General features: G+C 34.1%; 3 protein-coding genes and 1 long non-coding RNA gene across 7 annotated transcripts; 2 read left to right on the forward strand and 2 right to left on the reverse strand.

Moving 5' to 3' along the window:
* The first annotated feature begins 19,440 nt into the window (after window positions 1-19,440).
* On the forward strand, window positions 19,441-21,857 carry LOC146928970 (protein FAR1-RELATED SEQUENCE 5-like). Its single transcript, XM_085707180.1, has 3 exons — window positions 19,441-19,531; window positions 19,983-21,673; window positions 21,765-21,857. The coding sequence occupies exons 1-3, from the start codon at window positions 19,441-19,443 to the stop codon at window positions 21,843-21,845; spliced, it is 1,863 nt and encodes a 620-aa protein (XP_085563306.1). The 3' UTR covers window positions 21,846-21,857.
* A 2,609-nt stretch (window positions 21,858-24,466) lies between these two features.
* LOC146928971 (purple acid phosphatase-like) lies at window positions 24,467-28,893 on the reverse strand. Its single transcript, XM_085701105.1, has 8 exons — window positions 28,428-28,893; window positions 27,480-27,680; window positions 27,280-27,391; window positions 26,331-26,560; window positions 26,066-26,204; window positions 25,298-25,518; window positions 25,093-25,214; window positions 24,467-24,835 (listed from the first exon to the last, which is right to left on the reverse strand). The coding sequence occupies exons 1-8, from the start codon at window positions 28,611-28,613 to the stop codon at window positions 24,643-24,645; spliced, it is 1,404 nt and encodes a 467-aa protein (XP_085557231.1). The 5' UTR covers window positions 28,614-28,893; the 3' UTR covers window positions 24,467-24,642.
* Window positions 28,894-47,977: 19,084 nt separating this feature from the next.
* LOC146928972 (uncharacterized) lies at window positions 47,978-52,343 on the reverse strand. 4 transcript variants are annotated; one of them, XR_015005909.1, is made up of 6 exons: window positions 52,048-52,343; window positions 49,595-50,851; window positions 48,994-49,234; window positions 48,542-48,586; window positions 48,401-48,444; window positions 47,978-48,239 (listed from the first exon to the last, which is right to left on the reverse strand). It is a non-coding gene; the product is annotated as an uncharacterized LOC146928972 (long non-coding RNA). The 4 variants fall into 4 exon arrangements; XR_015005910.1 differs by having other exon boundaries at window positions 49,595-49,952; window positions 50,715-52,343; XR_015005911.1 differs by having other exon boundaries at window positions 49,595-49,780; window positions 49,880-52,343.
* A 6,151-nt stretch (window positions 52,344-58,494) lies between these two features.
* LOC146928973 (purple acid phosphatase) lies at window positions 58,495-64,167 on the forward strand. Its single transcript, XM_085701107.1, has 8 exons — window positions 58,495-58,713; window positions 60,023-60,223; window positions 60,311-60,422; window positions 60,849-61,078; window positions 61,227-61,365; window positions 62,580-62,800; window positions 63,046-63,167; window positions 63,818-64,167. Exons 1-8 carry the CDS (start codon window positions 58,543-58,545, stop codon window positions 64,017-64,019), a joined length of 1,398 nt encoding a protein of 465 aa, XP_085557233.1. The 5' UTR covers window positions 58,495-58,542; the 3' UTR covers window positions 64,020-64,167.
* Window positions 64,168-72,089: the final 7,922 nt, after the last annotated feature.

Here is a 72,089-nt window from a genome sequence, read left to right on the forward strand (position 1 = left end):
CTTGGAAATAACGATGTCGCTTTGGACACGAAGGATATTGTAGAAATGATTGTAATAATATTGGTTATAAAGCTAGAGTCTGTTAATCGATCGAGAGATTGCTGCTGTTATGCTTGCTCGTTATCTTATACCGCAAGCGAAATAGTTCGATCCCCTCTCGTTTTTACTTTAGTGTCAAATATGGATATAGTGTTACAAACAAACAAATTATATCCAAACCGTTAATGTGAACGATTGTGTAAATGCTTATGATTAAACGTAACTCCCTGTGGAAACGATCCTATATATACTCACGTGTACATGGTTATATGACGTGTAGGAAAAATCTTACATCAAAATGGCGCCGTTGCCGGGGAGTAGCGTATTTTTATATTATAAGTATGGAAACAATTTTGTCATGTTAAGTCAATTTTGCACAAAATTCTTTCATGCATATACTTATACACACATATCATTCATTATTTTTATGCTAACCACTTGGTATAGTCTTGGTGAACTTTGTTTATGCGAGGTACCGTTGCTCACGAAGACCTACAATTTGATCCAGAGATTGAGAAAACTGCTAGGTTACTTAGAAAGCAAGCAAAGGAAGCTAGGAGATTAGCCAGGCTGGCTCAGCCGGAATCTTTACTTTTTATTCCTTCTCCGTCAGGTTCGGTGCATACTATTTCACTTGGTGATTCTTCACATTCTTCACCACATTCATCTCCGAAGAGTGAACCAGAAGTAGTCATGGCTCAAGAAAATGATAATGATGCTCTACCTATGTGGATTAGTCCGAGGAGGCTAGCTAATCTTGGCAATCGTAATGCCAAATCAATTGAGCTGAAGTCGGGGTTGATAAACTTGATAACTCATAACCAGTTTACCGGTATGGATCATGAGGATCCATATAAACATCTTACCAACTTCTATATTACCGCCGGTACACTTGGTATGAAGGAAGATGAGGAAGAGGGTGTGTTTGTGCAATTGTTTCCTCATTCTTTGATCGGGAAGGCTAAGGAGTGGTATCTTGATCAACCAACTTCTTTGATGGAAAATTGGGGTGAGCTAGAGAAAGCATTTCAAGAAAGGTTCTTTCCGGAGGATAGGCATCTTGAGGCTAAAACTTCAATTACAACTTTTGCTCAAGGCCAAAGTGAGACTCTTTGTGAAGCTTGGGAGCGCTATAAATCATTGCTAAGGAATTGTCCAAAGCATGGTTTTGATAGCCAAATGCAACTATATCTTTTTCGTCAAGGGCTACAAGACATGTCCAAGACGATGCTAGATGCAAGTGCTGGAGGTTCTATTGCTTTGAAAAACCCAGCTGAAGCTGTCAAAATCATTAATCAAATGGCTCTCAACACAAGAAAATCCTCTCACAACCGGAATCCTAATCAAAGGAAAGTCGGTATTCTGGAACTAGAAGCAAATGATGCGGTCTTAGCTCAAAATAAGCTCCTCACTCAACAAATAGAAGCTATGCAAAAGGAGATGAGAGCTATGCCTAAACAAATTCTTGAATCTCTCAAGCAAGAAGGAGGAACCGCTCAAGTCAATACTTGTGGACTTTGTACGGGGGATCATCCAACCGGCTATTGTCCCGAACCCGGTTCTTTTGAAGAGGAAGAGGTCAACTATGTGGGAAACCAACAAAGGCCTAACCAACCACAACAAGCCGGAACCTCACAACAAAATCCGGGTACTTCCAACTTCCAAGGAAGGTATCCGGCCAACCAAAACCAACAAAGACCTTGGAGAACACCGTACAACAATAACTACCAATATCCTCAATCAAATTTCTACCAACAACCTTTCCCCCAATTCCAACAACCCTTCAATAATCAATACCAATTCCCACCACCAAATAACCCCCAACAACCTAACAATTCCCAAAGCACCGAGGAGGTCTTGAAACAATTCATGCAAGTGTCCATGGCTAACCAGAAAAACACCGACGCGTCGATCAAAGGCCTTGAGACACAAGTTGGTCAGTTAGCACAACAAATGGCTCAAGGTCCTCCGCAATTGGGAGCTTTCACCGCTAACACTCAACCAAATCCTAAGGAGCACCACAAGGCATAGCAGTCAAAAGCTATAGCTACAAGGAGTGGGAGAGTAGTAGGTATAGGGGTAGGTGATGATATTGTTGTTGAAGAGAAGGATGATGAAGTTGTCAATGAGGAGGATAAAGAGAAGTTCGAGGAGGATAGTGTAGAGATAGAGGAGGAAGTGTATATAAAGAATAAAGAAGCATTAGTTGAAAAAGAAAAAAATCAAAAAAGAGATCTTGAGGTACAAGTGGAGATGGAGATGAAGAATAAAGATGTGGGGGAAGATAAAGGGAAGAAACAAGTAGTTGAGAAGCAAGTGGTGGCTCAACGCTTACCATACCCACATGCTCCATCGAAGAAAGACAAAGAGCGGCAATACGCAAGGTTTCTTGAACTCTTCAAGAAGTTGCAAATTGATATACCATTCTCAGAAGCCTTGGAGCAAATGCCGGTCTATGCGAAGTTCATGAAAGATATCCTTTCCAAGAAAAGAAGAATCTACGATGAAGAGACGATCCAAATCGATGCCAATTGTAGTGTTATTATTCAAAGAACAATGCCAAAGAAAGAGCAAGATCCGGGAAGAGTCACTCTACCGGTAGCTATTGGCACAACACATGTGGGTAAAGCACTACTTGATCTTGGATCAAGCATCAATCTCATGCCTTTGTCCGTTGCCAAAAGAGTTGGTGACCTTTGTATAAAGCGGACTAGGATGATGTTGCAATTGGCCGACAAATCCTTTGCAAAACCATTAGGTATGGCCGAAGATGTTCTTGTAAAAGTGGACAAATTTATTTTTCCGGCTGATTTTGTGGTTATGGATGTCGAAGAAGATGAGGATGTGCCTATCTTAATGGGAAGGAATTTCATGCAAACGGCTCGGATGATGATTGATCTTGATGATAATATCATGAAGGTCAAGGTAAATGATGAAGAGGTTACCTTCAACATCCGAGAAGCTTTGAAGTACTCGAAAGACAAGGGTGCGTGTTTCAAAATGGATGCAACCGAAGAAGTCATCTTGACTACTTGGAAGCAAATGCACAATAGAACACCCCTTGAGAGTGCTTTGGTGGACGCACTCAATGCTATTGATGAAGACGAAGCAAGTGCCATTGAAGAGTGTTTGAAGGAGCTAGATTCCTTGAAGGAGGTTCTTCCTAATCAAGCCATACTTGAAGATTTGAAAGAAGAATCCAAGGAAGAAGCCAAAGTTGATGACACCAAGGTAGAATTAAATGTTTTGCCATCTAATTTGAAATATGTTTTTCTTGAGAAAGATGGTACAAAACCGGTGATCATTAGTAGCTCCTTGTCCATCGATGAAGAAACAAAGTTGGTAGAGGTTCTCAAGGCCAACAAGGAAGCAATAGGGTGGAAGTTATCCGAATTGAAAGGGATAAGTCCATCTTATTGTATGCACAAGATTATGATGGAAGAAAACTTCAAGCCGGTAGCACAACCGCAACGCCGCTTAAATCCAAATATGAAAGAGGTGGTGCGAAAGGAAGTAGTGAAGTTGCTTGAAGCCGGCATGATCTATCCTATCTCGGATAGTGCTTGGGTAAGCCCGGTTCAAGTAGTTCCCAAGAAAGGAGGAATGACGGTGATCACTAATGATAAAGATGAGTTGATCCCAACTAGAACCGTCACCGGATGGAGGATGTGTATAGATTATAGAAGACTCAATCAAGCAACAAGGAAGGATCACTTTCCCTTGCCCTTCATGGATCAAATGCTTGAAAGACTCTCCGGTCAATCCTTTTATTGCTTCCTAGATGGTTACTCCGGTTACAATCAAATCGCCATGAACCCAGATGATCACGAGAAGACGGCTTTCACCTGCCCCTTTGGTATTTTTGCTTATCGAAGAATGCCATTTGGCTTGTGTAATGCACCCGCAACTTTTCAACGGTGTGTTCAAGCAATCTTCTCCAAACTTATTGGAAAATGCATGGAGGTGTTCATGGATGATTTCTCGGTTTTCGGTTCGTCATTTGATACGTGTTTGAATAGCTTGGATACCGTGCTGAAGCGGTGTATTGAAACTAGCTTGGTGCTCAATTGGGAGAAATGTCACTTCATGGTTACCGAGGGTATTGTCCTTGGTCATAAGATTTCTGCTAAGGGTATTGAGGTAGACCAAGCAAAGGTCGATGTCATAGGAAAGCTTCCTCCACCGGTAAATGTCAAAGGTGTGCGGAGTTTTCTTGGTCATGCCGGTTTCTACCGGAGATTCATCAAAGACTTCTCAAAGATTGCAAAGCCTATGAGCAACTTGCTCAACAAAGATAAGTCTTTTGTTTTTGATAATGAATGTCTTGATGCATTTGAATCTTTAAAAGAAAAGTTGACCACCGCACCAATAATCATTGCTCCTAATTGGGATTTAAATTTTGAATTAATGTGTGATGCAAGTGATTATGCTGTTGGTGCGGTCTTGGGTCAACGTAAGGATAAAATTTTTCATGCTATTCACTATGCAAGTAAGGTTTTGAATGAGGCACAAATCAATTATGCCACAACTGAAAAAGAGTTACTTGCAATAGTTTATGCAATGGAGAAATTTCGTTCTTACTTTGTAGGTTCCAAAATTGTTGTTTACACTGACCATGCAGCTATCAAGTATCTCCTTACTAAGTCCGACTCAAAGCCAAGGCACATCCGTTGGATGTTGTTGCTTCAAGAGTTTGACTTAGAGATCAAGGATAAGAAAGGCACGGAGAATCTTGTAGCTGATCACCTTTCAAGGTTGACAAACAATGAGGTAACGAACAATGAACTGGAGGTTCGTGAAGAATTTCCAGATGAACGGTTGCTAGCAATCAATGTGAGACCGTGGTTTGCCGACATGGTGAACTACAAAGCAACCGGGTTCATTCCGGAAGATTTTGAATGGCAACAACGCAAGAAGTACCTTCATGATGCTAACCACTTTGTGTGGGATGAGCCTTATTTGTTCAAAATTGGAGCGGACAATCTCTTGCGTAGGTGTGTGGATGATGAAGAGGCAAAGAAGATCCTATGGCAATGTCATAATTCGCCCCATGGAGGTCACTTCAACGGGGAGAGAACAGCCGCAAAGGTACTTCAATCCGGGTTCTATTGGCCAACTCTTTTCAAAGATGCCAATTTACATTGCAAGTATTGTGATGAATGCCAAAGAACCGGATCAATGTCAAAAAGAAATGAGATGCCTCTACAACTCATCCTTGAAGTGGAAGTGTTTGATTGTTGGGGTATAGATTTTGTTGGCCCTTTTCCTTCATCATATTCAAATGAGTACATCTTGGTAGCTGTTGATTATGTTTCAAAGTGGGTGGAAGCTGTAGCATCACCTAAAGCCGATAGCAAGACGGTAGTGAAGTTCCTAAAAAAGAATATTTTCACCCGGTTTGGTACACCAAGAGTTCTCATTAGTGATGGAGGGTCACACTTTTGCAACACACAACTTGCCAAGGCCCTTGATCATTATGGAGTCAAGCACAAAGTAGCATCACCGTATCATCCGCAAACGAATGGACAAGCCGAAGTTTCTAACCGGGAGGTCAAACGCATACTTGAGAAGACGGTCTCTACATCTCGGAAGGATTGGTCGGCTAAACTTGATGAAACTTTGTGGGCATATAGGACTGCATACAAGTCTCCTATAGGCCTCACTCCTTTCCAAATGGTTTATGGCAAATCTTGTCACTTACCGGTCGAGCTCGAACATAAAGCATTTTGGGCATTGAAGTTCCTCAACTTTGATCAAGAGAAAGCCGGTGAAAGAAGAAAAGTTCAAATGCATGAGCTTGAAGAATTGAGAAATCAAGCTTATGAATCTTCAAAGCTCTACAAAGAAAGGACCAAGAAGTATCATGACAAGAGGATCATTCTGAGACAATTCATGCCGGGGCAAATGGTATTACTTTTTAATTCAAGACTGAGATTGTTTCCGGGCAAATTGAAGTCTAAGTGGTCCGGACCTTTCATGGTTAAAGAGGTCAAACCGTATGGAGCTGTTGAACTTGAGGACCCAGTCACCAAAGCCAACTGGACTGTTAATGGGCAAAGGCTTAAGCCCTACTTCGGTGGTGAAATTGATCGGTGTTTGACGACGATTTCACTAATCGAGCCTTGATTTCTTCAAAATGCGTCAAGCTAAGGACGTAAAACAAGCTCTTGCTGGGAGGCACACCCAGTTTTGTAAGTATTTTTTATGTTTTTTGCATATAAGAGTAGTACATATACATTTACAAGCAGAAATGAAAGACTTTGAAAAACTGATCCTGAAGCCTCACGCCAATAGCGAAATTTGCGCTATTAGCGTGAGAGCTCCAGAGAGCCACGCTATTAGCGTGAGTTTGGCGTGGGAGAAAAAAAATTTTGTGGGCCCAGGGGATTAACTCCCCATAACTTCCCACAACCCCTCTTTTTCCCCTTTTACGGTTTCACTCCTTCATTTTCTCACTCTCACACACAAAACAACTTCTCTCTCACATATAACCCTAATTCACAAACAAGGTTACAATTGGTTTCAAGCATCCATTTTTGCATCTTTTCTTCTTGCATTTGTGTTGCTTCTCTCTGCATTAACAAGGTTTGATCTTCTCTTCCTCTCTTTGTTCTTGAATTTAAAAAAATCCATGTTTTTGACATGATTAGAGATGGTTAGGTTAGGGTTAGAGTTTTGATTTGTGAATAGAGATTGTTCTTCATTGATAATAGTTGGAAAAGGAACAATAATCATAACCCACATGCAACAAACATTCATCTTTTGATTTTGACCCATTTTGTAAATTTGAAAAATAAGGGTTTTGAATGATTTGTGTACCAATGTTGTGATTCTGATTCCTTTTCATGATTCTATTGTGTTTTAGAGACATAGGATGAAACCTAGGGTTGAAATTTGCTGGTTGGTGTTGTGAAATTGCAGGAACAAAGATTTTGAAAATTTGAAAATTGCAGGTACGAAGAACTACGCTAATAGCGAAATATACGCTAATAGCGCAACTTTTCCAGAAAAATTTCGCTAATAGCGTACCCTACGCTAATAGCGAAAGTTTCCCAGAAAAATTTCGCTATTAGCGTGGCTGGCGCTAATAGCGTAGATCTTCATACTTGCCCAGATTTTCAAAATTTTCGATGTTTTTAAATAACCAATTCTGCTTTGTGCTAATATTTTCTATGCAATATGTTGGTGTTTCCTGGTTTTGTTGCAGATGGCACCGAAAAATGTTGAAAAAACTACCGGGACCAAACGTCTAAGAGGCAAAGGTGCCTCTACCTCTGCTGCACCTGCAATCCCAAACCGTTTCCCCACCCCTGCCCACTCTGCCAGGTTTAAGAAGATGGCACAGTACAAAACCTGGTCGCAAATGGACCAAACTCCTTGTGCCCGCAACTGAGATTAACACCGACCTAATTAGGGAGTTCTATTGTAATGCTGTCCCTGATGCCTCACCCGCTACCTTTGCTGAGACTTTCTCTTGGACTTCTTATGTCCGAGGAAAGCAAATCCCATTTGATAGGGATGCAATCAATGATTTCCTTGAAAATGCCCTAAACCTTGAGCCATCTGAGGACCCCACAATGCCCACCTTGTGTACCTATGCTAAGAGAAACGCTCAAGGCAATTGGAAATTTCAGCAAATTGAGCGTGATATCATGAACAAGGGTAGGTGCTTTGTAAAGAATGACAAGGGAGAAATTAGGCATGCACTTACCAAGGAGATGACCGCTACTGCCCGCTTAGTTTTCCAATTCCTTGTCCACAATGCCCTTCCTAGAGCCCATACATCCGATGCCCCAAAAGCCGTTCTACCACTCATCTGGTGCATATTGAAAGAAGTGCCTGTTGATATTGCTCGCATCATAGCCAATGAGATGAAGGCTGTGGCTTTGAAAGTTGCCACGGGTGCTAAGAAGGTGGCATTGTTCTACCCGGGTTTGATTATGGGATTGCTTAAGGCTTATGGAGTGCCCATTTCTGGACCCTATGATGAAGATATTGAAGGGGCCATTACTGACACTCATATTCGCACCTGGGAGAAATCAGAGCAGAGGGCAGCCCAATACCATTTCTCTGATGATGAAGGTGGCCCATCTGAGGGTGCTGGTTCTTTTGACTTTTCAGGTTTGCAGACCTTTATGCTGGAGCAGCAGATGCATAACCAGTACGTGAGGGACCAGAACAGCTTCTTAATGGATCAGAATGAGGCAATTTGGAGGAGCAACATGGGCATACACCAGGACCTTTACAATGCTCACATGCATCCGGGAAATGCTGAGTACCCGGTTATGACTCCTGAGCAGTACCAGACTTATGTTCATTGGCCTGAGGGCAGTCCAAGTCCTTATGTGGGGGTGGCTGATGCTGTTGATGATGAGGCGACACCTGATGATGCTGGAGTTGTGGGTGATGATGATGTGTACCAGGATCTTGATATGGATGATGCTGGAGAGGATGATCAGTGATCTGGGTTTTTAGTGATGTTTTTTCTTTCTGCTTTCTAACTCTATGTTTTTATTTCATGTTGGAACAGTTGTTTATTTGGTTGTATTTTGTACTCTTCAAGCACTGTGGTTTTAGTGCTTGATTTGTTACTTTGTTACTTTATATTTGGTTTAATAACTTAGCTTTTTGGTTTAATAATTTATGCTTTGGATGAAATTTTTGTTTACATCTTTCTTGTGTCTCTCAAAAGAAAATTGCTCATGAACAATAAATTTTAAAGTGCTCCATGGAGCCATGTTTGAGCAAAAGCAGGTGAGTGATAATGATATTACTTGTGATAAAGCGTAAGGCCAAGGTATTGGTTTCCTGTTATTCTAGGTTTTTAATAAGAATTTGAAACTTGTACTTTGCACAAAATATATATCATGTAAGTCTTTTCGTAAACATAAATATCTTTGAACCACTTAGTACTTAACCTAAATGTGAGGTAGCTTCAATCTGTTGTATATATGCTGGAGACCGATAATCATCGTCTAACTTGTTTTAGTTATGTTAAATCTGATAATTATTTTGAATTGTTTGAAAGCATGGAAAGGATCAAGGCACTTTTTGAATTGAGAGTAACCTACTTGACCACATAAAGCCTACCTGTGAGAAGAGCGAGTATCCGATACCCCAATCTGAGCCAAATGAATCAAGTCCTCAAACATGAACTGTCAATATTCATAAGCACAATGCTTGTTGAATTTGCCTGAAATTTTTCAAAAATCCAGTTCATGGTTGAATCTTATAGGACTTTGATAATTTTACTTTGTTGAACCCTTAACCTTTTTGTACTTTGTCCCTTGCCTTAGGATAGGGGAACATTCAATTAGAGTTTTGTTGTATTCAAGTTGGGGAGGAAAAGGAGGCATTATATGTTAAGTTATGGTGAAGTTGTAAAATAACCTGACAACATTGAATTAAAGAAAAAAATTGTACATTTGAAAAAGAAAAGAAAAAGAAAGAGAAAAATCAAAAAGAGAATAAGTTGTCAAGGTTATAAGTTTGATTGTTAATCACCAAAGGTTTTAATTCTTGGTAGGGAAGTATATGGATTTCAAGTTGTGATACAAAAAAAAATGTTCCTCTTTGATAGGCTTTCTGATCAATTGTCCCACATATGACATTTCTTTTGTAGCCCGGCCAAGTTATAACCCTTGCAAGACCTTTTGATCCATGCTTTTATGCTTTTTGAGACGATATTTGGATGGACACCTAACTTAAATAGGATGTTAGCATGATTGTTGGATTTGTGTTCATTACCTCATTCATTGTTATCATTATATTGCATTTACTTTCAAAGAAGTGTGTTAGGTGTGGTTCATAGATAGATATGTTTATGTTTTGAAGTTTATGATGTATAGTTTGTGCTTAGGACATTTTTCGCATTCTTAGTTTGAACCTAGAGTAGCGGAGGACTTCATGCTTGTCCACGCGATCATATTTGAATCACCATTTGTTTGTTTTTGTTTTGAATTGTTTGACACCATGTTGAAAACCTTGTCCAAAGCCTTGTTAGTTTCCTTTTCAATTGATTTGTTTGAGGACAAACAAAAAGCCAAGTTGGGGAGAGTTTGATAAGTGTTTAAAAGTGATATATTTCATATAGGAGTTTAGGCATTTTAGTGACTTGTTTTGCAAGATTCTCTATGGAAAACTCCAATTATTGTGTAAATATGTCATTTATGCTTTTGAGCCTTATTCTACCCTTTTTGTGCAGGAAAATACAAGCAAGGAGCAAGAAACGTCAAAGTTCAATGTCCTACGCTATTAGCGTGTCCTACGCTATTAGCGTGATGAAGAAATGGCCAAGGTCAGAGAGATACGCCATTAGCGTACCTGGGGCGTAGGTTTTGGAGAACTCTTGAAGAGTACGCTAATAGCGTATTCTGAGCTATTAGCGTACAAGCTCCAGAGAGCTACGCTATTGGCGCACCTGGAGCGTAGCTAGTCAAGAAGAACTACGCTATTGGCGTAATATACGCTATTAGCGTAAATACTCCAGAGAGATACGCTATTGGCGTGGCTGGAGCGTAGCAGCAGGGCAAGGCCAACGTGGCACTCTCCTATTGGCCAGAAAATAGGCCGCCTTACCACGCTATTAGCGTGAGTTGCGCTATTAGCGCAGGTGTAAAAATGCAGGCCCATTTAAATAGCATTCTTCCCTCTCTCTACTATTATTCACTATTCCATTGAAACATTGTATACATTTCTAGAGAGAGGTTAGAGCTATTTCATAGAGAGAAACACAAAGCAAGTGATTAAGGAGTAGATTCAACCTTAGATTCATTGAGACATCAAGGATCTTGGCATGGAATCTTCATCTTTCCTTCCTTCCTTGCATTAGTTTACATGTCTATATGTAACTATCACCTTCTTTGTAGTATTGAGGTAACTATCAAGCTATTATGTAATCTTTTGATCTTTTAATATATAAGGTTCTAGCTTAATGATTCAATATTGTTGTTATTCTTGCTTTTAATGCTTTCAAAGAGATTCAAGATGATTTGGACACAAACCCTTGAATCTAGAACTAGAATAACAATCTATCTTATGTTATATCACTCTTGACAAGTTTGTAAACCTTTGATAATTACTTTTAATCAAGCTTTTAATGCTTTCGGATACTTAATCAGGCTGGACACGGTCGATTAAGTCATCCGATCGACTTTGTTATCGTTTAAGGAATTTGGACACGAATGTTTAAACGCTAACTTGGAAATAACGATGTCGCTTTGGACACGAAGGATATTGTAGAAATGATTGTAATAATATTGGTTATAAAGCTAGAGTCTGTTAATCGATCGAGAGATTGCTGCTGTTATGCTTGCTCGTTATCTTATACCGCAAGCGAAATAGTTCGATCCCCTCTCGTTTTTACTTTAGTGTCAAATATGGATATAGTGTTACAAACAAACAAATTATATCCAAACCCTTAATGTGAACGATTGTGTAAATGCTTATGATTAAACGTAACTCCCTGTGGAAACGATCCTATATATACTCACGTGTACATAGTTATATGACGTGTAGGAAAAATCTTACATCAGAGACCAAAGGTGACTGCCATTGAGGAAGCTAAAGATTTAAACACTTTAAGTGTCGAAGATTTTGTTAGTTCTCTCAAAGTTCATGAGTTAAGTCTGAATGAACATGAGTCTACTAAGAAGAGTAAATCAATAGCTTTTCCATCCAAAGGCAAGTCATCAAGAGCTCTCAAAGTGGTTGAATCTGAAGAGGAAGAACAATCAAGTTCAGATTCTGAACCAGATGCTGCTGAAATGGCCATGATCTCAAACAGACTTCAGTATTTGGCCAAGAAGAACAGAAAGTTTCTAGCCAGAAGGAGTAACTCCAGAAGCTCAAGGAAAGAAGATCAGAAGGGATGCTTCAACTGTAAGAATCCTGGACACTTTATTGCTGAATGCCCTGATCTTCAGAAGGACAAGTCAAAGGACAAGTCAAAGAAGTCAACGTTCAAACCAAGCAAATTCAAGAAGCAGATCAAGCAGAGTTTAATGGCAGCCTGGGATGATTTGGGAAGTGAATCTGGATCTGATAAAGAGGAAGCTGATGAAGATGCAAAGCTAGCGGTTGGGTTAGTTGCCACAGCAACTTCAGAAGCTGGATCAGAATCAGATTCTGAAGATGAAAATGAGGTATATTCTAAGATTCCCAGAGATGAACTTGTTGAGTCACTTAAAGAACTTCTTACACATTTTGAAGTAAGAACCAATGAGTTGAAGGATTTAAAAGAAAAATATGCTGATTTGGTAAAACAACAAAAATCAACTCTATTGGATCTGAAAGCTTTTGAACAAGGACTTAGGGGCTTTGACTTCATGTGTAAAACTTATGAAGATTAGCTCAGGTTCTTATGTCAGAAGCTACAAGAAAAGTGTAATGAAAAACCTTTAAGCAACCATGAAATTGCTCTTGAAGATTTTATCATATCTGGCATTGACAGAAGTAGAGTGGCTTCTATGATTTATAGCATTTACATGAACAATGGCAGAGGAATTGGTTTTCTAGAAGTGAAACTTGAGAAAACCAATCTTAAATCTTGTTGTGAATGCATCAGGGAAGGTCTGAAAACCTTCTTTGTACCTGAAGGTGCTAAGTTGGAAACTGTTGTTCAATCAGAACCTGAAGCTTCTGGCTTTAAGGCTAAGATTACTTCAAAGCCAAAGAACTCTAAGCCAAAGGCAATGATCAAATCTGAATCCAAGACTTCAAAGATCAGGATCCTGAAAAGATCATAACATGTTCCTCAAAGTCTGGTGAAACCAAAATCTGAGGTTCTGAAGTCTAAGTTTTAGATGAAGACAGTTACTGCTTCTGAAGTACCAAAACCTAAAGTGATGGTTAATCAGAAGCAATTCAACTCACAACACAAGGTACAGGAAGTGAAGAGTAAAGCCTCAAGCACTAACCTTTCAGGACCCATAGAACAATGGGTACCTAAATTTGAAAATGTCAATGATGCAGGTATGTCTAAGAGCAGTACCAAAGCAAAGATCATGGTACCTAGACAACGGTTGCTCAAGACACATGACAGGAGAAAAGTCCAGCTTCCTCAGCCTAACAATGAAGGAAGGAGGAAGTGTGAAATTTGGAGGCAACCAATCTGGCAAGATCATAGGTACAGGAACTATTGGTAATTCCTCTACCTCAATTAATAATGTATGGTTGGTAGATGGTCTTGAACATAACCTTTTGAGCATTAGTCAATTTTGTGATAATGGTTATGATGTGCTTTTTGAGAAAACCAACTGTACTATAATTAACAAGGAAGACAAATCCATTGTGTTCAAGGGGAAGAGAGTTGACAATGTCTACAAAATCAATTTTTCTGAACTGGCTGATCAGAAGGTGATTTGCCTTCTATCAGTGAATGATAAGAAATGGATGTGGCACAGAAGGTTGGGACATGCTAACTGGAGATTAATCTCTAAGCTTAGTAAGTTACAACTTGTCAAAGGCCTACCAGACATTGAGTATCATTCAGATGCACTCTGTGGTGCATGTCAGAGAGGGAAAATTGTGAAATTATCTTTTAAAACCAAAAACATTGTTTCAACCTCCAAACCCTTAGAACTACTCCATATTGATTTATTTGGACCAGTAAGTACTGCATCCTTATATGGAAGTAAATATGGATTAGTCATTGTTGATGATTATAGCAGATGGACTTGGGTGAAGTTCCTAAAGAGTAAAGATGTTGCTTGTGATATATTCAGTAGTTTCTGCACTCAAATTCAATCTGAAAAGGAATCAAAGATTTTGAAAGTCAGAAGTGATCATGGTGGAGAATTTGAAAATGAGCCATTTGAAGCTTTTTGTGAAAAACATGGAATTGTCCATGAATTCTCTTCTCCTAGAACTCCACAACAAAATGGGGTTGTAGAGAGAAAGAATAGAACTTTACAAGAAATGGCCAGAACCATGATCCATGAAAACAATTTACCAAAACATTTTTGGGCAGAAGCAGTGAATACAGCATGTTATGTTCAAAACAGGATCTATATCAGACCTATTTTGGAGAAAACAACATATGAACTCTTTAAAGGAAGGAAACCCAATATCTCTTACTTTCATCAATTTGGATGTACATGTTACATTCTAAATAACAAGCTCTACCTAAATAAATTTGATGCCAAGGCCCAAAGAGGAATCTTTTTAGGTTACTCTGAAAGGTCAAAGGCATACAGAGTGTATAATTCAGAAACACTTTGTGTTGAAGAATCTATGCACGTTAAATTTGATGAGAAAGAGCTTGAAGAAAAAACTTCAAAGCAAGGTGAAAGTTTTGCAGAGATACAGGTTCCTGAAGCTACTCCAGAACCTGATCAGATGGCTGAATCCGAAGAAAGTCCAGAAGCTGAACTCACATCAGAAGCACATGATGATGTTGCTTCTGATGAAGCACAAGATGGCTCACATCAAGCAGATCCTCCCAGAAACACATTCAAGCACAAGTCTTCACATCCTGAGGAACTAATTATTGGAAACAAAGATAGTCCAAGAAGAACAAGATCATACTTCAGACAGAAAGGAGTTGAAATTACAATACATTCAACAAAGAGATGAGAAGCTCAAAGCTTTGGGTATGGAAAACTGTGATAAGTTCGACCAAGAAAAATTGGCTGAAGTCAGGGAAATTGCTGGTAAGGCTGCTGAAGATGACAAAGAAGAAGAAATGATGATCATTGTGGAAGAAATTGGAACTTTAGAAGCAGTTCCACAAGCTGAAGGTCCACAGCCCAATGAACAAGTATGTCACATTCCAGTTACCTCTAACCCCTTTTTATCATCTTCTTCACAACCATCAGCACCTGAACAAATAGAAGACACTTCTGTCTTGGACAATCTGATTAGTCACTGCTCTGGTGAACTATCAGAAGTTAACTTTAACTCAGAGAAAGCCTCTAAAATAACTTCAAAAGTAGTTGCTTCTGAAAAGATTGTTTCAGAAAGCCCCCAACAACAAACACCAGAACCACACAAGACTCCATCACCCCAACAACAACAATCACCCAAAGCCAATAGTGACCCCCAACCAAACATTCAAACACAACAAACTTCACCACAACAACCACCAATCAATACTGAAACTGAACCCCAACTAAACCAACAACCAGAGCAAACCTTACTCAAACCGACTCCAATGGATATTGACAATCATCAAGTCAATCTCGAAGCCTCAACCTCAAACTCACAAATTAACCTTGACCAACCATCCTCTTCAACTCAAACTGATCATAACCTCACCATTACAACACCTGAACCTGTTCAGGATCTGTCTCTGAGTGACTCTGACCAATCCTCAGATCTAGAAATCCTTGAACAACCACCCCTGAACATACTAGAATCTGAGTACATTGATGTTGAGTTACTCAAGATCCTCTCAGAGATGCAGGATCTGGTACAGAACAAAAAGGTAATTAATCTGTCATCAGCCTATGAGGAACAATGGGAATCCTTGCAGAAGAGAGCTACTGATCTGATAGCATCTGTAAGAAGAAAATGCATCAGAATCAAGACTTTTGCTGTATGGAAGTTTTTGAAGGATATGGAGCTAGCCAAGAAAAGTCCAAGGCTACTTCTGAAAAATGAGCTATTCTACTCAGAAGCTGACTACATGACTAGAGAAGCCAAGATGTTCAAGCAACTAAGACAGAAGATGGCACAGCAACAGCAGGAAGCTAAAACAAGGGAACTGGAACTTCTTCAGAGACAACAGGCTCTTGAAGAACTGGTGAAGAAGCAAGCAGAACAATTGGAGAAGATGATGAAACAACAACAAACCAACCCTTAGTTGCACATCCTAGTGTTTATCTTTTGTTTGTTGTTTGTTTTAGCTACTTTAGTTCTTGCTTCTGAACATTTCTTGTTTTACACTTCTTACTGCTTCTGAATGCTTAGTTGGTTCTGATTCATGAATGCCTAGATATTTTTGTTCATATACATATTCATTGCTTTGAGTTACTTAGTTATTTATGCTCTGATTATTTATCTTTGATAAGATTATAGGTTCTGATTTTTTTTACTATACTCTCTTCTTGTTTGAGTTTTTCTCAAATCTTTTTGTCTTTATTGCTTATTTGCTTTTTGCTAATGACAAAAGGGGGAGTATATGTGATAGTATTTAAAGGCTCTGAGCCCCATTAATAATATTTGAATATTTTAAAAATTTTCTATCCTTTTTGTTTTTCCTAAAAAGGGGTGTATCAAAAAGAGGGAGTATCAAATTTCAAATGAAAAATAATTGAACCATTCTTCTCATCTATAATTCATTTCATTTAAAGCTCTGATATTATTATTGCGCGCTAAATGAATTTAATTAACCTGGATAGAACTTAGGGGGAGCTTACAAACCTCACCTTAAAAACTATCAGTCTCAGGGGGAGTTTGAGCTTACAAACCTCAGATTCTGAGCTTACAAACCTCAGAACCCCAAAGTCAACTTGTGTAATTAGATTAACAACAATTGATCAATTTTAAATACTATTGTTTGTCATCATCAAAAAGGGGAGATTGTTGGAACAAAATGTGTTTAACAATGAACCTTAAAGAGTTTTGATGATAACAAGGTATTAAAAATTGTAAATTGGACTAGCTAATATTTGTTCAAGCGTACAGGACCATAGTTAAAAATGTACATCATATAAAGGTTCTGAAGAACAAAAAGAGAGCTATGGACTAAAGAAAAGGAAGCTTGAAAGCATCTGAAAAGAAGTGCATCTGAAGTCATAAGAGCTACTGAAGAATGATGACATCATCAGAAGCTGAAAGTCATCAGAAGCTGAAAGTCATCAGAAGCTGAAGGTCATCGGAAGTTGAAGGTCAACAGAAGCAGATAGCCTTCAGAAGCGGATAGCCATCAGAAGCAGATAGTTCAGAAGCAACTTCATCAGAAGCTGAAGCTCATCAGAAGCTGATTATCACCACAAGCTGAAGATTCAAAGATCAACACTTCAAAAGCTGTCTATTGGATTCGAAAACACTGCAGAAGACTAGTGGATGGTTGCAACGGTCATTTTGGTGAAGATTTGAAGGCTTTGGAACCTTATCTTCAAAAAGTGTTGACATTGTACTTTGTACAAACTGTACAACCACGTTCTCCACTACTCTGTTTTGTGTCCACGCTACAGGAAAAGAAAACAGCTCCAGAATAACAGCTTGCCTGCAAAGATGTTCCTTCACAATGGGAATGGATTTCAAATTGGTTCTTCATAGGACAACAACCAAATCAGGCAAAAGATCATTGGTGAAAGATCAAGCTTCAACAACGACTCTTTGATGTGCTGGCAATTTCACAACGTCTCTTTCACACCTCTATATAAAGGAGTGAAGACTTAGAGATTTGGTAATGCTGAACGAAAGACTCACAACATTTTTACAAGTGTCAAACCTCTGCTGAAATTGTTCTGCATTCACTTAGAATTTCTGCGTCTCAAAGTTTCATCTTAGAAATTCTTAAGTTATTGAGTCTGTATCTGATTTGTATTGTGAGCACCTCTGATTGTATATCAAGTGTTCAACCTTAAACAATTTTCTGTGTAATTTTGTTTAGTTAGAAGTCTCTTGCAGTTGTGCTTGAGCAGGGAAGTCTCTTGATTGTGTTCTTGAGCATAGGAAGACTCTTGCAAAGTGTGCTTGAGCAAAGGAAGTCTATTGCAGGTGTGCTTGAGCAATTGTAATCAGATATTACTCTTAGTGAAATCTCCTTGGAAGTGCAAGGGGGACTGGACTACTTCCGGTTTGTGGAAGGAACCAGTATAATTGCTTTGTGTCTTTCTTCTTCTCTCTCTCTGTTTTATTCCGCTGCGTTCAGATTTTGATTATCACTTCAGAAGCTGTTTCACTTAGCTTCTGATCAGTGTGTTCAGTTTTAGGAGAAACGAATAATTTTTCAAAACACAATTCAACCCCCTTCTTGTGTTTTTCTCACCTTCAAAGAAGATTATGTTGATGAACAAGAGTAAGGAAGAAGATGAAGAAAGGGAAAATTAATTAGATGTTAATGGTTCACCGTAAGATAAAATAGACATGCGTAATCCAATGGTTCTCCTTTAAATAAAAAAGATCAAACGATTTAAATTAAGAAAATTAATATGATCTATGGTGGACCACTCTTAAGGTTGGTCCACCATAGACATTTGGGGTTAAAGTTAACAGTCAGGGACCAAATTGAATAACGGAGCAAACGTTGAGGGACCAAAATGATGATTTTAAGACTTATGGGACCAAATTGAAAACTCGAAATTAGTTGAGGGACCATTAGATTAATTTAGCCTTCAAATTAAGATGGATAAGAAAGAAGGTATACATAGAGTTTTGAAAGAAAACCCATGGATTATAAGGAATTGTTGGCGTCTTCTGCATGGTTAGGATTGAATCTTGATGTTCACTCATTGGATTTCACTAATGTTCCCCTCTAGGTTCAATTATGGGGCTTACCTCTTCAACGCAAATCCATTAGTATGGGAAAAGAGATGGGGGCTCAAACTGGAACTGATCAAGATGTAGGCAAATATGAATTTCCAAAGAATGCTAAAATAGCGAATGTCAAAATTCTCTTTAATGTCAAAAAGCCTATCAGAGCTGGGATGTTTATAAGCAATGATCCAGATGGAATTAATTGGGTTGATTTCAGATTTGAAAATCTTCCCATTGTCTGCTTTGGCTATGGATTAATTGGACAAAATGCAGAAAACTGCAGAAACTACCTTATCCCATTAGAAGGTAGTACCAATCCTAGAGGTGTCTGGCTAAGGTCCAGAAATTATAAGCGTAGAATTATTGAGGGAAAGGAGAAAACAAGAAACCCTAGGAAATCTATCAGTGCGGGTCAATTCAGTCCCATACCCAAAGGCCTACTGGAGAAAATGGATGTTGTGAGCCTCAAAAAACAAACTAGTCAAAATGCAGGGCAAGGCTACTAAAAAACTCACCTTAGCAAGCTACAACTCTTAACCATTGGCCCTTTGAAAATATTGTCCAAATGACTACACAACAAAATTAGGAGGTTATGATGTCCACTCAAATTTTGAAAATTTCAACACCTACAAAAAACAAACCAATAAAGAGGAAGTTGGTCACTACCCATGTTCTGGGAGTGCATCTTTGCTCCATTTCACTTTGCTCAATTTACCCCATTTGAAGACATGGATGTGTGACATGTGGAAAAAATAAAATCAATGGCTGTGATTAAATGGCTTGGAAAAATCAATTCTTTAATGAGGAAAACGAAATACGCGCGCTCTGCTATCAAACTCTTCCTCTTCCTTTCTCAGAAAACTTTCCACCTTCCTCCCCCATAATCATCGAAGCCACCTCTCCTTCCCATCGGCTCCGCCGTCACCTCTCCTTCTCTCTCGCCGCTGCACCTCTCTCTTGGCCTCCGTCAACGTCATGAGCGAACCCCATCATCCTGCTACCAACACTAACGAACCCGCCGCCGTCTCCGACCATCCCTGCGCCGCTGCCATTGTTGTTGATCAAGGTAATATAGTTTGCCTTCTCTATTTTATTATTTGCCGTCTCTTTATTACATGATGTTGTTTTACTGTGTTGATGAAAAATTAGTTTCTAGGTTCACTTACGTGATGCATCATTACTTACATGATATACATATATATATAGCTTTATGGTCACTATGTGTGTAACTTTATATAATCACCATCCTTTCCCCCAATGTTTTTTTAATAGTAATAGATAGCTTTATGGTCAACAAATTCTTATGCAGTCTAAGTTTTCTAGTGGCTTTTTGCTGTTATGTTGTTTTTGTTCAATTGTTGTCAAAAAATCATCAGTTGTTTCTGTTTATGTTGTTTCTGTTCAGTTGCCGCGACTTCAGAATGTTGTTTTCTAACACTGTTATCATATATTCATGTAAGTTTATGACTGAAATCGTCACTTATGGTGGCCTTAATTGTAAATTTTGGTTTTTTCAGATTGTGTCAATAAATTGGTTAACAACATTCATGAACAAAATGTGCAACACGGACAAGGAAGTATTGCCAACAATTTACCTCACTTGGAAATGAAGTTTGATTCTGAGGCAGCGGCTTATGACTTTTATAATGAGTATAGTAAAAGAATTGGATTTGGTATTCGTCGAGAATATGGAAATAAAAGCAGAGTTGATGGAGTTTTGACTTCAAGAAGATTCACATGCTACAAAGAGGGTGTACGAGGTGTTGACAAAAGACGTCAACCAAAAGGGGAGCCTAGAGCAGAAATTAGAACAGGATGTTTGGCGCGTATGGTTATTTCACTCGATCGGAAGATAGAGAAATATAAAGTTGTTGACTTTATAGCTGAACATAACCACCAACTTCAACCTGAGCATGTTCATATGATTCGCTCTCATCGACGCATATCTGAGACACAAGCATCACAAATTGTCTTGGGAGATGAATCTGGATTAAGACCAAAAGATTTGCATGAATATATATCCAAGCAAGCTGGTGGAATACAGACAGTTGGTTTTACAAAAAAAGACCTTACGAATTACCTTGAAACCAAAAGGAAACAGTCACTAAAGTATGGTGAGGTGGGTGCATTGATGATGTATTTCAAAAAAGAAAGTGAAAATCCCTCGTTCTATTATGACTTTCAAATGGATGTTGAAGAGCAAATAATATTGGAAGGGTCGTGGTTGCATACAATTTATCAATTGAAGGAAAAATGGGCATGGACATATGTCCGGAAAACATTCACTGCAGGTATGAGATCTACTCAATTAAGTGAGAGCTTTAATGCTGATTTGAAGAACCATTTGAAGTCTGATTTAAATTTGGTACAATTTTTTACACACTTTAAAAGAGCTGTTAATGGTAAACGAAACAAAGAGTCAGAAGCTGAATATGAGTCAAAACATAAGCTGCCTAGATTGAAAATGAAGAAGGCTCGTATGCTCATACAAGCTGCAAATGTTTACACTCCTAGAATATTTGAGGAGTTCCAAGAGGAATATGAAGAATATCAAGACACTTGCGTAAAAGATTTGAAAGAAGGTTTGTATGCTGTCACAAACTATGATAATCCAACGGAGAGGATAGTTATGGGAAATGCTATGGAACAAAAAGTTTCATGTGATTGTCGTAAATTTGAGACACATGGCATCTTATGCAGTCATGCTTTGAAAGTTTTAGATGTCATGAACATTAAGTTAATTCCTGAAACCTATATACTGAAGCGATGGACAAGAAATGCAAGGTTGGGAAGTGATCAAGATTGGAAAGGGAGGCATGTTGAATTAGACATAAAAGCCCATTTCATGAAGCGGTACAATGAGTTATGTCCTCGAATGGTTAAGTTAACCAACAAAGCTTCAGAAACTCATGAAACTTACACATTTTTGTCCAAAGTTTATGAAGAGTCCAGCAAAATAATTGATGATATGTTGGCCAAAAAGTATGTGGATGGAGAATCAGAGGGCATGGTTCATGTATCCATATCAATTGCAAATGATGAAATTGACAATGTGGACACCGTTGGTATGGCAAAAGGCATAGCTAATCGAGAAAGTTCACGCAAGCGGAAAAAGCGATATAAATCTTGGATTGAGAAAAAAGATAAAAAGACAAAGATGTGCTCCAAGAGAAAGAGATCTGGTGAAAATTTAGTACAGTCGTTACCGGTAAGTAGTTTTTATCTATGTATTAAATTTTAGTACAGTCGTTACCGGTAAGAAACCATATTATTTATTTATCTTTTCTTACATTATGCAGCAAGAAACTACAGTTCAAGCGACACAATCAAGTCAAGTTGGCAATGGAACTCAACATCAAGCTACAATCCAAGAGTCATAACCAAGTCAAGCCGACACATACATTCACATTCGATTGGCTGTTGAACTGTTTTTGTTCCTGGTTTTTATTTGCTGGGCTGTTTTTGTTCCTTCTGCTATGTCGTTACCTTTGTGGACACTTATAGGTGTTTTTGTAAGTTTATAGGTGCTGATTTAAGAGTCATGGCCTTGCAACATGTTGCTAACAGCTTTTACAGTTTTCGACCAAGACCTTAATTCAAAACCTGAATCATTATATGACAAATTGCGGTGTTTTTTTTACTTATGATATTATGTGCTGCTGCTATTTTCAATTTCTGTTCAACTGCTTTTGTCAAATTACGGTGTTTTTATTACTTATGATATTATGTGCTGCTGCTATTTTCAATTTCTGTTCAGCTGCGTTTGTCAAGTTGCAGTGTTTTTATTACTTATGATATTATGCGCTGCTAGTATTTTCAATTGCGGTGTTATCATTAGTTGAAGTATTCCAATTACGACGACGTTACTAATTAAAAAAACCAATGCTGCGACTTCAGAATGTTGTTTTCTAACACTGTTATCATAATAGTGATGCCTATCAATGGAAAGAAAGGGAAATATATCAGTTTCGAGTACTGATGTACTCCAAGAAATATGTTTGTTCATAAGGGGAAATATATCAGTTTCGAGTAGTGATGCGTGTCAATGAAAATTTCGAGTAGTGAAGGAGAACCACCTATGATTAATTATGTATGTTCATATAATTTTAATCAATTTGAAGACAGGACAGAGGGTTAGAGCACATTGAAACAATCTTTAACTCTAGCTCCAGCTACAAACCAAGACCAACATAAAATTTTAATAACATCTAAAACAAGCCTTGTCAACCATAACCACCATAAAGGGGCAAACTGAATCAAGCATTTTCATTTTATTATGAATTCTTTTGTATAGGTTCAGAAATTAAGAACGTAAAATATGGACAATTGCACTTCCTTGAGCTGGTGTTGTTGTATCAGTATAATCTTGATTCAGGCTCGCATCAGATAGTTTTTTTTTTTTTATCAAGCAATGAAAAGCATTAAACTGACAGGATTGGGCCTGAACCCTTGACAAAAGTTATCACATTACAACCTATAATAAGGCAAACCAGAACCATCTATAAGAAACAAATGAAGAATAAAAGATGGAGGGTTATTCCCCCATTGTGATGAGAATGTGGATATGCATCAGTCTCATGTAGAGCTATGGGAAAGAACATGTGTTTTGGAATGTGTCTTGATCCCTTCCTTACTATTGTCCTGTTTCTGTCTAGGACTCTTTTGTTTCTTTTGCTGCTTGCTAGCTTTGGAGGAGCAGGCCTTAACCAAGTTTTCTTCAAAATATTTGTTGCTTCCATCTGTGTTGTCAGTGGGAAAGTCTGATTCAAAGCTGTCCTCATCCACTTCATCCCCCCAAAACTTCTTCAGAACCTGAAGACTTTTGACTTAGCATGCTGAGATTGAAATTTGGTCTGATGAATCTCTTTAACATATTGCGTTTTTTCAGAATTCAGTCTTTTGCATTGTAGTATAGTGTGACCTAGCACCTTACAGTGAGAACAATATGCAGCGCATCAGATAGTTTGCAATTGCAGAAATTCACATCTTATCCCATCCATTAGTTAACACAAATAATAGGAGATGGAGATTTTATCGTTTAGCTCAGTGTTAAAAAATTCATATGGATTCCATATTAGGGACAAACTACATAGTTGCCAAAATTGGGAATTGAGATTCATTATTATTGGATCAAGCCAGCGTTAATCCAATGAAGGTCACTTTGCAGAGAACAAAGTCATAATCCATGAAATGAAGCAACTCAATTCTTCTTAAATAATTTTTTTTATGGAATGGATTCTTTCTTACTCAGAAGGGGGGAGAGTACGCCAGTGGATGGAGGGAGAGGTGCGGTGGCGGCGGCGGCAGTGGCGGCGGTGGCGATGGGAGGGAGAGAGAGGTGCTATCTGAGAAGGAAGAAGGAGAGTTTGCAAGCGCGTGGAATTTGTTTCAGAGTAGAGAGCGCGTAGGATTTTTTCTCATTAAAAAAATTGCTTTTTCCAAACCATTTAATCACAGCCATTGATTTTATTTTTTCCACATGTCACACATCCATGTCTTCAAATGGGGTAAATTGAGCAAAGTGAAATGGAGCAAAGATGCACTCATGTTCTGGGAGCAGAGGCTAAGAAGGATTTGAACCAGGATTTTGAAATGGCATGCCTTGAGTACAAGGCCAGCTAGCTGTCATGAAGTGTACCTCCAAAGCTGCCTTGGCGTATACCGATTAGTTGGTTCAATTGTATAAGAATACATGGGAAGTGTTATTTGCAACATCTTGTTCAGGCAACAAGATATGTTCTATGACCCTATTGTTGTTCTTTTAGCAGTTGCTTTGTTAGTTTAAGTCATTGAGGAGTTTCACAAGCCTTCCTTATTATATATCTTTGTGATGTAATGTTTTGCACCTTCTTTTTGTTCTGATGTAAGCACTTTTGTTGCTATGGGTTCTGGCCCTCTCCAAGTCTTTTATAGTATTTCTTTGCTTGATAAAAAAAAAGTGTAAACTAGGTGATGTGTCACACACACTAAAACACTCATTTATCCGCACACAAAAAAAAACGGGAATCTGAAGTTTTTAATTTCAATTCACACGTTTTTTGTTCCAACGGTCAAGAAACACAAGTGTTTTTCTTATCACGTTCACTAAAACACACAACTTTCCAAAAAAAGTCTAGACTAGAAATTGCAGTGATTACAAATCTAGACTTTATTGATTAACATCACATTGAGTATTCTTCAATGGGAACCATGAGGTTTGGAATCATCAACCGGGTTCCAAAATCTATTGAAAAACCAAAGGGAATCACTCTTAACAGCATCACCATCTTGATTTCTATAGTAAGCATGTGTCCTATTTTTTATGTCAAAAATTGCATGTCCAAAGCTGGCTTCTCTAAATGCTGAATACTCTGGCTGTGGTTGTGTGTACCTGCAATTCAAATCATGTTCATGTCAGACTAATTAGCAACGATCAATTTTAATTGTCTCTATCGTTGTTCATATGTATCTATCATTTTCAAAGTTCAATTCAATATTAAGTATTGTAGAAAAATTACAAATAATTTTGTCAAAACTAACAAAAAAATTTGTTTTTCTTGGTATATGTAAATAATCTTAAAACAACAACTCAAAAGTAACCTAGGAAGTCGTTCATACGAGTCATAACGTTTCGTGTATGGAGCTTACTTGGTTGCTAAGCCTTCAATATTCCCTCCGTCTCCGATGTTTATGTATACGGGAGCTGATAGATCTTTTACGGGAGCGCAAATACCATTTACGATATTATATGCAATATTCGAGACACGTTCCTGACACAAACATATCTCTTAGATAAATTGTTCCATAATAATTTATGAAAAAAATCGTTTATGATAAGTATATTGGTACATACCGATCTTTCATAAGCATGTACATGGCCAGCAAACACAACATCAACCTTGTACTTAACAAACCATGACTCAAACATTACTCTCATTGTTTCCCCTTCCATGTAATGATAGCTGTTGCTATTATACCAAGGTGAATGCATGAGAACAATCAACCAAGGAGTTTTTTTCCTGTTAACTCTCGGTAGCTCTTCTTCAAGCCATGTGTATTGTGGTGTATATTTTCCTGAGAAAAATGAAGATTATTATATCTGAGATTTAACATTGAAGACAGTGAGTTAGTGACAAAATACTTCACACTCCCTTTGAATCAAGGCAATTACATAGCAGCAGACGAAAGCAATTCAACTTTATAAGTTTACACAATAAGAGAGATAATTTGTCCATGAGGTGTCAACTCAGAGGTAAGAATTTGACCTTGTAACCTGAAGGCATGTTAAATTTTTATTTTATTTAATTTTTAACTTCAGGGACGTAAAATTATTACAAGGATTTACAGGATATGCAGTGTAAGTGTAAAGCATTGTCACACTGACAACCGATAAAAATCCACTATTAGATGTTAGTGCAAGGCTAGATAGAAATTAGTACTGTGACATGGAAACATGGTGAACTCGCATTAGATGTCATTGTAAAAATGTTTTACAATAACAGTTTGTGGCTTCTAAACTCTTATTGCAAATAAAATTGATCCATTGGAAATCATAGAATCAGCAAAGAGTGTTATCCACATATGCATGTATGTATGGTGCAGAAGAGAAATGTAGCAATACCATATGCTGAATATGAGGCCAAGACAATGATGTGTGCTGAAGCTCTTTTGATAGAATACCAAAAGGGTGAAGTACTTTGTGATGCTTTATAAGGAGTATGGTATCGGTGCGAAAAAGGCTTGAATGGTTCGTTTTCACCCTGCAAATAATCGTCAATCCATGTTAATCATTAGTTCATTCATTACCAAAATTTGGACTTGGAAAAGAATGAAAAGTTTCTCGAATGGTTAAAACCAAATTAAATCGATTTATATTGGAAGCTTACAATTTCTGGAGCGAAATCAAGTTCATGGTTTCCAACAGTCCATATCCAAGGTTGATAAGCAACACTCCTCTCTGCAAACCTTCCCCAAGTATCCCACCGAACATTGTCATGATTCGGGTAGTTATCTGCATAAGATAGATCTCCAACAAACAAAACTGTTTGTCCTTTTGTTGAATTCAATTGATAGTGAGAAAGTGTCCTGTTTGAATCAAAAGTCTGACCAAGATCACCTGAAAAGGATGCTACATCAGTTAGTGGACACAATACACATTGCATTGTTTCAAAATTTGTGATGAATATTCAATTGTTCCATGTTGTAAAGACTGAATAGTAGCTTCAAATATCATAAAATTATGAGTTGAAAGATTGATTTAATTCATATACACTATAAGCGTAAAGATTTTATACACTGCCAATCAGTCAAAGTCGTCAGATCATTAAAAATGTTTGAATTTATTTATAATTACTTCTAAAGTCACCAAATGATTAGTTGTGATTTGTCGACAATTGATATTATAAAACTATTTACATGATAGTATATAGAATCAAACTAATAAAAAGATATGTCCTGCAAAAGGAAATATTTATATTATTGAATATTTATATTATTGGTCATTCTCATATGCCAAGATACATAGGAGACTCCATCCACCCAATTGAAGGATATCTTAAAATATCACCAATTTGTAAGAGAACTGAAAGCACGGACACTCCTCGGATTAGACGTGTCTCGGTACATGTGTCCGACACCAACACGACACCGACACATATAATTGCACTGAATTATATGATTTTCTCAAATTATTAACGGTGTCCGCAAGTCAGTGTCTGTGTCGTGTCTGGTGTCCTTTTCCGTATCTGTGCTTCACTGGAACTGATCAATGTGAACATGCTTGTACCACAATGATATCTCATAAAGGCAAAAGAACCATGAAAGATCACACTTTACCTATGAGACCAAATGTGTATGGCACATCAGGACCAATTGCAGGAGGAGTTGTAAACCAAAACTGCCTTGTTGTGTTCTTAAGTCCAACCTCATAATAATATTTGGTATTGTACTGTCCAAAAAGAAGCAAAAATATCAAAACTTTGCATCTGGAAGAGAAACAACATACATGACAAGGGAGTAATGGAATAGAGAAATACCTTCAAATTCCTTATAGTGGCATGATGAATAAAACCAGATGAGTAATTGAAGTATCTGTAAGTAAAAAATTTCCCTTTAGCTAGCTTCTTGTGCTTGCTGTTCTCACTCCAGTAACGCACTGCATCCGACCCTGGTTCATCCTCTGTCACCCACGATACGATCACTGCTTTCCCCACATGATCACCTTGTGTTATATGAACCTTCATATTAAGAAATGCAATGATTAAGAGAAAGAGAATGGTTATTTTACCAAATTATCCTTATTTACTTTGATTAGTTTTAAAAGTAATACTTTGGAAGTAGTGTGCAGAGTATTAATTGGAGGGTACAATTGAAAAGAAAAAGTTATTATTGCATTGGAAACTGAAAGCGACACTCATTTTGAAACAAATTTTTTTGGCTAAAGCGACACTCATTTTGAAACGGAGGGAGTAAAACTTAAAGCAAGGAAAAGATATTAGTAATTCCACAACAATGCATGTAGGAATGCTAGCCAAAGACCATACATGTATCATCATAAGTTATGATAATTCTCTTGTATATTGAATCACAATGCAACAAAGATTAGGCCTATTTTGTATATTTACTTCCATTCTTTATAATATCAAGAATCACAGTGCAAATACGTCTAACCCTAAATTTTTATTACAATTCTCCGTAGTATAAAAAATTGCAACGCAGTATCAATGCAAACCACGAGTGTATTTTCATCGCAGTTCTCTGTAATTTTGTAGTTTCAACACAATATAAATGTAACCAAGAGTATATTTTAACAGAAATTCAATATAAAATGGAGAATTTCTATGCAACATTAATGCAACCACGATTAAACCTGCATTTTAACTGCAATTTTCTATAATATTAAACAATGTGTCACACCGTGATTTAAAAACATATATATCCCTTCTTCCATGGTTCAATTCAAAATTGGATAAATAGAAAAATACCTGTTGAGGAGCATTATAACCAGGAGGAACCTTAAAAACATCGCTATCAAGTGGCATATCATTGCTCTTCTCAACCTTCCTAACAAAAATACTTGTTGTGCCTCCATTACACACAAACACCAAATTCAAAACCAAACCTAGTGATAATAATAAACTAGAAAATGATAATCTTTGAAATGGACGCATTTTTTTTTTTTTCTCAAACTCAAAGACCCTAATGAGTGTATATATCTCAACGTCACACTTTATTGAAATCTTGTGCACTTATTATTTATTCTAATTAATATGATTTGAACAATTAATGGAATTGGCATATAGTGTGGAATATTCAGATAAGGGGTCAACAAAAACAAAACAAAAACAGCGTGTTTAGAGGAACAACATCGTCCATCGTTTTCTTCGAACAAAATTAAAAGTCCCATTTCACGGAGAACACGAGAGAGATAAGCTTAGTTGGTTTTACTATAGGATTCAGCTTATCATTTGGAAATGAATAATTTTATTAGTATTTTTTTTTATTGTGGTGAGATAAGAATTCATTGATGTCTAGTGGCTAGAATTCACCTTATAAACACCTTATAAAGTGAATAAGTGAAGTGGGGTGTCCGGAGTTCAAACTTCGGCCCCTACATATAATAATAACTAGTATAGTGACCCGTGCCAAGCACGGGAAATAAAAAACTTTTTTGATCAAATGTATAAATTTTATATTATGTTATCTTTTTTTTTTTTGAGCAATATATTATGTTATCTTAAAATTATAAATGTGGTTATAATTTAAATTTGATATGGAAAAAAATATCATCTTAATGTTGTTAATTTTGTATATATTTTGAAATATCTAAACATTGCACATAACGATTAAAGTATTTGGATTTATACTTATACTAATTATTTGTAGTATATGATGTACTCATTGTTAAACTTAGCATATGTAATATTTATGCAAAAATACGCCGACGTACTGTATATTATTATTTGTTGACATAATATATTTTATTAATCATAAAAACTAAAAAGATTATATTTTTTTATATAATAGTCAGTGTCAGATGTATACCCATAGCATGTGAATGCAAACGTTAAATTTTTTATGGGTGTGTCTAAATATAGTTTGGGCTACAGAAACGTCGATTGTTATTTGTTTTTATTTTTTACAAAACCAATGGTCTAATGTAAATTTGTATTTTGGGGTAACAACGATGTAAAAAAAAGTTCTGCGTACTGTTATACCTGAAAAGTGCATCAATTAAAAGTCAATGGCAGGAGGATCTGCTTATATAGAAATTGCATGTCCTGTAATGACCAATACGTAGACATGGCAACGGGGCGGACCGGGGGCGGGTTTGAGAATCCCCGTCCCCGCCCCCGCTTCCATGCACCCGTACCCGCCCCCGCCTCCGTCCCCAAACCATATCAGGGGTAAAAATTGAACACCCAACCCCGCCCTCAACTCCCGGCTCCGCCCCCACCCCCACCCGCGAAAACTTTATTTTTTATAAAATATTTAAAAAATGCATATTTTTTCATTTTTTTCATAGCAACAAAAACACAATAATTATATTAATAATTATTTATCTAATAAACTTTTTTCAAAAGAGCAAAATAATTATAATATATATGTTTCTAAAGAGTAATATTATATTAAAATAGGTTGGTACCTATGGAAATAAGATTATAAAATTTAAGAAAGAAAGTTTTAAAAAACGGGTGCGGGGCGGGGGTGGGTGCGGGGCGGGAGTAAGCATACCCCGCACCCGCCCCCGTACTAAAACTCCAACTTTCCCCCACACCCATACCCGCACCCGGTTAAATCGGCTTTTCCCCATTAAATTCCGGGCGGGGGCGGCCGGGTCTTGCGGGGGCGGGGTTTGTTGCCATGTCTACCAATACGCCTTACAAAGAAATTAAAAAAGAAAAACGACTTCCAAACAATACGTAACTTTAGTTTTTTAAATTATAGCAACAACAATTCTAAAACATAGCCAATGATCATAATTTTTGAAAAACTTCACGATACACAACATTTTTGGTTTCCTTGCAAACATTATTATCTTCATCCAAGATGAGCAGCTTCAAACCTTTTCTAGAAGTAACTCGAGAGACAACGACATAGAGTTGTCCATGCGTGAACACGGGCTTAGGAAGATAAACTCCCACTCGAGATAAAGATTGACCCCGACTTTTATTTATTGTCATCGCAAAACAAAGCGTCAATGAAAATTGCATGCGTCTGAATTTGAAGGGTAGTTCTGGATCACTCGGAATAAGATTCATCATGGGAATGAATACCCTGGTACCTGCCCTTTCTCCTGTAATTACAGTAGCAACTACCGTGCTCTTCCCTAGATGTGTAACTGTCAGCCTCGTACCATTACACAGTCCATTGGCCTGATCGATGTTTCTCATCAGCATAGCCGGACATCCCACCCTTAGTTTCAACCGGTGATTTGGAATTCCAGAGCTCTTAATGCCATTAAGAAATTCTGTTGTGAAATACTCGCTTTGGACATCATAATTTTCACACGATCGACAAACATAATCAGAGCTTAAATACTCTTTCTCTTCACTTGGAATCAGCGACACCATATATTCGTTAACATGCTCAACTGAATCAAGCGTTGGTGCGAGTATTCCCCTTTCTTGGAAAAATAGTTGGTCACCAATGTTATCATTCAAATCAGGATACACAAAGTTTATAATTAACATCAACGGATTTGTTGTGTCCGATATGAGCAAATATTCAGGAATTTCTACCTTCATTTCACCATTCTCATCCGAAGCGTCATTGTCGTCTCCAGTTGAGAGTATCCACTTGCCAAAATTAGGAATTTCTTCCTGCTCTGCATGCTTTGCAGGTACCAAAGATGCACCCAATCTCATATTAACAGTAAGCCTCAACAAATTACAATAAGCCCATATCTTTGATGAATTGATTGAGGCATCAACAATATCCTGCCTCGTTCCTTTTCGGACAACAGAGAATATCTGCCTGAAATCACCACCTAAAACTACTGTCATTCCACCAAAAGGTCTAAACTCGTTTAGGGGATCATTCTTGGACATCACACATTGATCGGTCAACTGCCTCAAAGCACCATCGGTGCATCATTGGAGTCTCATCCCAAATTATCAACTTTGCAGCGCACACCAGGTCGGCCCTAGGACTATCCTTTTCCATCGTAAGCAATGACGCCTCATTAATCTCAATAGCAATTGTCATCGTCGAGTGCGCGGTTCTTCCACCTGGTAATAGAAAAGCCGCTATACCGCTGGATGCAACATTCAATACAATTAACCCCTTCGATCTAACAGCATCTGACAATGTTTTCCATATAAAGGTTTTTCCAGTACCACCGTAACCATATAAGAAAAAGAAACCACCGTCGTCAGAACCAACGAACTCCATGATCTTGTCATGCACACATCTTTGTTCATCAGTCAACATCAGCGTGTGTCTTATCCAGTTCATCTTTGTTGTCATTTAGCTCATTAACGATGAGCTTGTTTGTGAAAGTTGGCATGTCTGCTGCATTTGGCCTGGGAATAGATTTGAAGTCAATAAGAGAGCGTCCGTTTTCCTGAAGCAGCATTTCAATTTCAATCAAACACAGCTTCTTCAAGTCATCGTTACTGATACGTAGATCTTCATATTAAATGTAAAGTCCCGAAATTAATATTAACACCTTTGCATGCATATGTGTGCACGTTGAAGAGAAAGATAAAATATTAGCTTTATATGAGAATTCTTTATATTTAAACATATCAGCTTAAAAAATGTAGAAAATGTTGAATGGTATCGTAGAGTTAGTAACTCTTGGTTTGTTCTTTACTATAATTGTCTCGTCCATGTCATTTGCACCCTGATGCTAAACTCGTCATCCCAGAATTCCAAGCAGTATTTGACTTGTGTTGCTTCAAAAACAACAACAAAGGAGTACGCAAAGAGAAGTGCAGTGGAGATAACACTAACAAAGCATATCTCAGTGGAGACATGTTTTTACTTTGAAGTTTTATGTTACCTCTTAATGCATTTTAAGTGCAGCTTTTCCTTTTAAAGTTGCTTAATGACACGCCATTTGTTCTAATTCTCATCAATGACAATTGCAACATGTTCTGGCCTTAAAAAAATATATATCATTATGTCTTGAAACATGTCTATTTTCACTTCTGTCTTTGTCATAACAACTAAAAATGATAGTAAGAGAATATATGCAATGCAACAGAAAAAATGATATTAAAGTTACGACTCAATTCTTAATCGAAAAAAGCTTCTTTCAGCTTAACTCAAACTAAAAAAATAAGCTTATTTGTAAAGGATTTCCCAAGCCATTATCTAATTAACGCGAAAATAAATAGATATAGAAACTGCTACAAAAAGATGTCATGAATGCTCACTAATCTAGATAATGTGAAAAATTAATCAATTAGAGAACAATTTTGTGGCGTTGATAGTAGGTCATGCATTAACCTTATATTGTTTGCATTATTTGTGGGTGTGTTAGTGTCAGTTCTGCGTTGCTATTACGTGATGTAGCCGCTGGCTGGGAGGCTTTTGTGTGTGCATAATTGCTGTTGCGTCCGCTTGGCTTTTCTGTTTTTTAGTTGCAGGTATTTCAGCCTGTTGTAGTGCAGCTTTGCTGCTGTGCAGCTGCGATTTTTTAGAGGATCTTTGTGGGCATTAGGTTGTGAGACAGGGGTACTCTCGTGTAGGCAGCACCACGGTTTGTCATGGTACTTTGCTGGGTTTGGTCTTTGATTAAAGCAACCTAGTGTACACCTCGGCCTCATGATTATTGCACCCGACCCTTGTATATGAATTTACCATCCGCATATATCTCCCTTAGATCATACCCCTATTCAAGCCTTCAAAACACTCCCTACATTTACATTTAGGTTCCCTCGTAGAAAAATATTTTCTCCTAGTGGTATATTTAGAATTAAGCCTCCTAAATCATCCCAAGATTTACTTTTAAAGTTTTTTTTAACCCTGCCCAGGGTGCATAAGCACTAATGATATTAAAGATGTATTGTTCCACTATAACGTTTAGGAATATGATATGATCTTCTATCCTTTTCACATCTATAATATCCTTCTTTCATTCCTCATCAACAATAATGTCTACCCTATTTGTCGGTCTAACTTATAACACTAAAGACATATTGTTACACTATAAATTGTATAACTATGATATGATGTCCTATCCTCTTTACATAAACAACATCCTTCTTTGATTCCGTATTCACTATGATGTCTACCTCATTTCTCGTTCTAACTTTTAGTGTACCAATTCTAAAACCTTGAACTATCTAATTCTTTCGCCCTTTCATCCACCCACTTAATTTCATGATATTAAAGATGTACTGTTCCACTACACTTTTTAGGAATATGATCTCCTATCCTTTTCACATCTATAATATCCTTCTTTCATTCCTCACCAACAATAATGTCTACCCTATTTGTCTGTCTAGCTTGTAACACTAAAGACGTACTGTTACACTATAAATTGTATAGATATGATATGATGTCCTATCCTTTTTACATATACAATATCCTTCTTTGATTCTGTATTCATTATAATGTCTACCTCATTTCTCGATCTAACTTTGTTAGTGTACCAATTCTTAAACCTTGAACTATCTAATTTATTCTCCCTTTAATCCAACCACTTATTTTCCTATATGCACGTACAATAATCTTCCTTCTAGTCATAGCACCAACTATTTCAATATATTTTTCTATAAGAGTGTCTATATTCCATGTTCCAAAACTGATCATACTCTCTTGTACTAACTTCTTTATCCACACATCATTTTTAGAGGTCCATATTACACCTCAAAATGAATGTGATACAAATAACATACATTTTGCCCAAACCATGGGTCGTTTATGCGTATGATGGTTTACCGAAAATTATCATTGATAGTTGAAAGACCAATTTTAAAAGGCTATATTGTGGTAGCAAAATATTTGCATTGATTTTGCTAGGCTGTATTTTTATTCATTGTTTGAAAAATGGAATATGTTATTTAGTGTATCAATAATATTAATGGGATTTATACCATCTTCAATAATTTTTATTTTTAAACCAAAAGTGGGCAATTAGAGTATCACCTCACCAAAATATATTAAATAAAAAATATATACAATAGAAAAAGAGGAGAGACCAAACCAAAACTCTCAGAAATTTAAGAATCTAAAGTTTGATAAACCAAACTTGTTTCCAACAGAATACTCACTAATTTGGGCAGAGATGCTATTGCAGTTAGTATAATCATTAAGAGTCAGACCTAAATTTGCTAAAGCATGTAAGCAAAAATTTAATTCTCTATAAATATAAGAAAATATAACTTTCATAAGCATATATGTTCCAAATTTGTTAAACATTCATACAAACTTCTATAAATAGCTAGCATTTATCTTTATATATGTTTATATTTGGGTTTGTTAATTAAGATTTCTTTTGTCAAAAAAAAATTAAGATTTCTAAAACTTTTTTATATATACATTCAAAAAAAAACTTTTTTATATATGTTTAAAATTATATTTGTATAAAATTTGTTAAACACTAGTACGAACTTCTTATCGAAGTCAAATATCTCAAAATTCAATAATTTTTTATATACACTTAAAATTATGTTTGTATAAAATTTATTTAATAAAACACTGATAAAAATGTCTCAAGTAAGTCGAATATCTGTAAAGATTAAAACCAGTTTATATGTGATTAATGCATTAAAATCACGTGATTCTCCTTTATTTCTCCATTAAATATCTAAGGTATTTTATTAATGATATTAAATCGATTTAAACAAAATTAAATCATTTAAATAATGTGATTCTCATTACCTGTATAGGAGTAAAGTAGTCATTAAGGAGAATATCTTCATTAATATTAAAATGTGATTAATGATTTAAAATTTTTTTAAAATGTGATTCTCATTAACGATATATATATATATATATATATATATATATATATATATATATATATATATATATATATATATATATATATAAACACAGCCCTCTCATTAAGGAGAATATCTTCATTAATATTAAAATATGATTAATGATTTAGAAATTTTTTATTACATTAATATCATTTGTTTGTTTTATGGTCCTTTTGAATATTTGTATTTCTTCATCAGTTTGAAAACAAATCTTTATTGTTTGATGGTGAACAACGAAGACCATATATAGAACTTGAGATTCTTAAAATGCTTTTCCAAAGAATAAATATTTACAGCAACAACACAACACGATAAGAAAGTGATACACACCATATTATTGTAGTCAATATACATATGATTTACTAATAAATCCTTGAATGTCTACACATGACAATTGTCCACAAGTTCATTATGAATATTTCTAAAAAAAAAATAATCATTATAAGCAGTGGTAGATGTGAATCCTTTAGTTATTTTCGTTTTTTTATTAAAAAAATTGATAAAATCTGTCATTTATTATTCTTAATGATTATCGAAAAATAATAATTATTCTTGCTTTTTTTTTAGGCATTTTATACTTACTTGTATAAAACTTATAAATATTACCATGTATTGGACCATGTGAGATTGAATCCTTAATCCTTATTTGTAAATGATAAAAAGCGAATTACTCCTTTGATATTATACCAAAAATATAATATCTATTGAGTATATGTGTCTGCAATTAAATGCTCAAAAGATCTGCTCATAGCAATTATGTTTTGTCTTAAGCCAATAGCTTCTTTTGTTTAATGAGTCAATTGATTTTTGAAATTATTGTGAGACCATTATTGGTTAAATTTTACTTAGACTCAGGTCAAACTCCATACTATCATAGACCTTCCATAGAAACTGGAGGGTCAGCACAAAAAATCATTATCATTCAAAATTATTATTTGAGAGTTTAGATTATCGGAAATTAAGAAAGTAACTTTTTTTTACATATATTATTTCAAAAAACCTTTTTTTACATATATATAATTTGTTTTTTTTTATCATGATGGCCTACTATATTTATCTCTTTTTTTTAGGGATATTATATTCATCTTTTTAGGTGTAATATTTATCTGTATATTTAATTTTAGCAACATTGTTGTGGTAAAGGGATGAAGATAATAGGAAAAAAAAAAGTCATATATATGATACAACACTCATCAAAGAAATTAAATCAATAAAAAAGGATAGTGTCCACTCTAATTTCCTAATTACACAAAGCAAGTTAACAACAACTATCTATAATATTCAATATGATTTTAATCAATATTAAAATCATAACATAGTCGGTGAGCAAAAGAAACATTGCTATTTGAAATGTAAAATATGATCAACAATACAAATCGTAGCTCTAAAATTAAGTGCATGAATAGTTTTAAAAAAAAAAAGTAGTCATCGTGTGCATCATATTTCATCAAATTCGTTTTTCGAGATCCACATTTTGAACACCTAAAGAGAAGGTGAAATAGGTTTCCATATGCTGAATTTTCATATGTTCAACTGAAATAAAGAAAATTAGAGTGAAATAAGTTTAATTATTGTACCCGTGGAAAATATAAAAAATAGAATCAATTTTTGGAGACAGATCTATGAAAATAAGAAAAAAATCAATACATTGAAAGATGGATTTCGAAAACTATTTTAAAATTCTTGTATGAAATTAGAGATGATCTGAAAAATGGTGTGGAAAACATGAGCTTCAAAAGCAATATTTATAGCCAAAAAACACCAAATAACCACAAAAATTATTCCATTGATTAATGGATGCAATAATTGGGAATAAATTATACATTAATTTTTTAAACAAACTCATATACATACTCATGATATATTAGTCTTTTAATTTGAAATAATCAAAGTCACAATTTTTTTTATTATCACAATATATTGATTGCGAAAAACGAAAAACATATAATAAAGATTTTTTATTTACGTATCGCTTTTTTAACCCTGTGTCGATCTAGACTTAATCTTATAATTTAAATGTGTTAAAAAATCAAATGAATAATTATTTAATTAAATATGTACCATTTTTTTTTTAAGAATGCACAATTATTTTTTATAAAGCGCATATTTTTTTTCCACATCAAGAGTACACAATAAAAACAAATTATTTTTTTATAAAAATATATAAATACTTGTAAAAACAAAGTAGAGTCTTGGAATAACGTATGTTCCATGATTTATGTTTTTTTTTTTTGAGAGAGTGATTTATGCTTTTTTGTTAAGACTTTTTTTACTATAGCCATATTTACGGTTGTTTTTTTTAACTAAAATTGAAATCAATCTTTATGCAATTAATTATCATCAAAATCTTAATCAATTATTATTAACGCCCAGAAAATGTCATTTTTTTTTTAAATTTAAATGTGTATGAAATATAAATTTCTAATATCAAAATAAAAACATTATTTTTTCATACTGAACACTTTTTTTAAAAAAAAAATCTTGGAAAATATAATAGAGTGGGGATTTTTTTTTTAAGAATAAAAATAGAAGTTTAAATACTCCTCCAAAATTTTCGGTTCATTAGAGTAATTTCATATGTAAATTTTCGGCTGTCATTCTGGTACATTAAATACTCCTCCGAATTTTAGCAAATAACATTTTGATGTGTATATGAAATAAAATATTAAATGCACCTTTCAATATAAGGTTGTCACGTGTACTATCAAAGTAAAACGTGTGAATTGAAATTCTTATGAATGAAAATAAAAACTAATATAAAATAATAAAAAATAATGATTTGAAAAATCAAATTATATTTGAACCGTGTTAATAACAAAATGTAGAGATACACATATGTAATATTTTTTTGCATTATTCCTGCGATATTTTTTTTAATAGAAGAGATACACATTGATTGAATGATGTTGGGAATTTTTTTAATAACATTGCCAATTTATTGATATAATCTCGTTTAGCCATTGTGATTTTAGAGGAAAGGTGTTGAAATAATTTTTTTTATCTATTAAGCAATTCCGATTTTTTTTTTGGTTTAAGGCTTATTTTTTTTAGAGCATGTCCACTAAATAGAATCAACTGAAATCATATTTTGATATTCTCTCTAATGATACGTTTTCAATTCAAATTAAATACCTCCAATTCCAATCTTTTTCTGTCCTAAAATAAAGTATCCGATTTTCTTTTTCTTTCATAAAACAAACATTGAACAATTGAACGAAATTCATTAAAAAAATTTTGGTGAAATCTGTTCAACGGTTTTTGCGATTTTAGAGGAAAGGTCTTGAAATATTATTTTTGTTAGCTATTAAGCAATTCCTAATTTTTTTTTTTTGGTTTAAGGCTTACTTTATTTTTTTAGGGAAGGTTCAACGTTTATTTTAGCAAGACCATTAAATAGAATCAATTTATATTATTGCCAAAAAAAGAGGAATCAATTTACGTTAAAAAAAAAAAAGAGGAACCAATTTAATAGCATTTAATATTTTTCTTTTTGTATTTCAACCAAAATTAAATTACATGATTCTACCAAAAATAGAAATATCTAATAAGAAAAACATGGGGTTTACGTCCTCTTTTTTTTTCGGTAAACGGCGTTTTATTAAAAAATTTAATTGTGGTGGAATTTATCCTTTGACAAAAATAACGTATACTTTTTAGTCTAGTAAATATTTGTATCATACATGACCTTAACAAAATAACCAAATATTATTTTTTTGGGTACCAAGTAAAATGTATCTAGTTAAATTATATAACAAATTAATGGTTACTACCAAATCTAATTAAATTATTTTAAAAAGTTACACTTTTATCAAATCATTTTTTTTACCAATCAAATCATTTTTTTATTATTTGACATATATCAATTATTTCATCTCTTTGATATTTAAATAATTATTTCATTAATCGTATTTTAATTAGATATTACTTGTTTTATTTTAATATTTGAATTCAAATATATTAATTTAAATTATTTGATTATTCAAAAAAAGCATATTAGAATTTGAAATTGTAAAACTTCCTTTTGTATTTGTATTTCTAAAATACGAAACGTTTAGCAGAAAGAAAAAACATTTAATTATTTTTACAAATATAAAGCATACGTTTTCACAAAATAAATCAACAATAGTCCCTGAATATGAAAAAAGTCGTCACTTTAGTCCCTGAATGCAGATAAATTGCAAAATAGTCCCTGAATGTAGACTCTGTTAGTCAATTTAGTCCATGAATGCAGACTTCGTTAGTCAATTTAGTCCCTGAATGTAGACTCCATTAGTCACTTTAGTCCCTGAAATTGACCAACAGAGTATACATTCAAGGATTGTTTTGCAATTTTTCTGCATTCAGGGACTAAAGTGACTACTCATTTCCGATTCAGGGACTAAATGACTAATTCCCCACAAAAAATTATACCTCAAATTACTGCTCCCTCAGTCCCATGTAAAGTGACAGAGTTGACCTTTTCACACATAGCAATTCATAATTTTGATCTTAAATAAATTTACTAATCGATTAGAAAAAATTATGAAAATTTGATATTTTAAAAATATTCATCGAAACGAATTCAACGACATCTTATATGATATTATTTATCTTTGTATATTAGTAGTAAAATACGGTCAAAGTATGTTAGATCAATAGTGCACATTTTCAAACAGATCATTTATTGTAGGATAGAGGGAGTGTATTTTAACTTTCTTAATAAGTGTGAATTGATGTTTTTTTCTTATAAATTGGGACGGAGGGAGTACAATTGTTTTACGTGAATATTAAAATATATGAGTTGTTATATTCGTTAATTAACTAATAATACATCATTTTTTTTCGAAAACACTAATAATACATCATTAGATGCATATGTAAAGTAATAGTTTTACAATGTCAATGTATAATAATTAAACTTGTATGTTTGCCTAGTCATTTGTATTGGTTTTAAGGTTGTTGGTGATTTCCAAAATAATGGAATCACTTTAGAACCAAAAGTTGTAACTCTTCATGAGAATCATTCATATACATTGGAACATTATTATTTATTGATAGATAATAAACCATGACATTGATTCAAATGTATATGGTTATAACATTTGGCAAAAGGGTGCTTAATGAACCATAGCATTGATTCAAGTGTATATGATCATAACCTTTGGCAAATGGGTGCTTAATGAATCATAGCATTGATTCAAGTCAAAAGGGTGTCTTCTCTCATGTTAAGAGTCATATAATGCACTATAAATGTTTGGCATTTGGCATTAGTTGGATACATAAGAAAAACAACACACAATTTTGTAGAGAATTTTGTTGCATTAACAACATAATTCTCCCTCATTCTCTTACTCTAAATCATCCATCAATTCTCTAATGCATGAGTGAATTGCTGGAACCATAAATCTGTAAAATACTGTTAGGAGATACGCTTGGTGTGGTTGTGCAATACACGTCAAGGAACTCATAGTATCCTGAAGGGGATTCGCCGATCATTCCTTATTGCATCCAATATACAGTTATTGGTGGGGGCGAATCAAACCTAAAGGTTAGTATGGCAACCCCATACGCTTTGAGTTTACATGCATAACAATTAAACTTTTCAGGTTTCAAGTGCAGCAGCCTCTTCCCAAACAATCAAGATATACAACAATCTTTGGAATTTATGTGCACACTTCATCGTATTCATCTTCATCATCTTCTTGATCAAGTTATTGCAGCAGACCCCCAACACAAGTTCCAACAATCTTTAGGTTCGATTTATGATTTACTTGTGATTAATGGCTGTAATTTTGGGAGAGATGAAAGCTTACATTTTCATCCATGACTACGGTGAACGGTAAACAAATTCCTTTTATGAACATATGTTATGGAAATTTATGGATAAATATTTCATATGTGATGTGTTTATGTTAAATTTACATGTGATTATAGATAATATATGCATGATAAATTTTGATATGTATGAAATTTATTGTTTGAAATATGTTTGATGTTAATTTGAACATGAGATAATGCGCATATAAGTGATTACCTATTATGAAATATTTGGTGTTCTAAATGTATGTGTATAGTATCTAAGCAAATATGAATATGTTAGATTTAACATGTGGTGACATATATACATGATTTAGAAATTGTTCAAGTATATGAATTTTGATGAGTATAGTAATATGTTAAGAATGTTTAAACACTATATTATTTATGAAAGTAGTGTAGATAAATTGTCAAAATATCAAGTGGTTGCTTTAATGATATTATTTACTTTGTGTAAGAAATTATTATCATTAATATTGTGTTGATATTATATGTACATGATAATATGAAAAGTAATGGTTAATTTCTTGTTTATCATGATATTAAAATAATTTGGGTATGTTTTGAATTATTATAAGTTGATATATGTTCATGGAAGAAAGTCATAGAGAATATTAATGATTTTGGTTCTTTGTTTATTTTTCTATGTGATTGTTTATTGAAATTTAGCATTGAACATATTTAAACATAAACATGAATTTAACACAATGAATTTATGATATATGTATTAGTTATAGGGAAAATAGTCACTTTAGTCCTTGAATAAGGAACAAATAGTCACAATAGTCACTCAATGTATCGAAATTTCAAAATTGTCCTTGATTGTGTATTTTGTTAGTCAAAATAGTCCTTGATATTAAAATATTTCGTTAATATTGTCATATTAGTCCTTCAATAGACTTACTTATTATCATATTAGTCCTTATACGTACTTACTTATTGTCATTTTAGTCCCTATATAAAAAGAGTTATTGTGAGTATTAAGGGATTATTTAAGCGTTAGGGACTATTTTGACTAACAAAGTGGACAATCAGGGACTATTTTAGAATTTTGATAAATTGAAGGACTATTATGACTACTTGCTACACATTCAGGGACCAAAGTGACTACTACCCCATTAGTTATATGATAACTAAAATCAAAATGTGTGTTATATTTAATTTATGTGGAGTATATGACTTACATGTTTAAACCCATCTTATGAAGTAAAATTTGGTTAAGACATTCTTTTATGATCAAGTTTTATTTTGCTATGTATGTTTAATGCATTCAATGTATGATATATCTTGGCCAGATATAAAATAAAAGTTGAAGTTTGAATTGAAATGCATGTTAAATAAATTAATAGCAAAGGTGTAATGATATAAAAGTTTGTCTATTATTACAATATACTCAATTGACAAAAGTGTGATGGTTTGATGATAGTTGATGAATATTATCAAGAGTATATAAGTTGATCCATAGACATGGCTATGAGAATACAAAATCTATGTGAAGAATTGAATATTCAAAGTTTATAAAAGTTAAAAGAAAATCTTGCAATTATTTGACGAAATGATTGACAAGGAATGATGTCTTTGGAAATGATGTTGAATACATTGAAGACATTATTAGGGATGTGGTACAAACCCAAATCTAATTGATCACCAATGGTGGAAACTCAACCCACACTTGAGTAGCATCAAGTCTTGAGTTCAATGGTGAAAGTACACTATTAGAGTGATTGAAGTATTTGACAATAGATACATCCCAAGGGGTAAAAGTACTTGGACCATAAGAAGAAAAAGGGTAGGATGAGGTTTTCCTCTTAATGGACATATAGCATACATTTGCTGGAATGCATACTTATGGGGCATTCCCGATATAGTCTACCTATGTGAGAATGAAGTTTGGCCGCTTCACGGAGTTCAAGGGTTTGACTCTTAAATTCTCATGAAAAGGGATATATAACACAAGGCCTTCTTAATGTGTCATCTTACAAGTCTCGTTATCAATGGTACCGAGATTCTATGTGTAAGTTATGCACACTTGTTCTAATGAATAGTTGGTTCAAAGCTTGCCTACCATACTATTTGGGAATGAGCGAAAACTTAACTTACTAAGTAATGGTTCAAATCGCGAGATACCATTATCTGAAGGCATGGAATTTCCGGATTAATGTGATTTAGTATTTTGAAAATGGTGGGGGATTGTTGGTGATTTTCAAAATAATGGAATCACTTTAGAACCAAAAGTTGTAACTCTTCATGGGAATCATTCATATACATTGGAACATTATTATTTATTGATAGATAATGAACCATGACATTGATTCAAATGTATATGGTTATAACATTTGGCAAAAGGGTGCTTAATGAACCATAGCATTGATTCAAGTGTATATGATCATAACCTTTGGCAAATGGGTGCTTAATGAATCATAGCATTGATTCAAGTCAAAAGGGTGTCTTCTCTCATGTTAAGAGTCATATAATGCACTATAAATGCTTGGCATTTGGGCATTAGTTGGATACATAAGAAAAACAACACACAATTTCGGACAGAATTTTGTTGCATTAACAACATAATTCTCCCTCATTCTCTTACTCTAAATCATCCATCAATTCTCTAATGCATGAGTGAATTGCTGAAACCATAAATCTGTAAAATACTTTTAGGAGATACGCTTGGTGTGGTTGTGCAATACACATCAAGGAACTCATAGTATCCTGAAGGGGATTCGCCGGTCATTCCTTATTGCATCCAATATACAGTTATTGGTGGGGGCGAATCAAACCTAAAGGTTAGTATGGCAACCCCATACGCTTTGAGTTTACATGCATAACAATTAAACTTTTCAGGTTTCAAGTGCAGCAGCCTCTTCCCAAACAATCAAGATATACAACAATCTTTGGAATTTATGTGCACACTTCATCGTATTCATCTTCATCATCTTCTTGTTCAAGTTATTGCAGTAGACCCCCAACACAAGTTCCAACAAAGGTAAGAAAAAAATCCATAAAAAATTATAAAGTACATGCGGTTCAATTTGGATAATGCATTTAGAAAAACTGAAATGATCCGCGACCCAACTAAATTTGGGTTTATTTACACCGATTTTGGATATTCGAAATGAAATCCTTGTTTATTAATTTTGTTAAGTCTGCAGCAACTTAACCTAATTTTTTCCCTCCACTAATCCCTTATTAGATTTGAAACAACTCAATCCTAAAATTTTGGCTCTAAATCCTTATTTATCCTTTTATCCTTATTTATTAATTTTGTTAAGTCTGCAGCAACTTAACCTAATATTTTCCCTCTAATTTTCTGTATTAGGTTAGCAGTAATTTAACCTAACAAATTCCATCTAAAAAAATGTATCGCACTAATTTCATTCTTATCCTCTTGCCTTTTTTTTTGACAATATTTTGTACACTTATTTAAAACTAAAAAAATGCATCGTTCCTATCCTCTTGCCTTTTTTTTTTTGACAATATTTAATGTATCGCACTAATTTCATTCTCATCCTCTTGCCTTTTTTTTACAATATTTTGTACACTTATTTAAAACTAAAAAATGCATCGTTCCTATCATCTTGCCTTTTTTTTTGACAATATTTTGTACACTTATTTAAAACTAAAAAAATGCATCGTTCCTATCCTGTTGCCTTTTTTTTGACAATATTTTGTACACTTATTTAATACGTTTACAAATAGAATACCCTAATTTCCATGCAAACTCGGCTACCCTAATTTCCATTTATCCTGATTTATTAATTTTATTAGGTCTGCAACAACTTAACCTAATAATTTCCCTCTAAAATGCTGCATTAGGTTAGCCACAATTTAACGTAACAAATTCCGTCTAAAATGCAGCAATCCCTAATATTTCTCCTAACTGATGACCTATTCATTTCTATCCTATTGTATCATCGTTTGTATATATCTATTGTTTTTTTGTAGACTTTTTTTTTTGACAAGTTGTTGTACACTTATTTAATACGTTTACAAACAGAATACCCTAATTTCCATGCAAACTCGGCTACCCTAATTTCCATGCAAACTCGTCTATATATAGCAAACCCTAAACTGTGTTTCTCTAAAAAAAACGTAAACCGTGGTAAATTACACAGATAGCAGAATAATCATAATTACACAGACAACTAAACCTAGAAAATTCCCTCCAAATGATCCAAATTAATTGCTAAGTGCTAACCCTAATTATGTATTTTCTACCAACACTTCTTCAATTTGAAATTCAAAAAATTTTGTTAGGAACCATGAACTGCATTAAATTACATCTATTGCTATACCCTTTGAAAAATACACAGCTCTTCAACCGAGCACACTTCTTCAAAATAATTAATACATTTTATAAGATCTCTTCTATTATTAAATTCTAGGGTTAATTATGTTTCTAGTCCCTATAAAATAGCGACCTTGTAAGTTTAGTCCCTACTTAATTTTAATAGCATTTTTAGTCCCTATAAAAAAAAATTTACTTATAATTTTAGTCCCTGCTAAAACAAAGTTTGATTAATTATCCTTAAACTCTTAAATTTTTGAACGATTTTTTTGAGACAAGATTAGAACACTATGAAAGGTTCGTTTACTAAAATTTAGAATTTTCTGACATGAAATGAATTAAATATGAATTTTTTAAAACGACAAAAGTTAAAGATAAAAAGTAATAAAATCTGGATGTAGAAATCAAATTTTGCGATAACTTTTTGCGGACGAACTTTTAGTAATGTTCTAAACATGTCTGCAAAAAATTGTTCAAAAATTTAAGAATTTAAGCATAAATTAAACAAATTTGAATTGAGTAGGGACTAATACACAGTGCAGAAAAACAAAATTAGGGATTAAAAATGCTATTAAAATTAAGTAGGGACTAAACTTACAAGGTCACTATTTTATAGGGACTAGAAACATAATTAACCCTAAATTCTATGATATATGCAGATATGATATGTATTTGGTTGGAAAAATATATTATTACTTTTAGTAAATATCAAAGTGGAATTATTCTTTTTAGGGTTGTATGTGTAGTTTAGAAATTCTATTAATTGAAGTGACTTTGTTTTTCATGTTAGTAGAAATTTAAAACAATTATTATATGTCAATTTTTTGTTTAACTATAAAAGTAATAAATAAAATTGGCCCGTGCAACAATATAATATTGTATTCTTTTTATCTTTTTTCTTTATAATTTTAAAAAAAAATGAGAAGATAATGCCCCAATAATATATTGTGATAAAATAAAATAACAATCTTTAATTGATTAGTTTTTCAAAACTAAAATGTAAAATTTGATAAGATTCAAGTGTCATTGAAGGACATAGTAAGACAAATTTGATTGTAATATTGTATCTCTAATAATCTAATTTACATTTATTTATTGATCGATCCATGATCTTACGGATTAAAGATTATTCATTGGTTTCTATTATAGTCGAGAAGACCCGTGCGTCGCACGAGTCAAAAGTCTAGTTCTAATTATTTCAAGTTTAAATGCAATTTTGATCCTCTTATTTTCAAAAATATGAAATTTTGTCCTCTGTTTTAACAATTACTTTTTTGCTCCCTCTATTTAACTATATTTTTTTAAAGTTTTGCCTCACATATAATTTTTAGGTCATTTCTTATTATATGGAACAAAAAGCGAGAATGATAATCAAATTTAACTAAATTATTAAGGTCTACACTATAAATTATAATATAAATATATCTAATTAATAATTGTTAAACTAGATGTTATGATCAGAGTTCGAATTCGGGATTCTCGCTTATGTATGTGAGTTTTTAACTGAATATTTTCACTGTCTTTCTACAAAAAAAAAAAATTAATAATACTTTACTTTTATAAATCAACAAATTGCAGAACGAGAACTCAAATTCAGTGAAAAAACAAAAATGACAAACCCCAATTTTCTCATTTGGTGTTAGAAGCAACGGTCACATTCTCATACAAGGAATCATGAGCTTTGATTTTCTTCTCAATTCGTTGATTTTCATTGACATTGAAAATGCAAAAATCATTCAATATATGTAAAATATGAAAAATTGTAGAGAACAATTATAATGTATATTTATACTTTTAAAAATAAATTTTTGAGTCTTATACATATAGAGAGAGAAAGAGACACATACATTTTTATTTATTTTAATAAAATTATATGATGCCCACACCGCTTAAAACACAAGGTACAAAAACATTGAAAAAAAGAGTCTATCATAATTGTTTTTCTAGTTAATGTTATTTCTTAGGTTGCCCTTCCAGCAATTTACTTATAGCTCTCCTTCTTATATGATGAATGAACGAGATGATTCAAAGTAATCTATTCGTCTATCAATTTTAAGCGGAAATTACACCGAACTTCTTAAATTATTTATACTAGACCATCGACCCGTGCTAACGCACGGGTCATATGGAAGGTAATATTTGACGGTAATAGATAACAAAATAGTTTAGATGACACGAAAGTAAACATTTTACTTGAATCGAAAAAATAGTATAATTCAATTCATAAAATAAGTAATAAAAGGAAAGACGACACGTTTGAAGTACACAACAGTCAACAATTAGAACCAAGGGAAGCAGATAATGAAATAAACATGTCGACACCTTCTAAACTAAAACAAACAAAATACATAAGCTCTTTGACAAACCAGCAGCATAAGGAGTAGCACAAAAGGTGATAGCACAGACCAGCCATCCAAAATATCAAAAGTAAGCAGCAAATCATTTTAATTTGCTTGAGAAATAAGAGCATCGGTATTTCCTACCTAATTAAATAGTCATGAAGAGTTCTAATCTCAATAGACAATATCTCCATATATAAGCAACTGTCAAACACCTTTACATTTACTTCATACTTCCGAAACAAAATTGCATCATTCCATCTTTTGTAGCAGCCAATTTTCATACATAATTTCACAAATACAAATCAGACAACACAATATAAAACCTTTAATTGTCGAGTGTGGTTTATCTTATCCCAGTTAGGTATAAATGATTCTAACTCGTACGAATATTGTTTTCCATTCCAGTCAGATTCTAACGGGGCCATTGGCAACCTTCTGAAGCATAAATGGAAAAACAGGCAGTGAAGCATTTACAAAAAAACATTTAAAAAAAGGTAATATCCCAAGTCACTTTTTTTACGGATTATGGCTCAGAAAACCATCAAAGTAAAGGGCGGTATAGTTTCTGGTTTACACTTATTAAAATAATAACTCACCTTTAATTTCCTCCTGATATGCCTTCAATCTCATTTACTGATAACTACACAAATAAAAGTCCAATTTTTCAGTTTCGTCATATAATAAAAGCAAGGCTTTTTATTTTTCGGAAATAGATCAGAACAAAGAACAAAAAGTACCTTATCAGTTGGGATGGGTTTTCAAATTCCAATGATGAATTCGATCTGAAATATTAAGTAGCATACATAACTCAACCATGAGAAATATAGTTTTGCAAAGAGCATGAATAGCCTATAAAATATACACACGACATACATAACTCAACCATGAGAAATATGAAAACATGAAGAACAGAAAGTTCACATGACATTTTCATATAGCAGAGCAGACTGTCCCCTATTTTGTTCTATTGTGTAGGTAAGGCATTGCAACAGTTTGATATTCATAAGACATTTTTTTAGAAATGTTTAATCATACCTGCACAAAACATCGTTCGTATCTTGCAACAGTTTGATATTCACATAAAGTGAAAGACAAACAAAGTATCATTGAATGGTAACATATATAGACAACCATATAAACACAACTGAAGTGAGTTTCAAACGATTTAAGTAGGAAATAGGTTACACACCAGAGCTTTTGTTCCATGTGTAGTTCCAAAAATAGGGTCTGAAGCTTCGGGAAGCATAATAGGTCTTTCCAAAGGTGTAGCACCTTTTACAACAGGGTGGTCCAATAATTCACTCGCTGAAGGGTGAACACGTGGATTACGTTGTAGACATATTCTAACAAAATCGTTTCCTTCATTTGAGAGATGATCTGGAATTGTTGGGAGCTCCTTGTTGTTTACCAATTTTTAACATGGCAGCAGCCTGTTAGAGAAACATGTAAATATACCAAGCAGTAAGAAGAAATAACTTAAAATTGACATATTAATGGATAACTTAGTAGCAAAAAAAAAAAAAACATTGGCTCACATTATCGCCAATTTGTTAAGATATGGAAAAATCATACAATAAAAAACACATCAACATAAACTTCTGTTTTGTTATTTTAGAGATTAAACATCTAACGCAGCAATTTCAAAGGAAAGAAACCGAAAATGTCAACATAATATATCAATTTGAAGGAAAACATGAACATAAACCAATTGTGATGAAGAAGGGGCAATGCCTAAACAGATCAAGATAATTGAAAACACAACATAGATTTCAGGAAGGTGGAATACTAACTTGAACAGATTGCTTTTTCAGACTTCTAATATGTTAAGTTATTTGATCATGTGTGAACAATTCAATCAAGGAAACATCATCATTTACTTGATCGGCATCTGTCCCCTCCTGGTTGAATTCAATCCCATCTTGTTTGTGCTCTATATCGCCACTAAACACTTGACCACTAAACACAAAGAACACCAACTGAAAAACACAAATGCAGTCACCACGACACATACTTAATCAAAATGGGATTGGAAACAAACGTAATAAGCAAATAAACTATATTGATTTAAAAATTACCAGAAGTAGCAAATAGAAGCAGTGATCAATATGGTTAAGCTTAAGTATTAAAAGAAGCTCATTGATGTATGAACTGTGGCAAATGAGAAGTAAGTGGTCTCAGAATATTATTTGACCAATCAAATGTGATCCAAATGCTACCAAATTAAATACTATGCATCCCAACATACTTTTACACTTATACACAATTTTAGATTTGAAAGAAACATCACAAAATTTTTAGATAGAGTTATTAGTCTAATGAATTTTAAAAAGTAAAAATGGCAGAACTAAGAATCCCTCAAGTTCTCATTGTTATCGAGAGAATATATAATATGTTAGTACATAAATTTTAAAAAGTTCTCATCCTGCCAATTTGGAATGTGTAGCCTTCTGCCTCATAATATGTAGCAGATTTTTTACCTTCAACAAAATCGTTCTAGTTTTATGTTTTCATCTTGTACAGATAAAATATACTACCCAGTAGAATCATGTCATCATATGTTCAATATATAAATATTAGATGGAATCAATTCACTATCTTCTACTAATTCACAATTCATATGGTTTAGTAATTTCAAAAATTAATGTTTGTATCATATGCCCTCTTGCTGCTGTCATCAAGCTCACATAGCCAATTCACATGAAATCAATCAAACTTATCCAAAAGTCAAATTGTGACAGAAGAAAAGCATTATCATTCGTATATATGTGTGCTTTTAGCTACTTTTTAATTGGCACCTCAGCGAGCAATGTCACAACCATAAAAATCTCAATAGTAAAAATCTCAATAATAACTACTCACATAAACAATACCATAAAATAAAAATTTATAGCTTCTTCATTTTTACTTTACCTTCACAATTTGTGTTTAAGCATGTGTGATTTACCCTGTTCTTTGTATAATCGGCGTCATTTAATAATTGATGGCATATGGGAAGTAATCTTTACAATGGTTGTTTTGCTCGACTCTTTAGTCCTTGCAATTGAATCCTGCAAAAGTAACTAATTGAATTTCATAATCTATTCCATATAGAACTATTCCAAAAGATAATGCAAATTAAGAAGTTCAAAGGAAAAACAATTAAGAAAACAAAGACTTGGCTCGTGATAAACAGAGTTTATAAGGAAAAAGTAAAGTACCTTCAACCAAAAAGGATGAAAATTCAGACCAAAAATTGCCTTTTTGTTTTATTCTTATAACCCCAATTTGCTATACTTGGTTTAGCAACATAGGTTTTTTTTTTTGAAAGAGCAAAAAAGACATTCCATTAAAGTAATAGAAGCACAATATGTGCAAAAAACCAAACAGGACAACAAAAACAATTAATAAGTTCCAAATATGATATGCTAACACGCCCAACTAAAATAAATGAACTATCCTCCCCACAATACAAAGGAATACAAAGGAAGGCTGTGTCTCAGCAAATAACAGCAGAATTTCCAATCTGCCAAAGCAACCCCAAATTGCCAAACCAGAAAAGCTCTAAGAAAACTCAGATGCCATCAATTCTGATAACCTCCCCAACTAATAACTGAACCAAAAATCAGATACCAAAGACCTCCCTGAACTAAGCGAAACACATAAAAAGAACAGCAAAACAACCGGTCCCATCTCACAACAAAAAGAAGATGAACTCAAGCGATCCTGATAAAAGCCACGAAACAACTTTCTACCACAAACTGCAGACAACGCCTGCACCAAAAAACTCCAAAAAGAAGCCAAAAACCACAACTCAAACGGGAATCCACGAAGGAAATTGCAATTGAATGCTATTGCAGCTCAGCAAATACAATCATTCCTCCACCAAGCCAAAACACCGTCTTGGATTCAAGTACCATTGTGCAATACTAAAATTTGTATTTTTTTTATTTCAAATGGTAGATCAATGTTTGCTCTGCCTCATAAAAAGAGTAAATAAAAAATTAAAACAATCTAAATTGCTTTTATTTAGTTCAATCTAAATACAAAAACAATCAAAATCGAAAAAAAATTGAAAACAAAATCTTTGAATTGAAGAACACGTTTATTCAGTTCATTCTAATCACACAAACAATAAAAATCGAAAATAAAAAATTAAAAAAAATACATCTGAATTGAAGCTACACGAAGAACATGCATATTCAGTTCAATCTAAATGCATAAAAAATAAAAATTGACCAAAAAAGAATCTGTGAATTGAAGGAACCTGAATTATCGGAAGTGCACCAATCGAAATCGCTATCATCTTCGCCGGAGGCGGTGGTTCGCGACAGCAGTGAGGTATCAGAGATCCGAACTCGAATTGGATCGGTGAGGGATAGATGGAGCAGATTTCATGCAGAGAGAGAGAGAGAGAGAGACAGGAAGTGAAGAGAGAATATGGGATGGATAGATGGAGCGATAGTTTTTTTTTTCTTCTGAAAGAATAAAGGAACAATGGAAAGGAATAGGTTTGGAGGTGAAAACATGTGTTAGGGTTGGTTCAGGAACGATGGAAAGGAATAGGGCAATAGGGATAAAAGAGTAAATTTTAGCCCGGGTTTAGGTTAAAATTAGGGCAAACATTTGCTTATGGGTTAACTTTTATATATAGATTGATTGATGAACGAAGATTGGTAGACACTCTTAATATGTACACCCCTTTGTACCATTCTAAAAAAATTCAGTTAACCAAATATATGATCTAAGTGACCGCATTTTTTCTGTTGCGTGACCACTATTTAGAAGCTGAAATATGTGGTCACCCAACTAAAATGCGCGTGACCACTATTTTTCCACTTAGTTAACCAAATAAATTCTGGAAAAATAGTGGTCACACAACTAACAAAATGTGGTCACACTGACCATATATTTGGTTAACTTAAATTTTTTAGAGTAGTACAAAGGGGTGTACACATTAAAAGTATCTACCTATCATTGCTCTTATTTTTAACAGTGATGCTATATATAGCGAATTGTTTTGTCTAAAAAATTCACGAGCATGTATTTTTTGAGTTAAAAGGAAACTGCATGTCAAGTTGTTTTGACTAAATCCCGGAATTGGCGGATATCACCCAAGTAATGGTGATAATCGGTCAATCATGATTAGTCGTGAATAGTTCGCGAGAATATCCTTCGTTGGATGTAGCATTTTTGTATTTTTAAATATCGACGATAACCCTCTTCTAGTTTCCAAATTCCAACAAAACACTTACGAAATTAATTTTATTAGGTTTTTTCTAGATTACCTTATAAGAATGGTGGGTAATTTACCCACCAACCAATGAAAATGAGCGATTTATTGGTGTGGTCAAGATAATTCATGGAAACCATCTAAAAAGATGAATATTTATTGATTGAGATAAATTATCCACCATTTTTCTATGGATACCCTAGTTGTCACCATTTTATTAACATTCTGTGAGTTAATCATCTTTCGAAAAAATCTGTTAAAAAACTTTTTCGTAGATCCTAACTTTAACAAAGTTGAAAATATACTTTCTCCGGTCACATTTATAAACAAAAAATGACTTTTTAGGTATATTGAATAATCAATGTATCCGGTCACATTTATGGGTTGGATACATTAATTGTTGGATGTACCTAAAAAGTTGTTTTTTTCTTATAAATATGACTAGAGGGAGTATTTAAGAGTGCGACTTTTTGCGATAATAACCCAAAAGTGTTGACTTTGATTACTTTAATTATTGTGCTGGATGGACGATGGCGACAGGCAGATGCATTCAGATCGTACGTTTGCTGGAGTGGGCCTGGTCACTCTGCTACTCCTGTAAAAGGATGATTATTTTAGGACCATAAAGAATTGGGATGTTTATTTATCATATGTTAATAAATATTTAAATGTATTGTTTAAGAATCAAAAATAATATTTTCATATAAAAAATTATGTAACTATGACTCTTACGTGTTTAATTATGTAACTATGACTTTTACGTGTTTACGACTTGTATTTTCGTTGGTGACGAACCTTCCTCACCCACCAAGATTGCCACTTAAACCTTTCTTTGGAAAGCACTTGAACCACAGCTTAAGAATGAACATGTGATTCTACCCAGGTAAAACTCAATATGTTAGCATACTTCAAATTTTCGATCCACACTCCCACAACTCTCCCACGTAAGTGAAACACAACCCAACATTTTTTGCAAGACATCTCCATCACTATCTCCACCCCAATGACACCACTCTTGTAAGATTATCTCTGTAATCCATATTAACCGACCATGTACGTTTCCATACAAGGCCGTTCCTTGGCAAGCGCAAGGAGCTCTACGGAGCCGAGCCTCCAATGTATGGGGGCCTCAATTATTTGCAGGGGTACGAGTATAATTGTTGGGATGTAAGATAATATTTTCTTTTGTTATGTAGCTCTAAATCAAACACTTATTATTTGACAAAAATAAAGAATAAATGGACAAGTTAATTAGGCCAAACCCACACATCTATCAACAACAAAAAGTTCAACAAAACAAATTAAAATCAAAATAATGCTTATTGTTAATTTGCAATTGTTTAAATTATCATTAATTTTTAATATGGGTCATTTTTAATATTAGAACCGAGCCTTCAATTTTATTGGAACGACCCTGCTTCCATATTATTTTTCTTAGAAATTCTCGATATCAATTGTATATATGAAAACATTAATACTACCATTAACAATCACATTTTTTTTAAGAAGTTAAATTATCATACCAAAACTCTTGAGAGAAATATACATTTGAAGAAGTCGAATTAACCAACCAAAACTTTTGTGAGAAAAAACTTCAAGATCAGAAGTCAACACTATGGGTGTGTTTGTTTCCTGGATGCAAAAATTACTCCCTTGAATAACTTTCCCAGGAAACCATAATGAGAATTTTATTCCTAGGAATTTTTTAAGAAAAGTGTTTGGTTGCCAATTTTTATTCCTATGATTCTTTTCAAAGAAGTGGGTGGTTACATTGATAGACCTTAAGCCTTATTACTCAAAAAACTGGAAACTTTTATGTTAATTTTTACAACGTGGGAACACAATGTTAAAATGGGCATATTTATGAGTTTTTATTAAGAACGTGCTCACTCTTTTCCTCGGAATATAATTTTTCCATCCTTTTCTCATGGGGATAAAAATGACTAGAATGTGAGGTAAGTAGATTCATGGGCATTAATTATTCATAGGCATATTATTTTTGTTCCTTTCTACCAAACACAGGTATTCTTCTTTCCCAAACTCTATTCCCAGGAATGTGTTTTTTATCTCTGAAACAGACGCCCCCTATCAAAACGGTTCATTTAGCAACATTTTTGCCTTCTTCTTTTTTTTTTTTTTTTTTTTTTACAAGAGGCAACATTTTTTCTTACCAAAGGTGAAATAGAAACATTGAACATTTTTGTTATATTATTTTTATTTTTTTATGGTCTAGTAGTCTAGTGGCTACACTATCAATACTTATGTTTTTTTTACAAGAAGCAACTTTTTTGACTCACCAAAGGCGAAATAGAAACATCGTACATTTTTGTTACATTTTTTATCTAGTAGTTTATTGGCTAGAGTCTATCTTTTTAATGTAAATAACTGTGATGTCTGAGGTTTGAACTTTAACTTCTGCATATAACAATATATACATTATACTTATCAACTGAGTTATGCTAAAAAAACAATTATATTAATAAATATTCGAGCATAGTAACGAATTTTTTTTATATTATTAAATATTCGAGCATAGCAACAAAAAATATTGGAAGCGGTGATGGTTGTCCTCTAGAAGTATGTACATGCCACATCCCCTGCATGCATGCATAAGGCAGTATAAAGTCTTTAAAATTGTGGTACTGAATTTGAAAAATAATAATTTTGTTGATTTTCTTCAATTCAAGAGACTAAATTGTGATTTCATGAGCTTAAGAGATTATTCGTGTCTGATCAACGTCCTTCAAATTCAAGCCTTATCTCTACCAAATCCATCACATGTTGCACTTAATTTGAGTGACACTTTTTTGACAAAAAAACTTATTGAAATCATTTAACGTGATAAAAGACTAATTTTTCAAAGTTAAATTCAATTGCCACTCCAGTAAACTCCATGCTTGCAAAGAAATAATATTGCAAGCATCTTATTGATATTTGTAAGGCAATCAAACATGATTTGGTCATGATGATTTTTAAGAATATTTAAAATGGTCAAACTAAATATTAGACTACCTAAGATCACTTGAATGAAATGGTAAGAGATCTCTTTTAACTTAAACAATGATCACCAATCGAATCCAACACTGAAAATGCATCAATTTTTTTTTTTTTTGGGTGAAAGAATGCGTCGACGTTATTTTGATGTTTAGAAATATTTCATTTTTTTTCTCAACTCAGTATAATTTACTAGAAAGATATCTATATACTTCTCACACCTTATATTATAATAGATAAATTTGAGATCATCTTCATTTCATAAAAGATATTGAAGGCTTTCTTTATACTAGAAAGGGTATCTAGATAGTTGCTTGAACTTAAGAATAAGGAACAAGGAACAAATTCCTCCAATTAGAAAGAATAAGGAACAAATTCATTCTTATATTAAACTATGTTAAACACACCATGGAATATTTTTTTAAGGCACTCTTTAAGGTGTCTAAATTTTTTTTTTTTTTTTTTATAAAAACTATTATGTAGTTAATGCATGGAAAAGAGATTTATTAAATTATTTTTTTACAGGGTATATTAAATTAATTTAAGAATTATATAATCACGTCTTCATGAGCTCAATAGTCAAAATTTTGAAAAAGATTAAAGTATACGCATCATGGGTGTAAAATTATTCTACACTAACAACCGATCATAATTCATAAACCTGTCGACACAACAAAAAAATTGCATCACTTTTTAAGAAGTTGTGATCTATAGTGTGAGTGCAAAATATCTTAATCTCTTTTGAAAAAAAAAATGAAAATGGTAACGATCTGTTTTCCACCAAAGAAAATGGTAAAGATGCATTGTGGGTGCAAAACAATTTTGCTATGATATTAAATGAAAATGTATCGTTTTACCGTATCACACCACTTTTATACAGATAATAATTTTTTTTTTTTTTGAAGTTCAGATAATAATTTGAAATGAGTGGTATAACATGAAAAATGGCAAGTTATCTTCGGATATGAATTTAAATATATTTTTAGTCCATATATTTATATCTACTTTTCGTTTTTGTTCCTTTAAACTTTTTCTTTATAGCACGACTCTAAAAAAAATTCCATCACACTTTTGATCTATACTTTTAAATCAACTTATAAATAGACTTCTTTTTTTTTTTTTTGAAGAATTATAAATAGACTTCTTATTTTAGGAATGTTAAGAACATTATAAGAATTTCTTTAAAAAAAATTAGAATTATTTAATAAAACTTCAATTAAATATGAATTGTTATGTTTTAGGTGCCTAAAAGTTCATTTTAATTCATATTTTGTTTTTTTAGGGATTGTTATAATATTTTTGCAAAATTTCATTAAAAAATATGAAAGATACTCATGGGTTGATTTAAAAGTAAGACCAAAAGTTGCGATAGAAAACTTTTGGGGACTTAAAGTTGATTTTTTTTTTAGAGGTACTAAAATAAAAAGTTGATTGATTTTTTTTGTTGTGGTGGCCGGAGTTTGAACCACATACCTTGCATATATATTATCCATTTGGCCCTATCAACTGAGTTAAACTCACGACGACAAAAAAAAAGTTAATTGATTTGTAGGGACCAAAAACATATTCAACCCTTACTATAAAAACATAAGGAGTGCTAAGAACATGCTATATGTCACACACTTTTTAACACATACTCTCTTATTTATTGATTTGAACTCACATGAATCTCATATAATTTTGATAGAGCCCATATAAATTTTAATCAATAAAGGTGTCTTAAAAAAAGGTTAAATATATTTGAGAAATGCTAACAAGTGCCCTTACGGCACTTGTGAACAAGGTTAAATAACTTAAAATTTCATATTTAATTTATCTTTTATTTAAAAAATAAAAAGTTTTGTAAACGAGATTTTGATAACATACTAAACACAACTATAAAAAAACACACATAAGTTTAATTAAAAACAATAATCAAAAGTCATAATAGAAAATATTAAAAATCGAAATTTGTTGAAATTTTTTAGAGAGATTAAGAATAAAATTTAAGATATTTATAGTCTTTTTGAAGGGAAAATATTTTTTTTTTTTAGGGAATGAAGGGAAGATATTTATAGAGTCAAAAATTTATTTAAACTTGTATGGAAAAGACTATAGTAGTAAACTCAAAAAGTAAGTACTAGCGAGCTTAACTCAGTTGATAACAATGCTATATATGCAAGGTTCGGAGTTCAAATCCAAAAAAAAAAAAAAAAAAATTCAAAAAGTAAAGGACAAAATTTACCCAACCAGACTTTACAAGTACGACAAAACATAAGCCTCATCCTACACCAAAACTAAAATCCATTTCGAGTTTAACTTTACTATTCTTCCTGAAACTATTAATTGTCTTCACACAAAATAATGGACAACAATGTTTCTATTTCTTCACGGACACGCTGTTTTAGTTGACTCCAAAACTGAATATTCCACACTATATGCCAATTCCATTTATACTTAAATCATATTATTAGTATATATAATAAATGCACAAGATTGCATCAAAGTGTCTGGTTGAGTTGATACTCAAAAGGGTCTTTTGAGTTTTGAGGAAAAATGGGTTTTCTTCATAGTTCATTATTAGCTTTAGGTTTGGTTTTGAATTTGGTGTTTGTGTGTAATGGAGGCAGAACTAGTACTTTTGTTAGGAAAGTTGAGAAGACCATTGATATGCCACTTGATAGTGATGTTTTTGATGTTCCTTCTGGTTATAATGCTCCCCAGCAGGTATTTTTCTACTTACCCTTTCTTTCTTTGATGTTTTTTTTTTACTAATTTTGTATTGAATACAACAAGAAAGATGTTATATAAGTTTTTAAATTGGCTATGAAGCACGGTTACAGACACAGACATGGACACTGACACGCCAACACCGCTATTAATCTGAGAAAATCACATAATTCAATGTAATTATATGTGTCGTTGTCGGATGTGTCCGACACTGGGACACTCTTAATCCGAGGAGTGTCCGTGCTTCATATTAATTGTTGTAGTATCCCGAATCGCGACCCAAGATATTGCATGTTTTTCTGTTTGTAACTATCTTATTGGTGCGAGGTATCCACTGGCTTTTGTTGATGACTAATAACTTGACAGGTCTATGAACTAGTGGGGTGTCCCCTCCCGGCCATAGTTTTTTTCAGTTCACAAGACACGAATCTGAGACCTTGTTTAAGAGATCCGAGTCATGTTTCACTCGGACTGATGATTAAAGTTTAAATGCAGGACTAATTGCGGTTGTATTGATTATTTATAAAGATTATGGATATTACAGTAAATTACAATTAAAAGTGTGGCAGCAATCACAGTCCTGATCCTTGGTCTCTGATCTTTTTTGTTTTTGAAACAAAGGGCAGGGATTATTCTGTTTTTTTATGGTACTTTGATTTGTTTTTATCAATGATTAGTGAAAAGTGAAGTTATTATGATATGACATTTTTGGCTACAATCCTTATATGCATGGTTGTGGAATTAACAATTATTTGTAAATAGGTGAAATTTACCTTATTATAGTTCCATTCCACTACTAATAAGCTATGATGAGACATTTTATGACTTGTGTGAACTACTTGGTATTTGTCATTGTTAAAGAGTGTCGGATTGGATAAGAGATGACTTGACAGTTTGTTTATATGTGGGGGCAATCGTCACCTCACAAGCTGATTTTATGAGTTTGTCTAAGACCCAACCATGATTTATAAGATAGTATCAGAGCCTCCTCTAAGACTGGCCTCTCGTTATTGGGTCACCCACCATTTATATCCACGCACCAGATGTCCAGTCCTGGGCGTGAGGGGGTGTGTTAAAAGAGTCCGACATCATATAGAGATGACCTGACTATGTGTTTGTAAGTGAGGGCAATCCTCAACTTAGAAGCTGCTTTTCTGGGGTTGTGTAAGACCCAGCTGATTATGATTATTAATTAACCTTTCTTAGATTTGAATCAATTTCGGTGAATCACAACCAAATAGTTTTTGATTTTTTTATTCCTTACTTTTAGTTTCAATGTTTTAATGTATGGTTGGTCTGAATGAAGGTTCATATAACACAAGGTGATCATGTGGGGAAAGCAGTGATCGTATCGTGGGTGACTGAGGATGAACCAGGCTCGAACGCAGTGCGTTACTGGAGTAAGAACAGCAAGCGGAAGAAGCTAGCTAAAGGAAAAATTGTTACTTATAGATTTTTCAATTACACTTCTGGTTTTATCCATCACACTACTATTAGGAATTTGGAGGTACTTCTATATTCCATTACTTCCATGGCTTGTATGCATTTTGTTTCTCTTCCTAATGCTAAGCTAGACGTTTTGATCAATTGACAGTACAATACCAAATATCATTACGAGGTTGGACTCGGGAACACAACAAGGCAGTTTTGGTTTACAACTCCTCCTGAAATTGGTCCTGATGTGCCATACACATTTGGTCTCATAGGTAAACTGTATTCTATCAAACTTAACGTGACCTTTCATGGTTGCTTTAGTATTTATGAGTTATCATTGTGGATCACTGATAAAAGATGCTTGACTCCTGAAAGATTGATTTAACTCATGTACACTGTCAGTGTAAAGATTTTATAATCTTCTAACTCAATATCAGTTATCCTAAAAGTTGGTGATTTCTTAATATCTTGGATGGTTATGTGACTTTAGAAGTAATTATGATTAATGTCAAACATTTTTAATAATCTCATAGTTAAATTGATTGATAGTGTTAAAAATTTATTGACACTGACCGTGTAAATGAGTTATTAAGTAAAATTTTCAACTCAGAATCTATATGATATTTGAAGCAACTATTCAGATTTTACAACATGGAACAGTTGAATGTTTGTTATTAACTGATGTGCATTGTTTGCAGGGGATCTTGGTCAGAGCTATGATTCAAACAAGACACTTTCTCACTATGAATTGAACCCAACAAAAGGACAAACAGTGCTCTTTGTTGGAGATCTCTCATATGCAGATAACTACCCGAATCATGACAATGTTAGGTGGGATACTTGGGGAAGGTTTGCAGAGAGGAGCGTTGCTTATCAACCGTGGATATGGACTGTTGGAAACCATGAACTTGATTTTGCTCCAGAAATCGTAAGATTCCAACATAAATCGTTTTAATTTGGTTTTGATCATTTAAGAAACTTTTCATTCTATTGCTGAAAATTTTCAACATTTGTTTAGAGCAATGTCATAGTCCAACTTTATATCATGATTAACATGGATTTATGTTTGTTTTCAGGGAGAAACAAAACCATTCAAGCCTTATTCACACCGATACCATACTCCTTACAAAGCGTCGCAAAGTACCTCGCCCTTTTGGTATTCTATCAAGAGAGCTTCAGCACACATCATAGTCTTGGCTTCATATTCCGCATATGGTATTTGCTAAATATCTCTTCTGCACCTTTACATACATGCATATGTTGAAATCACTCTTGTTGATTCTAAGATTTAGAATGGATTCAATTTTGTTTGAAATAATTTATGTTGTCAACTGCCTATAACTCATAAAGCATCAAATTCTACCTAATAATTTCAGTTTACTGTTTTTAGAGATTTCAGAAGATGATAATTCTGCATACATCGTTCCTATGGAATCCTATGTTTATCTTAAGCATCATATATGTGTCTAGTATTAGATTGTATAGCTTAATTGTATAACCAACTGAATAACAGTTTCTTGTACTATAGTTAGAAAGAGTTAGATGCAGTTAGATCTCTAGCGAATTGAATCAAATCAATTGGAACATAGAAACATTTCCTTCCTAAAAATACCAAGTACCATGTACTTATTAGTCATTACTAACTTTTGAATGATACGAAACACCAACTGATAATTAAATTCTGAATGTTCCTATAAAGAACATTCAAAGTTTTCCATATGTTCCTCTTCTTTTCTCGCTACATTGTCTTTCTCTTAGATGGTTTAAGTTTCTATCAGTGTCAAAGCCAGCTTGTTGTTGCTTGTAAACTTCTTAGGGGATAACATTAAGGAAAACATTATGAACATCTAATTGAATGATAAACAACTGCTTGGAGATAGCAACGGTGACACATTCTGTACTGTCACTGGTTTAACAACTGGTGAGAATCTCTCTCAAATTACAATAATGCTGCTTTTGGAACCCTTTGGCTCCCAATCTGGCCTTATATTTGTTCATCCTTAAGCCGTGACCTACAATACTTGCCAATTGCCGTGAAGGATCTGTGTGTGTGTGTGTGTGTGTGTTTGTGTAAGAGCGTGCACACTTGTAAAGTCAAATAGATTTCTCATTCGGTGTCCCTTCACTCACCAACCGAGCTACCTACTTGAGATGTTAAACTTGTAAAGTCGTATAACTTGCTTCTGTTGCTATGTTACTGCTTGGTTAGTGGTTATGCTAGCTTTTAGGATTCATGCTTATATCTCCATCAGTGTTTTTTACTGCACCAACCGAGCTAACATCTTGGGACCGTAAACTTGTAAAGTTGAATTGCTTTTTTTGGTGTTATGCTACTACCTGGATTAAAAGGGAATGTAAACTGTATTGTCATGAACTCACCCTTTTCAAAGTTGTATCTCTGATGGTATAACTCTCTTCATTTTTCTCAGGAAAATATACACCACAATACAAATGGCTTGAACAGGAGCTACCAAAAGTTAACAGGACAGAAACTCCTTGGTTGATTGTTCTCATGCATTCACCTTGGTATAATAGCTACAATTATCATTACATGGAAGGGGAATCAATGAGAGTAATGTATGAGCCATGGTTTGTTAAGTACAAGGTTGATGTTGTGTATGCTGGCCATGTTCATGCCTATGAACGTTCTGTAAGTGCTAATATACCTATTTTCGTTATAATCAAATTTCAGATTTTTTCCATGTAATGGTAACTTGCAAAAGCTAACAAACACTTTGAAAATCCATACAAAAATGTTTTTTCTATCTTTTCATAAAATTATTTGAAACACGATCTAATTATTTTTCATCCGCAAGAGTATTGATTGTCCTCCCCTAAATAGATTTATTATTTCGTTTGGCGTTTTCTTCCTGTAACAACTGATTTGTGTGTCAGGAACGTGTGTCCAATGTTGCATATAATGTTGTAAATGGTATTTGCACTCCTATAAAAGATCAATCAGCTCCTGTATACATAACCATTGGAGATGGAGGGAACCTTGAAGGCTTAGCAACCAAGTAAGCTCTATACATGAAACTTTATGAATCTTATGAAATAACCTCTCTGTTTCCTTTTAGTTGTCGTGTTTTTTGTTTTCTTAGCATGTACAAATAACTTAAAAACGACAACTAAAAGGATTTTAAGTTATTTGTACATGCTAAGAAAACAAAAAACATAAATATTACATTTGTAACTGTTGGAAATTCCGCCTTAATTGCGGTCCACCCCTAGTCGCCTAAATTGCGCCATTTGGTTAGCCTTCATTGCAGCCTCCAACACCTTCATTGTGTTGGCTTTGAGGGGGTGGATTTAGCCCGCTTGAAAAGAGTTTATAAAGAGGAGACACTCCTCACCTTACAAGCCGGTTTTGTAAGGATGAGTTAGGCCCTAAATTTGAACATGGTATCAGAGCCTATCCTAGATCTATTGTTGGGCTTCCCGCATCGTCCACGCTTCAGGCCCATTGGGCTGGGCTGAAGCGTGAGGGGGTGTGTTGGAAATTCTGCCTTAATTGCGGTCCGCCCCTAGTTTCCAAAATTGCGACCCCACTTGTTCAATTGAACTTCTAGCCAATAGGCTCCTTGATTAAAAAAAAAAAAAAAGAGGGTGTATTTTCTAGCTACTTTTTATGCATCTAAGTCTGATATAAATATCGTTTGAGTTGCAGCATGACAGAACCACAACCAGAGTACTCAGCATACAGAGAAGCTAGCTTTGGACATGCCATTTTCGACATAAAGAACAGGACACATGCTCACTATAGCTGGCACAGGAATCAAGATGGTTATTCTGTTGAGGCTGATTCTCATTGGTTTTTCAACAGATTTTGGCACCCAGTTGATGATTCCACAACTCATGTTTCCCATTAACACATTCATGTTAAGCAATAAAGTCATATGATTATGTAATTATTGTTTGTGGGTCAATACCACCAACAATTATGATTATCATAATCATTACCTTTCATTTTACTTTGTATCACTGTTATATAAGTGCAAAGGAAGAAGTTTCATTTGTAAGTTGTAATTTTATTTTTTTTGTAATAACTATTATTGATACAGATAGTGAGTTATTGATTGAAAATAGATGTATTACAAAAGGAAATCCTATACCTCAGACCTATTGCTCCTCAAAGAAGAGATGATACTTTTTGTTGAGTAAAAATTGGAGGCAAATGAGATTGTGAAACTGTATGACTCAACAACACCACAAAGACTATTATATTGGTTATGAAATAAAACAATATACAATCAACTATTATATTGATAATAACTTAAAAGTCCTCAGTGTTACGAAAAATATTTAATAAAAAATTAAATTACTATAATAATTTATTATGTGTCTGTCTTTACGCTATTTTTATTGCGCTAGCGCATGTAAATTATGAATGGTAATTTATATGAAATTTTGATTTCGATTAAAATAATAAATACAAATATTTGTGTCTTTCAAATTGTAACAAACCTAAAAATCATCTTTTCCTTTTATTAAAATGTGATCATTAGAGAAAAAAATAGAGTCAAATAGGCAAAGAGCAATCAAGGGTGATGGAGGCAGACAAATAAAGTGGATAGCGTAGAACAAAACACACTAAACCACTCTCTTAAATTTAAAACAACTCTAAAGAAAATGTGAATCTACTATAAAAAAAATGTCAGAATCATAATTGTAAGATTAAGATCAAATAATTCATATTTTAATTTGTAAGATAAAGATCAAATAATTCATATTTTAATTTTAAGTTGTATGTTAAATTCGGTTTAATGAAATTAAAGCACTGTTGTTTGATATTTTTCTAACTGCAGACATTTAGCGACAACGATAAATATTGTCACAACTGCAGAGGATATGGTTCCCATTATACCCTTCCTACTTGTCCAATCACTTCACCCACTACATCATTCATTTTACTTCCATATAAACAAGTAAGGATCAACATTGTAGCTCACACCCACTTTTCATCATATCTTTCTCCTTGTCTCTCTGTATCTTTCTAATTTTCTTATCTCTCATTGTATGTCCCAACAATTTCCTTATGATAGCGAAGGTATCTCTTTGGCATGCATGACTCATCCTTAGAATAAGATATGCTAGAAGGTGTTAAGTGTATCGTCTTGTGACATGCACCATGTTTATGCATCAACCTTCCAAAGACTTTCTTCAAAAAAAAAAAAAATCTTCTACCAGACACAATCAATTAAATTTGTCTCGACTTCTTAAACATCGATACATAATTTTTTTTCCTAATTACACACCAAATTTATACTGATGTCGATGCAAACGTGGTTGCCGCAATGTTGGTGTTGGAGAATGATGGTCTTTTATAGAAGAAGAAAAAGGAATAAAACCTCAACAATTTATTAGTAATAAAGCCGCCACAGAAGAAGAGAAAAAAGACAATAACAACAATGATGACACTAACATGCCTTTGTTTGACACTCTATCCTGAGATCTTTGGACAAAGTATTAATCAACTGCATGCTACTGTTGATCAATGTGGTTATTTTCTCATTTCTCATTTATCTTGCTTTTGGAGACTTTATTGCTATTAAATTGTTGAAGTTTTATCGTTTTCTATTCTGATGTAAGAGAAGCATCACTCACCAACACAGCATTGCAGCCACCATCAACATCATTAAGAATTTGGTGTGTAACTAGGACAAACGGTGTCTCGATTAAACAATTGGGATGAATCTAGTTGATATTGTCATATAAAGTCTCTGGAAGTTTGATGGATATCCATGGAATATGCCACAAAGTGATACACTTAACACATTGCAACTCTCTTCTTCAATACAATAAGTCTTGAATGAGATGACTTATTATTATATGAAATTTATTGGACCAAATCATGACAGATAGGAAAATTAGAGAGAAAGACAAAGAGACAAAAAGAGATATGATGAAATGTGGGTGTGAGCTACAATTTTGATAAAATGAATGAGCGATTCAAGTGACTGGAATAGATTGAAGGGTAGAATAAGAACCATATTCTATGTATATGTGGAACAATTTGGTCTCAGTTGTCAATGAATGTCTGCAGTTAGATGAGTATCAAAGAACTACTACGTTAGTTTTATCAAACCGAATTTAACATACAACTTAAAATCTGAATCATTTGACCGGCATGAATATCAAATAGAGAAAACATAACAATTTTGATAAAATGAATGAGCGATTCAAGTGACTGGAATAGATTGAAGGGTAGAATAAGAACCATATTCTATGTATATGTGGAACAATTTGGTCTCAGTTGTCAATGAATGTCTGCAGTTAGATGAGTATCAAAGAACTACTACGTTAGTTTTATCAAACCGAATTTAACATACAACTTAAAATCTGAATCATTTGACCGGCATGAATATCAAATAGAGAAAACATAACAATTTTGATAAAATGAATGAGCGATTCAAGTGACTGGAATAGATTGAAGGGTAGAATAAGAACCATATTCTATGTATATGTGGAACAATTTGGTCTCAGTTGTCAATGAATGTCTGCAGTTAGATGAGTATCAAAGAACTACTACGTTAGTTTTATCAAACCGAATTTAACATACAACTTAAAATCTGAATCATTTGACCGGCATGAATATCAAATAGAGAAAACATAAAAAACAATATTATTCATTCACTAAATTATGCCATCAAGATAAAACCTACAAATTCAAATTAAACTTCATAATAAGAACAAGATCAATTTATATCATTTTATATATATTTTCTTAGGGAAAACACAGTCGTTGGAGAGTTACGTTTGACATATTAACTAATCAATATCATTTTATATATATTTTCTTAGGGAAAACACAGTCGTTGGAGAGTTACGTTTGACATATTAACTAATCAAATGACATAGCAAAGCATAATAGATAAATCGTGCGTAGATAAAACAACATTTATAGTTCCCAATTTATAAGGCAAGAAAGGACAACCCATGAACTGAGATTTTATGTTTCTCTTATGGATCTGGTGAGGCAAAAAGAAAAGATTATATAGCCGAAAATTCGCCAACACAAAAAATAGATGAAATCAAAGACAAAAGATGATTGACCTGATCTTTTCAATGTACATAGTATTCATTTGAGTAAAATACAGTAGAAATAGACGTTCTCCTACCATACATATCATCACATTCAATTCAATCAATATGTGTGAGCATATTTATATATGAATTGATAATATACTATGGTGGAAGACCATGTTTTCAATGGATAAAGAGAAAGAGAAAATGAAGATTGTAGTTCCGAGAAAGCGGCATCGGCGTACTTTCAAAGTGAACTAAAGCACATATTTATAACCTCACTAGGGTAGGGTTTGAGCAGGGTCGACCCATAACCCTTGCAAGATGGGCCACACCACAAGGTGTCGAAACTTTTAAGGCCCAAGTTGTGAGAGGAATTAGAAAAGAGTATTACTTTTCCCATCTTAGACCATGTCCAATGGCAAAAAAATTTCAATAACCTTCAACACCCACTTTTTCAATTCCCAACACTCCACATCATTTTCTCTCTCTTAATTCAACATTCATTCAATTTTTACCACACCAATAGTTTTCATTCAACACCCTACCCCACCACTTTTTATTTCTTATTCTTATTTAATTTTTGTTTTTATAATTACATAAAATTATAATTATCGATTATAATTAAATTAAAATAATACAAATAATTTTTAAAAAAAAACAATATTTTTTTAAATAATTTATTTTTATTTTCTTAATTTAAAATGCAATACAACAAACTAAGCACGCGACACACGAATAGCTTAAAATGCAAGACAACAAACAAGCACACAACACACACGTAATTTATTTAGTACGATACAAATGATCTTCAATTACGAAACATTCCAAACTTTGTCCATATGTGCTTCACTAGATCTGCTTGCAATGCGTGGTGAACATTTGGATCACGCAACTCGGATCTAGCACGCACATGATTTGCAAAAGTGGGTAACACCTCGGTCGAGTATGGTTGCGGTGTACTAGATCCACTTCCCTCAGATTGCTCAAAATCGCTCCAACGTTGAGCATATGTATCTCGTTCATCCTCAACAATCATATTATGTAATATGATGCATGACCTCATGATGATACCCAAATCGGCTATGTCCCACAAGTGAGCTGGTTCACGGATGATTTTAAATCGAGCTTGAAGCACTCCAAAAGCACGTTCGATGTCCTTCCGACATCCCTCTTGATATTTCGCAAATAACTTATCGGGTTCACTTTGAGGAAGTCTAATTGATTTGACGAAAGTTGGATAAGAAGGGTAGATACCATCAGCTAGATAGTATGTCATATTATAGGGACGTTGATTCACAAAGAAATTCACCCTTGGAGTCTTTCCCTGTTCCACATCATCAAACACTGGTGACCGGTCTAGAACGTTTATATCGTTCAACGTTCCCGGACATCCAAAAAAGGCATGCCAGATCCATAGATCATGAGATGCAACTGCTTCAAGAATAACTGTGGTGGTTCCCTTATCCCCCCTGGTAAATTGACCTTCCCATGCTTTAGGACAATTTTTCCACTCCCAGTGCATGCAGTCAATACTCCCGATCATCCTTGGGAACCCCCGCATTTCACTAACATGTAGTATTCTTTGCAGGTCATCTTGGGTTGGTGCTCTCAAGTACACTTGCTCATACAGTCGTATGATTCCTTTGCAGAATCTAAGTAAGCACTCCAATGCTGTACTACTTCCTATTTTGATGTATTCATCGACCGCATCTGCTGCCACACCATATGCTAACATTCGCATTGTTGTGGTACATTTTGCTAATGGTGATATACCTTCTTTGTTGGTGGCATCAACTCGCTGGGTGAAGTAGTTATCACTACTTGAAAGGTCTCCAACGATTCGAAGGAAACCGTGTTTTTGCATCCAGAACTGACGACGAAACATTGCATCGTCATATGTAGGCTCATTGGCAAAGTAGTCGTCAATGAGTCTTTGGTTAGCTGCTGCATGATCTCTATTTAAATATTTTTTTTACGAGATCCACTACCTGATCCACTACCTTCCTCTAGTTTTTTTCGACGCTAAATAAATCGGTTGACGATATAAGTGTCTTCAGCATCACGTTTTTGGAAGTAGGCTTCAATATCAAAACCAAAAGGATCCATTGATAGTTTTTGGAAGTAGATATTGGAAGTAGATATGAATGCAATTTGAGAAAGGAAATAGTTTAAACAATATTCAAGTGGCAAATAGATTTGGAAGTAGATATGAATGCTATTCAAGTCCCTATATATAAGCAAATAGTTAAAGCACGGAGAGTGAATTATTAAAGTGTTTGTTAAAGCACGGGGAATGAATTATTAAAGTGGATGTAACACTGACAAATAGTGGATGTAACACTGACAAATAGATTTGTGATATTGGAGTGAATTATTAAAGTAGCACGGGGAGATTTGTGATATTGGAGTGAATTATTTAAAGCAACACTGACAAATAGTGGAGATCGTGGAGATAATTATTAATGGCAAATAGTATGTGAATTATTAAAGTCACGGATGATATAATTATTAAAGTCACGGATGGTGAAGCAACACTGACAATTATTAAAGTAAACACTGGGGACTAGACAACACTGACAATTATTAAAGTAAACACTGGGGACTAGACAACACTGACAATTTTGACCGAATACAAACAAATATTAGTGAAATTAATTTCCAAACAGCTCACGCTCCAAGTTTTCCAACATTTTTTTTTCTGTCATCGAGATGCTCTTGGGAACTTAACTTTATGAACATGTCCATTTTCTTCAATTTGTTTTTCTCTTGTTGCACTGCGGTGTACTTTTCCATTTTTTCGGTGTACTCTTTAAAGTGTTCCATCTCTTGCACCTTCATTTCTTTGAATTGAAACCACTCCTTTTCCACCTCCTCCAAGCCAGCGTCCTTGCTTTTCTTTTTTTTCCTTTTTTTTAGCTGCCTCCCTACCCATTGGACGAGCACTAGATCCTACAGAGTCCTCGTGAGATCTCTTAGATCCACTACTTCCTGAGCCAACATTTCCTCCCACTTGACTGCCTCCCACTTGACTGCCATAATGAGGTTGATCACGGAGAGCGTGCCATTCTTCCATTAAAGTAAATTGAACATTCTTCCCACCTGCATATATTTCCTGGGCTTTTGCCAACACATCATCTTCCGACCAACCGCTTGCTTGCTGATGCTTAGCGGTATCATAAGCACCAACCCATTTATTTATTAATTTGCTCATATAATTAAAACGGTTTCGGCATGCAATGACATCGCGTGGAGAATCGAATGAGCAATGGTCATTACAATACTCAGCAATTTTACCCCAATATGCTTCACTTGTCTGGTTTCTCCCGACAACACTGGATGTTCCATATTTTATCCACCCACTAATTAACACCAAATTTTGTTCAGTGTTCTATGATGGTTGCTGGTTTTTCTTGCTCTTAGGAGTTGTATCCTCTGGAGTGACTTCATTAGATCTTGTCATTCCACCACGATTTATTTGTGATGAAAATTCAGGATATTCACCAAGACTCTGAAAATTTTCATTCATCATCGGCATATAACCATTAAATGGGGGTGTTTGAGATGGATATCCCATCATAGATCTATATGGATGAAAGTTGTTTGGAACAGAGGATGGGTGATTGAAATTTGAGGCAAAACCAAAGTTAGGCATGTTTTGAGGATTTTGGTTGAGAAATTGATTTGGATTTTGAGGATGTAGGTTTCGAAATTGATTTGGGTTTTGAGGATGTTGGTTGGGAAATTGATTTGGGTGTTGATAATTGTTCGGATTTTGGTAGTTAAATGAGTAATCAGAAGAATTTTGGGTGTTGAATTGATTGTTATTGGGATCCATTTCACTAATCAAAGACTAAAACTTCAAAAGAAAGGCTAATAATAAGATTAAGAGAGTGAAAAACTTGATTTTTTTTTCTGTGTCCAAATGAAATGATCCAAGTCTCTATTTATAGAGAAAAAAAAATCACGAATTTTGGTAAAAAAAAAATTATTTCCACCGAAATAATTGAGTGCAAATATGAAGATAATTAAAATCCAGCCAGCCAATAAAAACGCGCCAGCTGTCATTATCCACCCAAAGCTCTTTCTCTCTCCGCGCTCCTCTGCAACTGACGCGCCCTGTCGGCGTGTGTAGCGCACGCGCCATTTTTCACACACTCACAGCGCGCCGCGTGTCCACTGCTTGCAGGATTCAACTTGTTGAATCAATTCATCACCCAACTCCTCCATGTCATGTTCAACAAGCAATCTTCCAATGGTTCAATAGGCTTCAATAGGCTTTCAATAACCCCATTGGAGGTGGTCTTATAGAATTCTCACGCGCCCTTTTTTTTTCTTCCAAAAATGCCCTTGAAGTTTCTGGATTTCATAATCCGGAATGGTGTTTTCCTTTGTTAAAGGGTGAAAAAATGAGTTACGGATTTTTTAGGATTTTGTAATCCGGAAACTTCAAAAAATAGGGCGCCCTACATGATTTTTTCGGATTACATGATCCGGACACCCCCTAAACACCCTTTTTCAAGGGAAAAACAGCTCAGATTATATAATCTGAACTGTATCAGCACAAATCCTAAACATGTTTGTAACATGTATATCCATTTTAGGGACAATATTAATCTTTCTAACTCTTATCCTTCTGTTTTGGGTCATTGTTACCTATTCAAAAATCGGGTTTTCGGGCTACTTGATCGGATTGTTCCGAAACTTCCCCAGAAAATCAAAAAAAATTCAAGGACCATGACTCCCTAAACTCTTTATGGGGCTCCGCCCCTCAAAATCCAAAATTTCATCGTTTAGACCCATTTTTCATTTTTTTTTATTTTTCATATTCTCAAAAAACCCGAAAAAATTTGCACTAGTTTTATTTGATATTTAGAATTTTTTGGTGGTATTTTTATATTTTTATGATTTTATTT

Source organism: Medicago sativa, chromosome 4, assembly GCF_051527215.1.
Source record: "Medicago sativa cultivar Bolivia chromosome 4, Bolivia_mono, whole genome shotgun sequence".
Classification (NCBI taxonomy): domain Eukaryota; kingdom Viridiplantae; phylum Streptophyta; class Magnoliopsida; order Fabales; family Fabaceae; genus Medicago; species Medicago sativa.

Bases quoted from the DNA above. Each gene is read 5' to 3' on its own strand.
- LOC146928970 (XM_085707180.1), top strand. From the start codon at position 19,441: ATGAGCGAACCCCATCATCCTGCTACCAACACTAACGAACCCGCCGCC. The intron at 19,532-19,982 runs GTAATATAGTTT...TGGTTTTTTCAG, and splicing joins TGCCATTGTTGTTGATCAAG to ATTGTGTCAATAAATTGGTT. The intron at 21,674-21,764 runs GTAAGTAGTTTT...TACATTATGCAG, and splicing joins ATTTAGTACAGTCGTTACCG to CAAGAAACTACAGTTCAAGC.
- LOC146928971 (XM_085701105.1), bottom strand. From the start codon at position 28,613: ATGCGTCCATTTCAAAGATTATCATTTTCTAGTTTATTATTATCACTA. The intron at 27,681-28,427 runs GTATTTTTCTAT...CTTAATATGAAG, and splicing joins GTTATAATGCTCCTCAACAG to GTTCATATAACACAAGGTGA. The intron at 25,215-25,297 runs GTATGTACCAAT...TGTTTGTGTCAG, and splicing joins TACATGCTTATGAAAGATCG to GAACGTGTCTCGAATATTGC.
- LOC146928973 (XM_085701107.1), top strand. From the start codon at position 58,543: ATGGGTTTTCTTCATAGTTCATTATTAGCTTTAGGTTTGGTTTTGAAT. The intron at 60,224-60,310 runs GTACTTCTATAT...ATCAATTGACAG, and splicing joins CTACTATTAGGAATTTGGAG to TACAATACCAAATATCATTA. The intron at 61,079-61,226 runs GTAAGATTCCAA...GTTTGTTTTCAG, and splicing joins TTGATTTTGCTCCAGAAATC to GGAGAAACAAAACCATTCAA.